We start from the raw sequence: 72,089 nt of genomic DNA, 5'->3' as shown, positions 1-72,089 counted from the left end.
GCCAGAGGTAGGTTAGTTTGTAAGTCAATCTTTTAACACTGTTCAACACATTCCAGCACATAAAACAGATGTTAAACCGATCCTCCTCTTCCTCAAAGTTATTAACTTTTGGTTATATAACATTACTATTCACACTAACGGTTACCATTTAAAAGTATAAAGTTCAAATGAAGCTGGTTCTAAAAACATTTTGAATTACCTTTTATAAGATTAGAGTGGACATTTTTTGGTTTAAGCATTCTGATGAATCATCAGGTAGGATCAGGCTCATTGTGATTATACTAATTTCGAAAATTATCATAAAAAGCACTATTCTATTTATTATTTTTAAATTCTTATTATTTTGTAAAAAAATTAAGTAGAAGAATAATAATTGCATGTAATTTCTGCAGAGCTTCATCACATAATTGAGAAAATAAACTTCTGCGTAGATAGTAATTGTTTCATTGTGTTGACACATGTTGATTAGTATGTTAGACTGAAGTACTTGCTAAAGGTATTTTTACGACTGCATTGTTTTGGCAGGAAGGTTTCGCTGTTCTCTAACATACAGTGCCTGGTACTTTTTAAATGATCGTCCATCTAGTACTAACTAGGTTCACTTTTGCTTAACTTTGGCTAAGTTATTCTTTGGTTGGTTATCTAATGAGAAACCAAGTGTCGACTTGATTGTGCAATTGTAATGTGCTTGAAAATTCTACTGGCCGACATGATACCATTTATTAGAATCTTTTTGCTCAGAAGCTTTTAAAAGTTTCTGATCTTTAAAATTTCTAATATTGGTTCATCATTGTTAGCATTATCTGATTGAAGAAATGTGGAAGTTTGGCCCGTTTCTCGTAGTAGAGATAGTCAAAACGCCCAACTTCAAGTTAATTAAACTTTACATAACAGAATAACTAATTTGCATATTAGTTTTGAAAAAGGATATTCTATTAATTTTATTTGCTATTGTTTTTAAACCCGATGATAGTTTTAATTTTAATATAACAAATATTTCTGTTTTGCAATATTGGTTTATATTCTGGACAAATATTTAATAGTAGCATGGAGACCCGACGTTGCCCGGAATTTAATAAAGATCAACGAATGTTTCACCCCTCACCCATATTTTATTGTCATCAAAATCGGCGAAACCATCCATTTTTCAATCAAATCGATTGATTGGCTGCTCTAGTTGGAGACCCACTGCATTGCACAGAGAGGAAGCTTCACATGCCTTCTCACAATGACTTATTCCACAATACATTGTAGTTTACATTGCACTGTAGAGAAGCTAATGTTAATTTTATAACATGACATAAAATGACTTCAATTTAAGTTTAAAGTGCAAATATCAAGTATCATGGTTCAGTCGTGCTTCAAACAGAAACATTCATTTCGAATGCATCCCTGTCATATCAAAGAACCTACTGTTGGTTTTATTATTTGCTTATTGCAGACTTTTTCCTTGTGAGGTTATAATGGCTTGAATTAAAGTTTAAAATGCAAAAGGCATGTATCATAGTACAATTGTGATCTAAACAGAAACATTCATTTCGAATGCGTCCTTGCTATATCAAAGAACCTATTGTTGATTTTACATGTTGGAATTTTCTGATTCTGTGGTAATAAACCTTCTCTAATGCATGTTAGGCTGTATAAGGCCTTAACTTTAGTCAAAATTGCCTGTTCCTTCTTTCATCGTATTTTTTTTATTCTTTATACTTATGAAGACATTCCCCTACAAAACCTATCCAAGAACACTGCCAGGCACATAAAGTACATTTGTGTGAAATATAAAGCCCCCACCCCTGTAATGGGTGACATCAACTGCCAGTCTTTCTCAGATCCCCGTTACACCTAGCACCTAGTTTTCCTGCTTTGTGCGTTCTAGGAACAGGGTCAATTGACCAACACTTGCTGCACGTTCTAACCACTTGCTTCACTTGTTCCTTGTGGGTACTCGGGTCGACTTTTCTCACCAGGAACAATACCCCAATATTAGGCAGATTGTGCAACTGGCACCTCAAAAATATCCAGATTGGACATTGCACCATCTCTTTTACCTGTTCTTTTCAGAATCTTCTTCAGAATGGCCGTCATGATCTTAGGTGCCAAATTTGGTCCGAACCCCACCCTCATAAAGCAGTAGGTTTTTCCTTTATATCTGCCCAACTGGTACTTCCAGAGTTTCTTGGTGACGCAAACTTGCAAATAGGCATATTTTAGATCAACTAACATACTTGCATCCTTCATTTGTCTCTATTCTCTAATGGTCTTACTACATACATCTACAGTGTCACCCCTTTTTTTTCATTTTTCTTAAACTTTTTCTTCTAGGGGATGGGACATCCAACCAGATGTCTGACATTTACCCCTGTTTTAGTGAGTCCAACCAAGAGATCTTTTCAGGATTCTAGCCGTCCCTTTCAGTGCAATCGTTTGTATTTCACTTGCACTTGGTTCACCGGGTATGCTTGCTATGTACTTTTTAAAGTTCTTTTTCATAAGCCCAGTTGCTCCTATGATGACTGGTTAGTATGGCACTCAATGTGTTGGTTCAACTCTCAGAAATCCAGAACTGGTATGACCTTCCCTTTTATCATTTGCAAAATGGCCATCAACGGCAAGATGCCCGATTCAATCTCATCTGTCTATGACAACAGTAGGCCCTCCTCAATCCACCTGTCAACTTTTTGTTCAAAACCTTTTCTTGCTTCTCTGAGCGAATTCTGATAGCATGCCGCCCTTTTTGTTAGCGTCGGTGGTTTATTCTTTCACACCCATTCCACTGTCCGCTGTTTCCCATCAAATTTCGCTTGAAAATCTGTCACTGCACACACAGCCGGTCCAAATCTCATGTCATCACCACTGACTCTGATGCCTCTAAGTTGGCATATTACGTCTATTCCAACAATTGCTTTAATGCCAGGGACCAGGTGGTCACTGACAACTGCATGGACACTCGTCAATTTTAAGTGTAACGCTCCTCCTCCCACAACATTTCATTCATGACCCATTGAATGCTACTACTTCGCTCTTCCCTCACCATCGTCTGACCAGATTCATGTGCACCATAGTAGTGGTACAGCCAGTGTTTATCAAAGCCATGACTTCTTGGTCCTTCACCATGATCTCCCACTTGGGCATCTGCTGCAAGTGTGCCTTCATTCTTGAGTCAGGGCAGCCACTAGCGTTTTGCCAACCCCCTCGCTAGTTTCCTGGGCTTGCAGAGTTCATTGCTAGGCGACCATTCTAGTTACACCTGTAGCACACCTTTCTTTCCAAAAACTTCCTGCAGTCTTTCTACAGGTGTAGGCCCCCACATTCGAAACATGCAACTCGCAGTGTTGTCCAGCTTCTAAACCATTGCTGCTGTTACTATGGGCCCAGAGGGTTAGGTGCTCATAAGTATTTTTGCAGTTGAGAGCAGCTTGCTCACCTTCATGGTCTTGACACCCGGGACCTGCTGCAACTTCTTAGAAATCCTCCCAAGGAACTTGGTGATAAAAGACATCTTGAATCACTGCATGCCTTCTAATTCCCACTAACTCTACCGATCTTTTGATTTCATTGGCATATATATCAACGGATTCCCCATTCATCTCAACTTTTAATTTGTCGTAGGCCTTAAACGGCCCCTTGGCAAAAGCCTCAATCAATCTGGCTTGAATTGCATCAGTGTTGGCTTGCTCCCGCTCATTCAGTTCCAAGTATAAGACCAATGTGTCTCCCTCGAAGAACAACAGTATCACCGTGGCAACATCATCTACTTTTGGAGTTTTGAAGGTCTACTTTCATTAGCCAAACCACCACGTCGCCTTCACCACAATTATGTTGTTCAGGCCGGTGACCATAGTCGAAATAGCTTGCTTCCATTAAAAAAGTTCAATGAAAAATCATAGCAGCAGTCCAACAAACATGTGTGTCACGATCCAACGCAAACCAACAAGGTGACGATCAACAATAATCGTTATGGATTCTCCACCTTTTTAATGCAAGCTGCTTTTATACAGCCCAGGTACCCTTCATGTGCATACGTGCAGTGTGACTTGTGTGCGACTTTGGGAGACCATATCTTATAAAAACTATGGGACGCCATCTTGATTCTTTTCCTTTCTCAACCCGACCCCACACAACGCACACACACGGGGGCGCTTAAGAGGTAAGCCTCCCCATTTTTCCCCACAACCTCCTCTCTCTTACTTTAGACAACATATATCTATATGAATTAATGGGAAAAATTTCGTTTCATATTTACAAAAAAGTTATGAACGAGATGTTTATTATTTTAAATTAATGTTTCATGTTTTTCAAAGTAGCAAACTTTTCAAAGCAATAGTGAGTCAACAATACCAGCTAGTACATATATATAAGAACCCAAGAAAGCAGTGGATGTGAAATGACTGGACATTTCTTCTCAGAGGATGTTGGCGGGAGAGGGGATTGCCAAGTTCATGCTGGCATTTATTCCATAAAAATTGGAAGGGCTTCAATAAGAAAGAGAGAATATATTAAGAAGTTACAATCTGATTTTGGCATGCTTTTTTTTGCCTGTGACAAAACCCTTGGGCACTCATGTGATAAAGACTTTGTTCAAAGCACTCAGAGTTTCTGCAATACGCGCTATCAGAGTTTATCGCTTATATGTCATATCTTCTTCTATAAAAATAATTGAATTAAATCAACGTCTTTATCTTGTGTAACTGTTTTGCCAGTATACGTTATTTATTCACCATAAACAAGGCATGTTGCCACTGAGACATAAGGGGCACTCTAAGTAGGGAGTTGAGCAGAGAGATGTGTCTTTGTATTACATTATTTCTGCATGCTTGTACAGTCATGAAAACATAGAGGAGATTCCAATTTCAAAGTCTAGCGATTCAAGGAAAGAAACTATTAAAGTAGAAGTTTTTTCAGCATTAGGGAACCTTTACAATGAAGGGGTGAGATTTAGCTGCTTGTCAGGTGTATTTATGTTGAGCGGGCACCGGTGCTACTAGCTCATTGGAGCACATTCTATTAATGTATTTGTAGAAAAAGCACAGGGATGCAACACTGTGGTGATGTGTCAGGGGTTGGAGCTCGATTGAAAGTGCGTGACTCATTAGATTGCAGACTTTTTTTTTGAACACGGTCTAATAGAGAGAGACTAATGGTCGGTGCACGATGTGGCAACAATACTTCGTGCATAGGTGAACAGTGGTTTTGTACAGATGTGGAATACTGTCAGATGTGAGCAGTTTTCTAGCATGGTAGATAGAGCCCACCTCCTATGCAATGACTTCTATGTATTTGTTCCGATTCATGTTTCATATGAATGTTTGACCAAAGAGTCAGAATGATGAACTTTCAGCTAAAGTACTGTTAACCATGGAAATTCTTTTGTAATTTTTGTAAGAAAGGAGCTTTGTGTTTATCTTCAATTTATCTAGTTATGTTATACATGTGCGTTTGTAACGTATTTGTGTCATGGAACGGCACCAAATCGCTATGTGTTGCATGCTGCAGAGTACACAGAGAATTAAAAGAATACTAAAACTTTATTTGATTCAATTTCTTTGAAAATATACTTTATCCTGTTTGAAATATTATTCTGCCACATACGTCTAGCAAATGATTAAAAGTGGCACCAATTTGTAGAAAACTGCTAAAATATTGGCACTGATTGCTAGAATACTATTAAAAAGCTGGTACCAACTGATAGAAAACTAGCAAATATTAGCAAGGCCTTGTAGTAGACTACAAAAAATGCACAGATGATGAGATTTGTAGCAGAACTAAAAATGGCACAGTATGAAAATGGAACAGACTTGTAGCAGACTACAAAAGTAGCGCATATTGGCAGCAGACTATTAACAATTGCATATACTGCTTTAAGACTACCAAAAATGTCACATGCTTGAAACAGACTAGCAAAAACGGCACACACTTGAGGCAGACTACCAAAAATGAAACGGACTGGTAGCAGACTATCACAAATAACAAACCTATAACAGACAGACAAAAATAGCAGACTTCAGGTAAACTATAAAAATGGCACAAACTTTTAACAAACTACTAAAAATGACACATACTTTTAACAAACTACTAAAAATGGCATATTTTTAACAAACTACAAAAGATGGATCCGACTTTTTATAAACCACCAAAAATGGCACAAACTTTTAACAGACTACCAAAACATGGCACCAACTGCTAGAAGACTATCAAAATATGGTACTGACTGTTAGAAGACTGCCATAAATTAGTATTGCCTTGTAGCAGATTATCAAAAATGATAGAAATTTGTAGCAAAACTAAAAATGGCACATACTTATAGCACGGTATGTAAATGGAAGAAACTTATAGAAGACTACAAAGAATAGCACAGATTTGCAACAGACCATCAACAATTGTGTATGCTGATTTAAGACTACCAAAAATGGTAGAGGCTTGAGGCACAGACTAAGCAAATCACCAAAAATAGCACCGACTTGTGGTAGACTACCAGAAAATAACACATATTTGTAGCAGACTGCAGAAAATATGCAGACTTGCGGTACATTATCAAAAATAACACAAATTTGTAGAAGGCTACCAAAAATGGTACATATGTATAGCAAACTACTAATAAAGACAGTGACTTCTGGTAACTACAAAAAATGGCACAGATTTCATGAAATTATCAAAAATTTTATAAATTTCAGGAAAATTACAAACAAACAAAATTACACAACAATAAAATGACATAGATTTGTGACAGACTACTAAAAATGGGACAAATTTGTAGCACATTGCCAAAAATAGAACCTTCTTATTGCAGATTATCAAAACTGTCACAGACTTGTAGTAGACAATTAAAAAATAGTCTCGATTTGTAAAAGACTACTAAAATTAGCACTGACTTGTAACAGGCTATCAAAATGGCGCAGACATTAACACACTACCAAAAATTGAGCCGACTTGAGGCTGTTTACCCAAAACGGCATACATTTGAACGAAAATATTAAAATGGCACATACTTATAGCAAACAACAAATGGCACAGACTTGTAATAATACAATAAAAATGGCACAACATTGTAGAAGACAATGAAAAATGGCACAGACTCTAGTGGACTATTACAAATTGTTGAGAGTTTAGGTTGGTATGCAGAGGAAGGGTTAGGGTTAGGGTTAGGGTTAGGAAATCAACAATAAGGACAGACTAAATCATTGTGACGGCAACAAAAAAGTTGCTGGAAAAATCTTGTCCCGACTTGATTCATTTCACACTATTTCCATGCATGATAAACTCCATTTCAAAGATGATGGTCTGCAGCAGTTTTGAAATTTTTCATCGATTTGCTGCTGCTATGTTTCATCCATAATTTATATAAATCGACTAATTGATTGTGTATCTAGTGAATAAATCAGCAATTCAGATTGTATATACTTACACCTCCAAAGATCTGAAAATGGATCAGAATCAAATAATAAAGGGCTCAAATGGGTCAAAATGAATTTGTTATGTCCATATCATAAATACAACCGAATAGTTTTAATTTGGCGATATTTCTGATCATGGAAATAACCAAATGATCAATACTGGGCCGAATTTAAAAAATTTGGAAATTTTCATACCTAGATTGACTGTGCAGCAATATGGCTATCTTTCCGGCACCTCGTCTCACAAATCGGATTTGATTGTACTAAGCAAAATATTGATCTTTGTAAGATTTAAGTTGAGAATTCAGAATATATATACTTTATCGATATCTAGAAGCCATTATTTAGGTGCTATTTGAGTTTGAAAGAAACATTTGGTTTGATGATTTGAAGAAAAATGATTATTTTTGGGGGATATTTCTAATCATGGAAATAACGAAATGATCAATACTAATACCCCTCCACTGTTTCGAAAATGGTTCAGAGTGAGACAATGAGGAGCTGAAATAGGCCCGAATCAGGTTTCTAATGTTCATGATATGAATTTGGTCAGATAATCTCGATTTTTTAACATTTGGGTAAATATTGGGCCACATTTCAGAAATCTGAAAAATGACACACCCAAACTGGCTGTGCCCCACCTGGCTATCATTCAACCAAATTATCTTAGTAACCGATTTGATTGTGCTTAGCCAATCATTGATTCATGTAAGGTATAAATTGGGGATTCTGAAAATGTATATTTTATCCATGTCTGGAGGCTGTCTTCAAGGTACATTTTGAGTCTGAAGGCAAATTTTTGGCTGATTTTTGCAGAAAAAATGGCTAATTTTGACCCGTATGGGCAGTGAAGAAAGCTCAGAATGATAAAATATTTAGTAAAAAAAAAAAAAAAAAAAAAGGTTCCAATCAACTATTTTCATTATTTTACAGTCCATATAACATAAAAAGTATATACCAGTAATAAATATTGTATAAAATTAAAATTTTCATTGTAATTTCCAGAATATTAGAGACTTTTTTTAAAATTCTACAGAAAATTTTCTGATTTTTGTATTTTCTTAAGTTTGCAACATTCTAATATTTATAATATCAGGTCTAGATGAAATATTGAGATAATTTTCTTTTACACTGAATCCAAAATTTTATGTACTTTTTAGCAATTTTAATTTTAGGTATTTTTTTATAGTCATTTTCAACAAAATTAACATAGAGCATATGAGCACATGGGAAAATGTCAGCAGCAGCGAGGGATGGCTGGCTTGTGAGGAGATAGATTAGTAGCAGCAGTAGCCGAAAAATGTACAGATGCAAATTAGGAAGTGAGCGCGAGAAGAGCAAAAAAAAGGAGAGAGGCAAGAATGGGTCAGCTATAGCTGGCATGCAGTTGGAGAAGAGAGAAACTTTTTAAGTGGTATCGAAATGGGAGAAGAAGAAAGACAATATTGAAGAAAATGGACGTGTAAATGCTAAGGCAAGAAATGGGCTAGCTGTGGCAGGCATATAGTTGGATGAAGAAGAAACGCGTCAACTAAAATGGACATGTGGCAACGAGAAACTTTTTAAGTAAAGTAATGATAGTAAAATGTTTTGCAAAAAAGAAAAAATGCCGACCTGGACTTTTATTTATTTCTTTACTTTGTATGCTTGTTCTTGCGACAAGTGAAACATGCGGGTTACACAAATGGCATCAACTTGTGACAGAATGAGACCAACTTTTGTACATTTAAAATTATCTTCAACAACAATTACAGGAAATTAAATTGCTGAGGTTTTCTTTTTTAATTAAATAAAAAAAAAATTCTGTGTGCGCAAGTCTATACATTCTCGCCCTCAAGTTAGCAGTCATTTCTCAAATTAATTCATTCTATTTTGGAATTTGATTTGCAGATTGCATTGTCCGTTTGAGTACCTACGTTCTCATCTCTTACCTCAAACATCTGAGCAAATGCACATCAAAGAAAACAAAAAAGTCCAGCATGAAACTCTCAAAGTCTGACATGGAACAATCTCAACACGAATGTATAGCGATCTAAATGAAAGGTGACTATTCTTCAGGAATTGTAGTTAACTCGAATAAGCATTGTCTTTTTTTCTGAGAAAGAACATTAACTATAATAAACTTTTCAAACAAATCAACTTTTATTTCATATTAAAGTTCTGAATTTTTAAGATGATGGTTGATTATATTACTTGTATTGATCGGACTACTGTTCTCATCTTGAATGTTATTTATGGAACGTTCCGGTCAGATTGGCTTTCAGCCGTCTTCAGACATGTTGTTTGTTGTTTGAAAAAGAAAAGAGAAAAGTTACTGGCTCCATAGATATTTTCGTATTCTTTGAGTTAGTCTGAGTTTTATAATTATTATTTCGTATTTGTGAAAAAATTGGTTGACAAAGGAGGAGGGGAGGAAACTCTAATGAAGATCGACATGGGGATTATCTCCTTTCCATCGCCAAAATTTTAAGAGTATACAATGTTTGTTTGTTTTTTTCTACAATTAAATTTTATCTCACATATTTTAAATGCTCCATTTTTAAAACCATTTGACTTTACCAAAACGGGTAACTATGGCAAATACGAATCCTTCTAGCTCTGCAGCATTCAATTGTACAGTAATAATGTTGAGAAAGTTATGAAATCATAATTTCTCCTCTCAATACAAATAAAATCGAAGCTTGTGTTCAATTAATCATCTTCAATAAGCTGTTGAGAATTGCTATTATATTTTAGTATTAAATGGCTCAAAAAGAACCACATGCTGTAAACCATCAAGATCAGTGGTGTGCAAAGATCTGCTGATGTCCACGGTCAACTTGTTGATTATAGACCTTAAAAACTCAAGTATAAAAAAAAATTTTAGAAGTATGAGAAATGTTACTGTTACTAGTCCCGTAACCTGTTAGGGTCATAGAGGCACTTCATAGTGGATGAACGGTGAACCAGTTGGCTCCACTTAATGCTGTTGTAGGCAAGTGCGTGGGTAACATTGAAGATTTTCCCTGTCAAATCAAGGATATTGTCGGCTCAGTTATTCTTCTGCCCAAGCAGTAGAAATGAGATGCTTCAGAAGACTCGGCGGCATTTCATACAAAGACCATTTTACTAATAATGAAGTCCATAAAAAGTCACTCAACAACTGCGTCACTATGAAAACCTACTGACTATGGTAGAAAAGAGGAAACTTAAATATTATGGGCATGTTATGTTCAATGTTATGAAACTTTGCGAGCCTGTCTCTGCTCTTTCGTTATTTTCATGGCACACTTCTTTCCCAGATTTCCAGCTACGGCATAACTGGAAATGTTTTCTCAATCATTAAATCATTTCTCTCCGATAGGCTCATAAGAGTAGTGGTTGATGGACAAAAATCAGAGGCCTGCAGTATTAATGCTGGAGTCCCTCAAGGGTCAATCCTGGGCCAACTCTCTTCCTGATCTACATCAATGACCTCCCTAAACACATACTTAAATCATTCATTGACATCTATGCTGATGACACGACCATCTACGGCAACACACCAAAGGCTGTAAATGACAAAGTTCTCTCTGATTCTCTCTCCTCTGATCTAGAGCGCGTGGTTCAGTGGGGGAAGTCGTGGCTGGTTACCTTTAATGCATCTAAAACCAAACTCCTATCTTTACATCATCAACGCTCTGATCCCCATCTGGCATCAATTGGGATGAATGGCTCTCGTCTGGGAGAAGCCCCGTGTTTTGACAAGCTTCTGGGTTTGACCTTTACTCCTGATCTGAAATGGAACATGTACATCAAGTCTGTTGCCAAGGTCGCTGGAAAGATGGTGGGATCCTTCTACCGCTCCAGAAGATATCTCACTACTGATGCAATTCTCTATCTATATAAAAGCCAAGTACGTCCAAGGATGGAATACTGCTGCCATATCTGGGCAGGAGCTGCTAAAAACAGCCTATCCTGCCTTGACAGAGTACAAAATAGACTTCATGGCTTAGTGGGGGATGCCCTTTTCTCTACCCTGCAACCTCTCTCCCACAGAAGAGACGTTGCGAGCATATCCTTGTTTTATCGTTATTTCCATGGCAGGTGCTCGTCTGAACTCCAATCTCTGGTCCCCCCTCGCCAATCTTTCACGAAAAACACCCGTCTAGCTGAATCCACTGTGAAAAATTTTCCCCACTCTTTATCTGTGCCTAAATCAAAACGTGGATTCTATGAACAAAGCTTCTTTCTTAGAACTGCACGCCTGTGGAACTCTGTTCCGTCTGCCTGCTTCCTACCTGACTACAACTTGGATGTGTTCAAGTCCAACGTTAACAAATTCCTAATGAACCGCCCCCTTAAGTAAACACTTCATCAAATATCCACACTAACGTACTGTACTTGCAATAACCCTTATCCCTGAGTGGCTTCCGGGCCTTGATAAGTGGTGACCACCGTGTAAAAAAAAAAAAAAAAAAAAAAAAAGAACGGCCCACTTGTCGAACACTTTTCCACTGTCCTGTTCTCTGCTTGCTTGAATACAACATGGTGGCCTTCAAATCCAATGTAAACAAGTTCTTGTTAAGTCGTCCCCACAAATAATCAAATTCTACCCAATTTACACCATTAACAATTACTACACTACCATCTTACATTCATTAACTTTTATCCTCAAGTGGCCTTCGGGCCTTGATAAGTAGTGATTCCCAAGTAAAAAAAAAAATGTAACACTTTCAGAAGGACTTACAAAGACTATTCTGCAATGAACAGTTCAGAAAAAAAAGACGAATGGGCAGACAGAAGATGAGAAAAATAGATCGAATATTATTGGAGGCTCAGGACCACCACTCCATCACCCCCATTCTGCATACCACTTTACCAGACAAAATCACAAAATAATCCCACAAATTTTTTCCACAGTTTGCACCATAGTGTGATTGTTGTGAAGTGTTATATAGTGTCTGGTTTCCTTACACTTATTAAAGATTCTAAATATGTCATCGTATTATCAAGACATTCTGATACAAAACCTATCTAAGAACACTGCCAGGCACATAAAGTACATTTGTGTGAATTTTTTTTTTTAAATCGACCCAGCCGTTTCCGAGTCCATGGGAAACGAACTCACACATGCACACAGATAAAATTCATATTACATAATAGTAGATAGATAGATGCTTAAGATATTATAGTATTGTTAACCCATCCTGGGACAGATACTCCTGCTGGTAAATTCAAATAATCACTTATTTTGTATAATGTTGTATTCACAGTGCATCTATTGCTATCGTTTTTTATTCACTTATCTCTTTTCTTTAATTTTTGGTTTCTTTTATTCCACGGTGTTCAATATGCAGTCAAACTCTTTTATTTCTTTCTAAATGTTCTCTCCCTCCTCTTTTTAATTATCTTACTTTCATTTTCCTCACTGCATTCCACTCATCTCTTAGAGCAATATCCTCGCCTCCCCTCCTCCTCCTCCATCTTTATTTAATCACGTTTGCTCCTCTTTATTCTCAAACAGATTCCCATACAAAGTCAACAGGCTCCTTTGCAGTGAAACCTCACGCTCAAAGGCGATTCATAAGAAAATTCCATTTCAAACACAGTTGAGCTCCTCTTTGTAAACTGACTAACAAGCGTCTTAAGATAACCACCATGACATGATCCCAAAGGAAAATGGTGAGACACAGTTTGAATACAAATTTAGCTCCATTCATGATTCAGCATCTGCGGAGCAAGTGAGTAGTGAAACGTCACGGTCAAGATGGCGGGATGTAGAAATCTTCACAAATAGCAAAGTCAATTAAGCGCTCATTTTATTGATGACAACAACTAATGAGAATGTGGTCTCATACAAACATGTTCACGTTCAAACGCACTCACCTGCTTGGACACTAATCTACACGTGTGAACAGAAAATATACTAAGACACTTACGCATATGAACACATAGATAAAAATAAAACAGATACACAAGACCAGACATTCATGCAAATAAGAATACACACACGTTCAAACAAAAGATATGTATGCTAAGACACTTGCAGAAATATATATATATATATATATATATATATATATATATATATATATATATATATACTAGAAGATGTTCCCGGTGTTGCCCGGTATTAAACAAGACCAGACATTCATGCAAATAAGAATACACACACGTCCAAACAAAAGATATGTATGCTAAGACACGTGCAAATATATATATATATATATATATATATATATACATATATATGCACATTATATATACACTAGAAGATGTGCCCGGTGTTGCCCGGTATTAAACGTAACGTTAAATTCATTTAAATAAAAAAAAAACCGGAAAAACTGAGACATGTGCATGGAGTATTATTTATTTTCTAAACAGTTCACTTCTTGTAAGTAAAAAAGCAGTACTCGGGCTGAGATCGAAACCAGAACACTAAAAACACAAGTACTATAAATCATTGAACCGACGATCTTAAAAAGTGTTTACAAACCTCGTGAAACAGTTGACAAACATAAAATCCGATGACCTCCAAGTACCAATTTTTCAATTTTTAACCCTTAGTAGTCCTTTTATTCGGATGAAAACAGATTAAAAAAGTTTTCCATGTGTATAAATTTCAAGTCTGTACATTAAAAATTTGCTGAGTATATAGGTTGAGAAGTGTCCTCACACACACGCATTCTCATATATATATAGGGAGAGAGATGTGTGTGTGTGTGGGTGTGTGTGTGTGTGTGTGTGTGTGTGTGTGTGTTTGAGTACATTATATATGGCGAACGAATAAAATCAGAGATGGCCTATTATATATGGAGAGAAAGTGTGGATTCATCCAAACATGTGAATGCTGAAATGCATATACTTCATCACACACACACGCGCACACACACACACACACATACACACACACATGCAGATTCTTGAAAAAGAAGAACTCAAAGGCATACTCAGAAATTAAAAATGATATGCACAAGCAATCAAGCAAACCCATTAATACACAGACACACACATAAAATGTCCACACACACAAAAAAACATACTTTCAATAATGGGCAGAGACATCATAGTCCAAGAAAAGATATTAAAAGCAAACATAACCGATTATGTCTAAAACGAAAGGGTAGATAACCAATCCTCATTGAATAAAGTTAGAATAAAAGACCGAGAACAATAGTGAAAAAATAGGAAACTCAAATAATCAGTGCATATGCCAAACCAAGTAAATACATGGTTTAATGGATAAAAACGTCTTTAAGAGATCTTTTAAAGTGGATTTTACAGAAAGGTGATGAGTCCCCGTGCAAAGGAATTTAAGGAATGATCTAAAAGGCATGAAACATGGAATAAGAATAGTTTGCTCTAGAAATATCCTTTCAAAATCGGAACATACAATAGTTTTTTTTTTGTTTTTTTTTACACAGTGATCACCACTTATCAAGGCCCGGAAGCCACTCAGGGATAAGGGTTATTGCAAGTACATTACGTTAGTGTGGAGATTTGATGAAGTGTTTACTTAAGGGGGCGGTTCATTAGGAATTTGTTAACATTGGACTTGAAGACATCCAAGTTGTAGTCCGGTGGGAAGCAGGCAGACGGAACAGAGTTCCACAGGCGTGCAGTTCTAAGAAAGAAGCTTTGTTCATGGAATCCACGTTTTGATTTAGACACAGATATAGAGTGGGGGAAATTTTTCACAGTGGATTCAGCTAGACGGGTGTTTTTCGTGAAAGATTGGCGAGGGGGGACCAGAGATTGGAGTTCAGATGAGCACCTGCCATGGAAATAACGATAAAACAAGGATAGGCTCGCAACGTCTCTTCTGTGGGAGAGAGGTTGCAGGGTAGAGAAAAGGGCATCCCCCACGAAGTCTATTTTGTACTCTGTCAAGGCAGGATAGGCTGTTTTTAGCAGCTCCTGCCCAGATATGGCAACAGTATTCCATCCTTGGGCGTACTTGGCTTTTATATAGATAGAGAATTGCATCAGTAGTGAGATATCTTCTGGAGCGGTAGAAGGATCCCACCATCTTTCCAGCGACCTTGGCAACAGACTTGATGTACGTGTTCCATTTCAGATCAGGAGTAAAGGTCAAACCCAGAAGCTTGTCAAAACACGGGGCCTCACCCAGACGAGAGCCATCCATCACAATTGATGCCAGATGGGGATCAGAGCGTTGATGATGTAAGGATAGGAGTTTGGTTTTGGATGCATTAAAGGTAACCAGCCACGTCTTCCCCCACTGAATCACGCGCTCGAGATCAGAGGAGAGAGAACCAGAGAGAACTTTGTCATTTACAGCCTTTGATGTGTTGCCGTAGATGGTCGTGTCATCAGCATAGATGTCTTATGAATTAAGTATGTGTTTAGGGAGGTCATTGATGTAGATCAGGAAGAGAGTTGGGCCCAGGATTGACCCCTGAAGGACTCCAGCATTTATATTGCAGGCCTCCGATTTTTGTCCATCTACCACTACTCTTATGAGCCTATCGGAGAGAAATGATTTAATGATTGAGAAAACATTTCCAGTTATACCGTAGCTGGAAATCTTGTGAAGTAGACCCTTATGCCATACCTTGTCGAAGGCCTTTGATATGTCAAGAGTAATTGCCCTAGAAAGGAAGCCTTTGTCAAGAGATTCACTAATCCTGTGGGATATAACCGTCAGCACATCTGTGGTAGATCTTGCAGAGCGGAAACCATATTGTGTGTCACTAAGTAGATTAAATAAATGTTGTTTATGCTGTAAAAGAAAAAAATAAATAAATGTTATTTTTTTATGGACGAGTGGATATATTATTAAATAAAAGAAAAGAAATCATATGAATATGTAGACATAAAAATAAGTATAAAATTAATTAATAACTTTAATAACTGACCAGGTTTAACGTTGATAATTTCGGCGATCTAACGGAAACCAGTGTGTCGATGGGATTATATATATATATATATATATATATATATATATATATACATATATATACTATCAAGCCATCCAGCATTGCTCGGTTGCAAAATAGGCATAAACATTATAATTTGATTCATGCAGATTTCTTATTTAGACCCAATTTTTTATTGGTTATTATCTAATATATAGTAATAATTTCAAAAGTTATAAAAAACAAATATGACTTGGGCACCATCCGCTAGAATCGAAATCAAAACGTTTTGTGCGCCAGACTTAGTTTTTATTTATCTTTCCAGCGCCATTACTATCTGAGCTATGATCAGATAGCTACAATAAATTATAAATTAAGCGACTTGGAGATATAAATGTTTAATTTGTGCACATGCACAAAAGTAACAACAGGAGTAATGTTTTATTCGACCTACCCAGCCAAGATAAACTATTTTGTTTTCCATTTTAACCACTTAGCAGCAATTTTTGCTGGCTAAAATCCAAGTCGAAAGTGTGCTAAAGGTCCAAATATCCTATATTTCAAGTTTGAAGACTAAATATTCAGAGAGGAGTTTGGTAGAGGCTTTTCGCACACACACCAACAAGGTCACTATATATATATATATATATATATATATATATATACATACATATTAGATAGATAGATATAGATATGAAAATATTTCCGTGTGCTAGAACGTTTTCATCTTAAATTCTACACAATTATGCAGAATGTAGAAACTATCCATAAATAGAATTCAGAAAATGAATAAGCAATTAATAAACACTCGTTTTTCAAAGGACTATAAAAATTAGTGTAGTCGTTTGCATATCAATATATCGTATATTAAAAAGTTCGTTTTAATAATTTTTAAATAATAGAACAAGGTTGCTTTTAATATAAATGTCAGAGCGAGAAAAAACTCAACTTATATATACAGGGTGGAACAATAAATTTGTCACCCTAAAGAAAACTCTTTATCTGTGCCGAAATCAAAACGTGGATTCCATGAACAAAGCTTCTTTCTTAGAACTGCACGCCTGTGGAACTCTGTTCCGTCTGCCTGCTTCCCACCGGACTACAACTTGGATGTGTTCAAGTCCAACGTTAACAAATTCCTAATGAACCGCCCCCTTAAGTAAACACTTCATCAAATCTCCACACTAATACTTGCAATAACCCTTATCCATGAGTGGCTTCCGGGCCTTGATAAGTGGTGACGACTGTGTAAAAAAAAAAAAAAAAAAAAAAGCAACACTACAGCTTTATTTTAAAACTTTTATTGAAAAAATTCAATTCAGGTAACTTAATTATGTAGTAGAGCTGACATCTATTCAATGTAGCCACCTTCAGCCTCAATCACCACCTTGAACGGGTAGAAAACTGGGAGCATGCCTTGTGCCGGCAGTGGGTTCAGGACAGAGGAGGAGGAGGGTGACCAGTGAGAAAAGGGTACAAAGTCATAGCACTCCTGAAGACAAGCCTGGGTCTCTTTGGACGTGTGGTGCAGGACTTGCCGCCACACCCAGGGTTTGCCAGCAGCCACCTGATTGTGCCAGGGGATCACCACACTCTTCAGCACACTCAGGTACACTTTGAAGCCGACTTCGAATATGTGAGGTGGCATGATGTGACCCTCATTTGAAACCACACCAAAGATCATAACTGTGACCGGAAACTTTGTTGAGCTGTGCACACAGGTGTGGAACTGTCTGGACGCTGGCAATTGCTCTGTTATCATAACTTGGATCGCATAAGTTGTACAGCAGTGCATCTCCGATCTTGCTCATTGACATTGTGTCACTTTCAGATATGAGAGAAGGCTCCTATCGTTCTTGAGATTTGAACACAACTCGCCAACTAGTAAATGGTCTGATCAAAAAGAAAACCGATTTTCATCAAATGGAAATGGAATCATCTTTTCTAGGGCGACAATTTTATTGTGTCACCGTATATATATATATATATATATATATATATATATATATATATATATATAGCTTAATGTAAAAGAGAAAAGAGAAAGATCAATTCCACAAAAGGAGACTTATCCGGATAATGCCAAGCTCAACAATAACTATTGGAGCTTATACAATAGGACAACAAGAGTATGAAATGAAGACACAAAACTATATATAGGTAGATATAGAGTGGATCATTTATTTAATAATGGAATACAGGCAAAATCTGGGGGATAGAAGGGACTCTTTATGCCATGGCATTTCGAAGCCTAATGCTTCTCATCAGAAGAGTAGAGAAGGTGCTAGGTAGCATGGGGAAGATGCGGCGTCTAGCGTAAGGTTCATTAGGGATGAAAAAGATTAAGAGGAATTATAGAATGTTTGGGGAAGCTTTATTGAATTCTAAATAAATAAGGAGAAGCTTATTATATATAGTATGATATATAAGAATATATATGGTCTTTAACATAGTATTGAGATTGCTGCATGGTAATTTATTTTAACGGTTTGTGGGGTGTCCATTTTCTATGAAGTGGGTAATTTTGATTAATTTTGATTAGTGCCACCTAAACGGCAAATGGTGGCTATAAAATCGCTTATAATTTGGTGTGTGTGTGGGGGGGGGTATGCAAGGTTGTAAAGCTGAAAGGTAATATGCGGCAATATATTTATAAGTTTCTACTGTTATGATATAGGGAGTATGATCATAAGCCGGCGGTCGGAAATTAGGGTGGCAATGACTATGAGTGCGTATAACTTGATGCAAAATGTTAAGTATACATATTGATGTCAAAGTGAGGGAGTAAGGAAACCATAGCTACTTATGAGAGTGGTAAAAATATACCAAATAATAGTAGCGTAATTATAATAGTGCGAAAGATAATAGTAATGACAATTATAATAATAGTAGTAATAATAAAGTTGGACATAAATTAGATGTAAAATTGAATATGAAAAAAAAAAATTTAGATGTAAAATTGAATATTTAAAAAAATAAAATAAAATAAAATAAAAATAAAGGCAAAATTAAAAGCAAACATTAAAATTAAACATTAAATATAATTTTACCAATAGTTGTAATAAAATTAAATTCAAAATTACCGTTAATAACAGTGAAAATGGAGATAATGGTAGCGGTTGTGGTGGTAATAACGGGGATAATAATAATGATATCAATTATAATGATGATTATAATAATAATGATGATAAAAACAATACTAATAATAACAATAGTAATAGCGTTAAAAACAGTGCAGTAATAATAATGATAATAATAAAGGCAGTAGTAGCAATACTTCTACCACTACCTCCACCAACACCACCACTATTACCAATAATAATTATGTAAATACTGTTAATACTAATTATTAGGGGTGCGTAAAAGAAAGGGATACAGACAACTGGGGGGTTTAGAATAGCAGGAAATGGGGTTGAGGAGTGAGGAGTAAGTGGACTCGTATAAAATAAAGTAAAATAGAGAATATATATATAAATATATATACATATATATATACACACACACATATATGCATACAGATATATATCCGTATAAAAAAAAAATAGATGTAGAATAAGCCGGGAAAGCGTAAAAGTTCGGTGAACAAAAGGCCCTTGAGTTTAAATTAAATTAAAGGATTGCTTCACTAGGAACGGTAGTTTCAAGAGGCCACTTTAAAACTTTAAATTTCTTGAAGTTCAATTATAAAGGCCATCAAATTTATGGTTATATAGACAGGCCAGGCCTAGAAATTTGAATATATACTTTCTCGTTTATGAACACGAGGGACAGGTTCATCGAATCGCCGTAACATAACATGTAGTAGTTCTAATCTCCAAGAGATACAAGAAGTATAGTTTATAGCTGTCCTTTAAATTTCCATATTTCTCCAAATATTTTGTTATGGTGGTCTTTCGTAGATGTTTTGGTCTAGTGAATTCTTATTCCTCCTAATTTGGCTGGCAAAAAACTGTATTTTTTCAACGGAGACTCTTGTGATGGAAATTACCGGTAGCTGGACTGGTACAACTGTATTCAAATCCAAGTTATATTATCAGTAGGAAGTAGCATCTAGATGGAACGCTTGGCTGGTAGTCGGAGGGGGTAGGATAGGGATGGGGATATGTCTGTATGGGTGACGGGGGTGGGTTGGGTTGAATCGGGGGGGGGGCTTTTCTTAGGTTATATTTTCGGTACATTTAAAAATTTTAATGTGAATACTACTTGGTGGAGGGCTTAGTGTAAATCTAATAGTGGAGACCAAATGCGCTGATTTTTAAATAATTTCTTATTGGGGGGGTGGAGTGCTCGCCAGTGGGGTTTAGAGGTGGTAGTTAGATAGTTCTAAATTTAGGTTTTAAATCTTTAGCCCTGTGAGGTGGTTTCTAAGCTATATTTTCATTGGGCCTGGATTTTATATTGTTTAGGTTATATTCTCGTTGCATTGTGTGTTAATTGGTTGTTTGGTTGCAATTTAACAGATGGTATTAAGTGTATATATTTATAGGGATAGGGTTTGTTAGGCAAAGTTGTTTATGGGCTTATGATTAAGGCAGATATATTGTTAATTAGGCATTGCCAAGATGCAGGCTATTCTAGGTTGGAAATTTATTTAAAGTTATGTAATGGTTGTGTGTTTAGAGGGTGTGCTTATATTTTATATTAAAGAGTTGAAGTTTTTTATGCGATTTTTTCAGACCGTGAGAGATTATTGGTGGTTCGAAAAAAAAAAATTAGTTTGGGGTGTTGTCCAATAGTCCTATACTAGGGGAAACGGTTAGTGATCGATATTGTTGCATTTTATGGATGGCGAGGAAGCGCAATAAGCTAGTTCCTGTCCAGTGGTGCATTTTCAGTGGGGTTAATTGCATTTACGTATCTGAACTTTCTCTTGTGCCTGCAACTTCAAATTATCTCTTGTTTTGGATTGAGGATGTTTAATTTTTTAGGCGCCGTTACAATCTCGGTCGCCTCTGCGTTACATGGAAGGCAGTATTTAGATTCTGGGCTGTATGACTTGGATTTTCTTAGTATTTTCCATTTTAATGTAAAGTCTATTTTGTTTTGTTTTAGATTTCTAACTAGGTTAGATGGGGTAGTTTTTGTTTTAGGGTTCTCCTTTGAGAATGATTGTAAATGGTTTGCAATTCTGGCCTTTATCGGGAAGGAGGATAATCCTATGTAGGTATGTATTATAGGGCTTGTGCGCGGTGTATCTAGAGGTTCTTCATTTATCTGGGGGTGGCCTGAGTTTCTATGTTCAGGTTCTGTGGAGCTTATACCTATCTGCTGTATGGTCAGTTGTTCAGATTGTGTACTATTGCTTATTGGGTTATGTGGATTCTCTCCAGTGTAACTGGTACCATAGGTTTGGGCTGTCAGGTTATTAGTTGTCGTATTAGGCGGGAGTTCTGTTACTGTACATGAATATATGCACCTTACGCTAGACGCCGCATCTTCCCCATGCTACCTAGCATCTTCTCTACTCTTCTGATGAGAAGCATTAGGCTTCGAAATGCCCTGGCATAAAGAGTCCCTTTTATCCCCCAAATTTTGCCTGTATTCCATTATTCAATAAATGATCCATTCTATATCTAACAATATATAGTTTTGTGTCTTCATTTCATACTCTTGTTGTCCTATTCTATATATATATATATATATATATATATATATATATATATATATATATACACACAGACACACACATACACATATATAACCTACAAATTCCCATAATATATATGAATATATAGCTTCAATCTTGTCAATCATACTCTGTACTTGTTTATACCAGTCAAGGACATGTCCACAACAATCAATTTTGACAGTCATTTTGTTGCTGCTGGGCTGAGCCATATTTCTGTTTATTCCTAGGAGGTCCACTTTCACAGGACTTACCTTCTCTCTGAAAAGCGTTAGTTTACTGTTACTCACCTGAGGCGTTTCTACTTAGAAATTCTGATCGGGTTGCTCAAACATTTTTGTAGTTCAGCGTGCACTTCACATAGTGTACTGGCTTTTCAAAACCACAATTGACCTTGTGCCTAACCTCCTGCGGAGGAGGTAAATAACGTTACCCGAGTAATGTTTTTTTATTTGACAACTATTTCACCCTTGACTTTTATATATAACATCTCTTGGTCTGTCTATCTGTTCATTCCACTTTTTCTTGGAAACTACTAAGGTGATCTTGCTAAAGTTTTGTACAGACCTTTGTTATGATAAGGTGCAGCGAACTAAGTATTATTGTATCCGTCTGATGCATAGTTAGAGATTTATAATGATTAGTATTTAATGCAAAATTGAGCACAAATTTAGCTATGCTCGGGCATCAATTTGGCATAAAGCACTCATTCAATGGGCAATAACTTTTGCCTGTTTTTAACAAGCTAAAATTCTAGAAAAAAAAGTATTCCTGCTAATTTATATGTGATGCACTGAAAATGGATTCAGAATTTCATTGGAGTGGAGAGGGTCGTTCCGTTCCTATTATTTTGGAGGAGGAATTTTAAAAAGATAAAATATGCTTAGTTCATTCAAAAGATAAGCCGTAAAGTTTTATCAAATAACTTTTGAGTTACATCAATCTGTCACTGATAAATAGAAAATGTGCTCCCTTTTTTTCCATTTTCTTTTTAAATGAAAGATTTTAAAAGAAAATTAAATAATGCATTATAAAAAAATTTTTTTTTAGGTGATTGGAAAAGTACTGGCTTCACTTTTTGTCAAAAGATTTAAAGATATCGTGAAACTTAAAGATAAAATCATTTCATGACAGCCTTCTTTTTTTTCTTTGGTTTTAGATATATCCTTGCATCTTTATGGCAAGCTTTGTCCGTTAATTCATCTATCACAGTATGAAAAATATTCCTTTTCCTTTAATTTCTTCCATGTGTAAGGCAAACGAGCATAGGAAAGTTAATGATATAAGCGACTCTTTTCTTTCTTTCTCCGTTCAGTTTACTCTTTCTTCTTTCTTTTTCACTTCTTTCATGACAATCTGACGTTACATTTTTACATCGAGATGCGATTCGAGCGAATGAATGCTAAAAAGCTAATGTCTTTAATTGCTACCCTTTTTCTGTCTCTGCTTCATTGAGATTCGATCTCTTCATTTCAAAAGCAAGACAGTTTTCATTACAACATGTGAACGTAAAATATTTTTAACAAATAAAAATTGTTTCAAACGCCAAAATAAAATGTGCTTTTTTTTTGTTTTGTTTTCTTACCCATTTTCTTCTTCAATTAAAGATTTAAAAAGAAAATTTCAATAAGATATGATAAAAAAAAATAACCTCCTCTCACTTTTTCGGTTATTTAAAAAATATTGACTTCGTTTTCTGTCAAATGATTTAAAGATATCGCGCAAGATAAAATCAACAGCGTTTTTGGAAGGGGATGTATCCTCACATCTCTATGGGAGACTTTGTCCATCAATTAAGTCGTCTATCACAGTTTGAAAACTAATATCCATCATAACTAAATGTGCAGATAAATGGATTCATTTTAAAGGTACATATATTCTTGGGTTCCTTAGCTGAAAGAGAAGTTTGAATTTATTTTGTTTGATTTGATTTTGTTTTACGACATATCAACCTTTTTCTTGTTTCTTTTTGATGCCAAATCTAGTCACTTTGAAAAAAGGTTTTATGCTTAAAATTCTTTAAATCTTCAAATATTTAATCATGGTGTTTGGTTTGGTTATTTTGTTTTACAGCATATCAACCTTTTTCGGGTTATTTAGTGGTGAAATCAGTAATTTTTGGAATTTTTGTTTCAAGTTCTTTATATCTTCAAATATTTATTCATGGTGTTTGGTTTGGTTGTTTTGTTTTACGACATACCAATCATTATCAGATTATTTAATGCCAAATCCGGTCATTTTAGTAAGTGTTGTATGCTTAAAATATTTATTTATATAGTTTAGTTTGGTTGTTTTGTAGAGGAAAATTGTTTTTGTTTTTGACTTTGCAGAACATGATTGAGTTTTGCAAAGGGAAAGGAAAAAATCAATAACATAGTTGGTGAATTAGAATTCATCTTGAGCTAAAAAGAGAATAAAATTTTACTAATGCATCAAACGTTAAATCCATAGTATAAGAACGTTTGCTTTCTATGAATAATATATTTAAAAAAAAGAAACATTTTTTTTTTTGTCTCATATTATTTTTGTTTGAACAAAATATCTAATTCAGTTTTTACATTATTTTATTATCGGAATCCTTTGAAAGGAGTAATTTGTATATTTATTTATTTATTTGCAGACTGTTACCGCCTGACGAAGGCCAGAGGAATATTTGACCGAAGCATCGTGAAACAACAACTATGAAGATGAGGATAACAAATCAATAAATGAAGATGAGGATAGCAAATCAATAAATGAAGATGAGGATAACAAATCAATAAATGATCATTCAGTTTAAAATCCATGATGTTTCATATAATTTGGGGTACTACAGTTTGTAGAGCGTATCATATCGAGGGACTTCCTTTGATTTAACACTGGTAACTGCCCAACAATATTCTTAGACTAAAAATATTCTTTCATCATGTATATACGCACGCATGTGTTGAAAGTGCAACTAATAAATTTTATAGACCAACACTTGTATAAGCTCGTACGTAACTTTCCTATGCCCGTTCGTCTCGCACATCAATTTCTAATCTGTCAGCTATGGAAGCATTCCGCTGGAAATACAGTTATATGTAATCTCCGGAAAAGGAATGGCGAGCAACCCCAGAACAAAAAAACCGCATCGACCAACCAGACCAGCAATCCACACAGCGAGCCGAACTCTCTCTTGTTGGTGTAATGTAAATAAAACTTGATGTTAATTTAACATGTATTTGTTTGTTTTCAAACGACTTCCTTTCCACCGAGTACTTTCCTGTCCCGTCTTCTCACTCGAAACTCTCTGATTAACTGCATAACCAACTGAATACTTGTATTTCTAAACTATCTTGTTACGTCATTAACTCCATGTGACAAAGGACACAAATCGGATGATCTACCTTTGCCACATATTTTGTTTACGTTGGTTAACATTCTTTTTCACCAAGTTAACATTTCCAGGAGGTATTTGAACATATAATTTTGTCTTTAAATGTTTATTTCACTTTGATAACATTCTTTCTCATATTTAAACATTCTTTTCTTTGTTTTCAAAATATTTCCAATCTAAACACTGACAATCGGCCATGAGCAGACTAACTGATATTTCCCGGGAGCCAACGACATAAGTTACTCCTTTTGTTCTGTACTCATTCGATCTACTCTTTCCTCTTTTTTCCCCTTCCATGGTAATCTAGCGTCGGATTTTTGCATAGGTATATGATTGGAATAAATGCTAAAAAACAAATGGTTTTAATTGCTACCCTTTTTCTTTCTTTGTTTCGATGTGAATCGCTCTCTTCATCACTTCGGAAGCAAGTCGGTTTTATACAGAAACGTGTTAACTGAAGGTATTTTCAACCAATAAAAATCGTTTCACACTCTATAAGTTACAATCCTGTGTCAGATTGACAACTTAGAAATTCCTATAAAACAATGACTTGGTGAACAAAAATCCAGTGTTCATCCAAGAGTCAACAACGTCCATTCTAGAAGACTGGAATATTCCACACTGAAATTCCTTTAAGCCTGCTGCTATATATCTAGTGAACACAGCCACTCAGAAGGTAAACCTATTCACTCATACACACAACAGAATTTTGAAACAAACTTTCTGACACTTTTGTCTACTTCTTATTCAAGATCTTATAAACTCAATAAACTTTGATCTTTCAAAGTATATTTTACCTCTCTGTAAAATTATCGATATAAATATATTTTGCTCATTAATTTATATTTTCTCACTATCATACCAAGACCCTGTACTTACTAACTGGTGACCTATTCACAACATTTATGTTTTTATCGATACTTTTCATTCGACAATTTAACTACTGTTAGCGCTGTTTTTGCCATTTTCAAAAACGTTACTATCGCTAAAATACACTATCTGAAACCAGGAGCAGCCCTTCTGACTTACCTTTTGAGACCATCATTCTGACATGTTACATAGTGTCACTCATAGCATTTCTTGTATTTTCTTGTATAAGACTGAAAAATTATCAGTGTTTGAAATTTACAATTTTTAAAGTATGAAAACGAACCCAGGTATAAATCACCGGTATTTGTAGTTCATGCAAAAACTCGTTGAGTTACTGAAAGAAAATGTTATGTCTAAAAAGGTAGGACTTTGTGGCCAGTCGAATAAGTTCTATGTTAAAAAAAGATCAATATACTTGAGACCGAAATCAACTGACAGTAACTTGGCGATATTTATCGATCTATTGAACTGCTGTAAAGAAATGTGCGAGCTAAAGAACCTAAAAGTTATATATGGAAAGAACTGATAAAGCATGTACTTCTGAGGTGAACTTAGCGCCTAGTCCCTAGCTTTGGTAGAGGACATGTTTAGACGCGACAATAGGTCTTTGGGTATTGCCAGGAATCGTATCAACATTTGATATGAATTATTAATAAATATGTTTTAGCAAAAAAAAAAAATGTAAAAGAAAGATTATCTATCTATATATATATATATATATATATATATATATATATTTTACACAGTGGTCACCACTTATCAAGGCCCGGAAGCCACTCAGGGATAAGGGTTATTGCAAGTACATTACGTTAGTGTGGAGATTTGATGAAGTGTTTACTTAAGGGGGCGGTTCATTAGGAATTTGTTAACATTGGACTTGAACACATCCAAGTTGTAGTCAGGTGGGAAGCAGGCAGACGGAACAGAGTTCTACAGGCGTGCAGTTCTAAGAAAGAAGCTTTGTTCATGGAATCTACGTTTTGATTTAGACACAGATAAAGAGTGGGGAAATTTTTCACAGTGGATTCAGCTAGACGGGTGTTTTTCGTGAAAGATTGGCGAGGGGGGACCAGGGATTGTTCAGACGAGCATCTGCCATGGAAATAACGATAAAACAAGGATTGGCTCGCAACGTCTCTTCTGTATATATATATATATATATATATATATATATATAAATTTAGTAATTTAAATTTTATGACGTGCAATGGTTAAATTTCAAATCTAGAATTTTTATTATATTCAAGACAAAGAATACAATTCAATAAGTTTTTTTTTTTGACCACAGTTCCCGATGACTGCATAGCAAAGGCCCACAGCCCACTCGGGAACGCTGATCATGCAGTGATAATGGTTGAAATCGCCCTAAACTCTAGACCCAAAACTGAAGAGCCAGTGCTCAAAACAACGAGATATTATAATAAGGCTGACTGGGAAGCCATCAGGGAACTAATTAGAGATGCTCCATGGAAAAATATTTTCTCTCTCCCTGCTGAACAGTGTGCAAACGAGACCACTGACTGGTTCAAAACTGCAATCGAAGCGCATGTTCCCATGCGGAAATTTTATAGTAAGCCCCACTCTCCCCAATGGTTTACGTCGACTTGTGCAACTGCCATTACTCAAAAGCAGCATGCATACCGTAGGTTTAACCGACATAAGTCCAGTTCAAACAGACTGAAGTATATAGAAGCTAGAAATAACGTTAAGAAAGAAATAGCGACAGCTAAGAGAGAATTTACGGAAACCACTAAAAAGCGCATCGAAGCACAAAAACTAGGAACTCGAGACTTCTGGAAAATCTACAACAGTGTAGTAAATAATGGGCAATCAACAATTCCCCCACTAACTAACAATCACGAGGTTGTCTCCTCAGCAACCGACAAGGCTAACATGCTTGCCAGTCGGTTTGCCTCAAACTCCACACTGGACCCTTCCAACCACCCCCTACCTGACTTTCCTATGCGGACAGACGCCACACTAGACGATCTGAAAACCACCCCTGCTCAGGTGCATGCTATCATAAAAAACCTTGACACCTCAAAAGCATGTGGACCCGATCTTATCCCAGCTGTGCTATTAAAAAAGTGCTCAGCCGAAGTAGCTCCAGTTCTCTCCAAACTCTACAACAAATGTCTTAATGAAGCTTGCTTTCCGGGCTGTTGGAAAACTGCTTCTGTTGTACCAGTATTCAAGAATTCTGGCGAAAGGACAGACCCATCAAATTATCGCCCCATTAGCCTCCTCCCACTTTTTGCCAAAATATTTGAGACCATAATTAACCATGCTCTAGTCCATCATCTTACAGATGCTAAACTACTGACTGACAAACAATATGGATTTAGACAAGCCCGTTCCACAGCAGACATCCTCACCGTGATCTCTGAACGTATATACCAATCACTGGACAAAGCGGGGGAAGGCAGAGCGGTAGCTTTAGATATATCTAAGGCTTTTGACAGGGTATGGCATGAGGGTCTCCTAAGTAAAATCAGATCATACGGTATCACTGGTAGAATACTTAACATAATTAAATCCTTCTTAGATAAGAGAAAAATCCAGGTAGTCCTCGACGGTCGCACATCTAAACAATATGATATAAATGCGGGAGTGCCCCAGGGTTCTATCCTTGGACCTCTATTGTTCCTGATATTCATAAATGACCTCCCCGACAACATTGCCTCTGAGATGGGTATATATGCTGATGACACTACACTCTATGGCAGACACGACAGGAAGACGAATGAACACATTTCTAAAGAAATGGCAGAAACACTAGAGGAAGACCTCCAATCTGTAGTGGAATGGGGACAAAAGTGGTTGGTCGCGTTCAATGCTGCCAAGACTAAACTAGTTTCATTCAATAATTACAAGAAACCCTCTCTACCACCAATAGCAATGGCCAACGACTCTTTATCTGAGAGTCCATCTTTCAAACTCCTTGGCCTAACGTTCACAGGAAACATGAGTTGGAACAATTACATTGAAGGCATTGCCAGGGCCGCTGCAAGAAAGGTAGGCTCTCTCTACCATGCTAGAAAACTACTAACACCCGAAAGTATCCTGTACCTCTATAAGGCCACCATTCGCCCATGTATGGAGTATTGCTGCCACATCTGGGCTGGTGCATCTGCTACTAGTCTCTCGCTCCTTGACAAGGTTCAAAAGAGAGTCGCAAACCTGATGGGCCCTGAACTAGCATCTAAGCTTCAGCCTCTGTCCCATCGACGAAATGTTGCATCCCTCTGCCTTTTCTACAAGTATTTTAGTGGTGAATGCTCTGATGAACTGCAATCACTTGTGCCCCCACGACGCGAGCATCCTCGACAAACCCGACAGTCTACTAGATCCCACCCCCACACTGTAGAGGTCCCTAGATGTAAAAGATCTTTTTACTCCAATAGTTTCTTCCCCAGAACCGCAAGACTCTGGAATTCCATTCCAGGTCCCTGCTTCCCCAACAGTACTGACGTGCAGAAGTTCAAGTGTAACGTGAACTGACACCTTGCTGCCCAAATCCCTACATAGTACCCCAGTAGTTGTTGCCCCTGATAGTAGCCCCCTACACCAAAGTGGCAATTTGCCTTGTTTGAGGTGAAAATGTAATAAAAAAAAAAAAAAAAAAAAAAGAAAAAAAAAGTATATCTCCTAAACCTATAGGTTTTCAATGTCTACCCATCTCCTCAGAGGAGAAAATATTAGCAAATATTATAGCGGTTTATACCTAATAGCTTAATCAATAAACATAGAAAATCATAATTAAAAGGTTTTAAATCATAGAGTAAGGGAAATTATATATTGGTTTAGAATGAAAAGGATATTGAATTTCATATTCAAATCGTATGGTAAATTCCGAAGTGAAAAGTCTTCGGTAGCACTGAGGTAAAGGGATCCAATCCGTATTTTGAATCTTCCACGGCAAATACATTATTCTGAAGTGTATATATATATATATATATATATATATATATATATATATATATATATATATATGGGCAGGTGCATGTAACAATGGAAATAAATTAAGCATTAAAAGAATAGAAGGGTCACTAGGCAACAAGTGCTAGCTAAAACATAAACAGAGTTTTGTAAATGCAAAAACCTGAGAAAAATGAAAGTTTAAAACAAAACGTTTTTATACAAGAGATAAGAATATAAAAGTTATTTTCAATAATGAAAATGTTCATTTATGTAAACATTCGTTTGGTGAAGAAAGTTCACAAGTTAAAATGTTCATAGTATGAGTATGCTTATGTAAGTAATATACGTATGTGAATATTTGGTAGTGTGGCATCGTGTATGTGTGTGCGTTGGTTTACCTTGTTCTGATTAGTGCGTGTAAATTGGTAGTGATTCTCTTCTATTTGTCTGACACTTGCTAATGTGTAGAAATGCGTGCGTGAGACGAGAAATGCAGAAAGGTAGTACATGAGTAATAGTTCTTTTCGCCTTGAACTGTTATAAAGAAATGTCCGAGCTGAGGGACTTAACATTTACATGGAAAGAACTAAGAAAAGCATGTACTTCTGAGGTAAACCGCATGTCATATAATCTAGTTGCAGTCGATATACTCAAATCTGTAACAGATGGACAGTTATTGCAACAAATAAAATGGAGGGAATGTGGACTGTTCATTAAAAAGTTTGTTTGATAAAAAAAATCATTCATTTTCATATAATAACCACTTTAATTCATTTCAGAAAAAAATACAAAACATGCCTAATGTGAGTTATTTTGAAATTCCAATTATTTTAGAAAATTAAAAATGTTTTATACTAATTCAATAAATGCACAGATAGTTAATGTTTTTGTAGTTTGAAATGCACTGATTTTTTTTTTTTACATGGAGGTCACCACTTATCAAGGCCCGGAAGCCACTCGGGGATAAGGGTTATTGCATGTACAGTAATCAATGAGATAGTATCGTAGTAATCATTAGTATTGGATATTTGATAAGTGTCTTACTTAAGAGAGCGGTTTGTCAAGAATTTGTTTATGTTGGACTTGAAGACATCCAAGTTGTAGTCAAGTGGGAAACAGGCAAACGGAAGAGAGTTCCACAGTCGTGCACTTCTAATAAAGAAGCTCTGCTCATGGAATCTACGTTTGGATTTAGGCACAGATATAGAGTGGGGAAAATTAATGACAGTAGTTTCAGCTAGACGGGTGTTGTTTGTGAAAGATTGGCGAGGGCAGGCAGAGATTGGAGCTCAGACGAGCACTTGCCATGGCAATAACGATAAAACAAAGACAGGCTCGCAACATCTCTTCTGTGCAAGAGAGGCTGCAGAGAAGAGAAAAGGGCATCCCCCACTAAGCCACAAGTTTATTTTGTACTTTGTCAAGGCCGGATAGGCTCCTGCCCAGATGTGGCAGTAGTACTCTATCCTTAGACGTACTTGGCTTTTATACAGATAGAGAATTGCATCATTAGTGAAATATCTTCTGGAGCGGTAAAAGGATCCCACCATTTTCCCAGCATCCTTGGCAACAGACTTGATGTGCATGTTCCATTTAAGATCAGGAGTAAAGGTCAAGCCCAGAAGCTTGTCAAAACTTGGAGCCTCCCCAAGACGAGAGCCATCCATTTCAATTGATGCCAGATGGGGATCAGAGCATTGATGATGTAAAGATAGAAGCTTGGTTTTGGATACACTAAAAGTAACCAGCCACCTCTTCCCCCACTCTACCACGCGCTCAAGGTCAGAGGAGAGAGTATCAGAGAGAACTTTGTCATTTATGCCCTTTGATGTGTTGCCATAGATGGTCGGGTCATCAGCATAGATGTCAACGAATGATTTTAGTATATGTTTTGGGAGATCATTGATGTAGATCAGAAAGAGAGTTGGGTCCCGGATGGACCCATGAGGGACTCCAGCATTAATACTGTGGGCCTCTGATTTTTGCCCATCAACCACTACTCTTATGAACCTATCGGAGAGAAATGATTTAATAATTGAGAAAACATTTCCAGTGATACCATAGCTGGAAATCTTGCGAAGTAGGCCCTTATGCCATACTTTATCAAAAGCCTTTGATATGTCAAGAGCAATTGCCCTGGAAAGGAAGCCTTTGTCAAGAGATTCACTAATCCTATGAGATATAACCTTTAGCACATCTGCTGTAGATCTTGTGGAGCGGAAACCATATTGCATGTCACTAAGAAGGTTGTTTCTGCTGAGGTGGTTGACTACTTCTTTATTTAATATGGATTTCAGTAACTTACTCATGACACATAGGAGACTTATTGATCTGTACTGAGAGGGAGATGACGTTTCACCTGAATTCTTAAATATAGGGCATACTGATGAGGTTTTCCAGGGTGTTAGAAAGCACTTCTCCTTAAGGCAATGCTTAAACAGTTTTGTAAGTATGAGCGCAAGTTTTGGTTGGAGCTTTTTCAGTATTATAACTGGAATGCCATCAGGGCCAGTTGCTTTACTGGTATCAAGGTTCTTGATTAGCTTGGTGACCTCACACACAAATATTTGTATGTTGCATAGCGTGTTGTCTGTTATAGAAAGAAATACAGGGAGTTGATGGCCTTCGTCGCTTAGGGTAGAATTAGCTGCAAAGTTCTTGGCAAATAGTTTGGCTTTGTCTGATACTGACGAGATGACCTCAGGTCCATTGATGATGGTTGGGATAGAATGCACACTTCTGTGCAGGATCCTGTTTGCTATTTGCCAAAACTGGTGGGAACCAAGTCGCTGCTCAGCTACTTTGGATTTAACGGACTGAGCATATAGCTACTCGCATTTTTTATTACTCTTTTACAGTGGTTGCTGGCAGTCTTGAAACTAGCTTTAGTCTCAGTACATTTATTATGTTGGTAGCTATGGAAAAAGTGATTTCTGTGCGCGATGGCAGCAGCACATTCTCGGGAGAACCATGGCTGGCTGTTAGGTTTCTGTTGGAATTTTTTGGATGGTATGAATCAGTCTATGCCTACAATTAACCACTTGGTCAGGTCTGATACTATGGAGGACACATCCTTTTTAAACATGGAATGCAAAGGTAGATCAGATATGAATGTACGGAAGCTCTCCCAGTCAGCCATAAAGTATTGATATACAAATGAGACTCCACCACCCAAAAAGATATTATAGAAAACCTAAAGTCAGGTAGAAAGTAATATGAACGCTGAGAATTAGTGTTTTTTTTTTTTAATTACAAGCTATTTCGGCATGAAATATAAAGTTGATGCGACTCAGATGGAAGTGCGATTTGTGAAAATTGTAAACGTCTAGAAATGAAAGCATTAAACGATTCACATCAAACTTTGAAAATTGAAAGCGTCAAGAAACAGTAGGTTGAAATGTGATTAGAGTCAGACTTGTTTCTAATCGTCGTCATATAATGGGGAATTACGATTCGACCGACTTTTTTGTGTTTTAGAAGCTAGCAGAGTTAAAGAAGCTAATAAAGTCTAGCAGAGTTTGAGAAGCAGTAAATGAAAAGACGTTATAGAAAACCTAAAGTACAGAGAACAGGAAAAATCGAGTTCTTGGAAACCGAACTGAGTAGGTTGAATCGTAGAAAGTAATACGAACGCTGAGAACTATTTTTTTTTAATCACAGTTTTATTTTGTGTTATTCTGTTAATTAAGTGTATTTGTTTTGCTTTTACAAAAAAAAAAAAAAAGTTACGCAAAACTTTCATATTTTCAGAGTTTGTCTCCCCCTGTTCCGTGTGGAGGTTTTCAAAAGTGAAAACAAAAAAGATATCCTAAAAAATTAAAATGCATAAGTGTCAAATATTTTTATTCCATAATTTCATCGATAAGTGGTTATTATTAAGAGTAATGGTTTTAATAGCTTTACATTTGCCATCATTTCAGATATTACAAGAGGCTTTAATATTAGTCTGTTCAAAAAGATATATCACTTGTGGGAATAGAAAACTCGATACTAAGAATGCAATGAAGATAATTCTTTCAAATAAAATCAATACTAGTGTTCTTTTCTTATCTTTGCCTAAGACAATATCTTTAATAATGTTTTTTTATATTTTTCGCCAATTTGTCTTCTTCCATTTGGTGCGTATAAGCATGTAATATAAACACAAAAAAAATTGAAACTGTAGTTTTCAAAGGATTTATACTATGAGATTGTTTATGAACGTTCACAAATAAGAATTAAATATGTTTTGTGTGACAAAGAAACAAGGTTTAACAATATTAGTTGCTCTCGTTTAGATTTGGTTTTGGTTTTCTTTTAATACTGCTTTCTCTTTGGCCAAAAGAATTTTTTTTTTTTTTATTGTGTTGTTTCATCTGAAATTGCTTTTAGTCTGGAATAGAGATTTTGTTTTCTTTTTTGGTTTTGACGGCGAATTTATATAAAATGGTCCACATAGATTCATTTCAATTCGGTAATTAGCCTGTGATATATATATATATATATATATATATATATATATATATATAGAGAGAGAGAGAGAGAGAGAGAGAGAGAGATTTATAAAATATATATGGCGATTAAGCTACGCTGAATATTCCGCGTTTCATCCACTCTAGGATTCTTCAGGAATATTCAGTGTAGCTTAATCGCCATATATATTTTATAAATTACTAACTAGCTCTACCTACGTATTGAGCACTTTTGAAGTAAATACTTAAAGTTTACGCATGAATCTATACTTTTGTATATTAATTTTATGTGAGTAAATGAAGTAGTTATATATATATATATATATATATATATATATATATATATATATATATATAGAGAGAGAGAGAGAGAGAGAGAGAGAGATAGATAGATAGATAGATAGATAGATAGATAGATAGATAGATATTTTCCAGAGGTGAAGCAAATAATGAATTTTAACGAGGTTCACACAAGAGTGCTCGATAAATTTTAAAACAAATAAAAAGTATATATATATATATATATATATATATATATATATATGACAGAGAGGGATAGTATTGTTAGAAACTATATGACAATTTAAATAAAACTCGTCTGTGGATGATTTCAGTAGAAATTTGTTTTACCTCTGAATGAAAAAACAAGTCGCTGGTGATGTTTGGATTGTTAAAAGCCTTTTAGAAGGCAGATTAACTGCAATGAAGGTGTGTCTCTGAATATGTAACATAGTTTTTTTTATATAAATAATTTGTATTTTAGCTCTAACATTTGCAAACTCAATTAACTTTCTTGGACTTATATTTTTACATTTTACCGTCATTGGATACTTTACCTTTCACCAGACTGTCCATTCACGTGAAATCACTTTTTTATTGCCCCTATTCCCTCTGCTTCACTTTTTGTTATCAAGTAAGATCTATAACTTACTTGTAGTTTCATTTAATACTTTTGCAAGCAAAATCCGATCCTGCATTTTGTTAAATCGTACCCTCTGATGATAAGGAAAGTATTTCTTCAAAACTCCGTGGATTAAGGACTATCCACTTATTTAGTGTTTTCTTTTTAAAATTAAATATGTTTTTACCTCTTTTTCAAAGTGTTTTTTAACTACTTGTTCTCATTATAAGCTCTATCTCCTATTTTGTTTTATCATCCTTTTACATCTGGTTGAGATTACTTTATAAATATTAATTCTTTAATATTGATAATTTACTTTAGTTTTGCCACCTTGGATCATTTTGGTAAACTTAACTGTAACTCTTTTTTTTTGTGTGTGTGTGTGTGTGTGTGTGTGTGTGTGTGTGTGTGTGTGTGTGTGTGTGTGTGTGTGTGTGCGCGCGCCAGGCAGATGAGGTCATAACGATATCCATTTTTGCTATGACTATATTTTAAACCAGTCTGCCATTCTGGGATAGTAAACCTGTTAAGCAAGCGCTTTGGAAGGGGCTTACCCAACATTTCAACAATTGTTGTGGGGGTGCAAATCACCCTTATTTGAGAACTAAGTGGAATCAACCAGTCTTATAAATATCACTGGTTTCAGAGACTAGATGGAGACATTCATACCATGTTTAACCGCATGCTACGAACACGTTTCCCTCGTACCACTTTAGTGACTCCTGTATTCTTCATGATAAATACATATTATATTTATACACTTTACACTACTTGTGGTTTCTTTCATTCGTGGCACCTAGCACGGGTTTACAACAATAATGTTGATACCTTGACAGTTGCCACAGTCTGACTGTATCTTTTCTGTTTTATAGTGTGATAAAAATTACATCTATGCAGTCCTGGGGAACATTCAGACATTAGATATCAAGTGTGTGTGTGTGTTTCAGCAGTGATTTTGTCACTGTTTTAGCGATCAAATAATAAAGGCAACAATGCAAAAGGTGAATAAAAATCAAACTGCAAATTCAATTTATTGCTAAAACTTTTAACCCCCAACAAAATACAAAACGAACTTCGATGATTAATCAATGGTGAGCAGGTCAACTGTGTATGTTGTTATTTTCTCTTAACGTTGATTTTTCTATCATCAGCCCCCCCTCCCCACTTTAGAAAGGGAGATAAAAACAAAAATGTGTTCATGGACATCCCTTATGCTCTCTTGGTTAATCAATTTCGGGATGAGAGAATATAATTATATTTAGTTTTGGATTTTTTTTTTTTGCTTGTTTTCTTTTCCCCAATCATAAATGACATCTTTAATCCATACCAACAATCACTTGTGATGATAAGCTTTTAACTACCAGATGATCTACTTTAGCGTTCGGTTTTGCTTTTTTATTATTTATTTTTTATTATTTATTAATATTTATTTATTATTATTACTACTAGTTTAGTTAGATCAAGGGGGCCCTTCCCACGGGCTATCATTTGATATCGTTATGCATTAAATTTATATCCGAGAGCTCTTTTAAGAATTCGTGCATCTTTTACAGCTTCTGTTTGTATTTTGCTACAGCTTGTTCTTCCAGGTATTATTTCTAAGTATTACAAAAAATAATTAAGCCAGTTGCCCCGAGCATGAGTGGTATAATGTTTATTTCCTTCAAAGGCCATGTTGTTTTCAAGTTATTCTTCGGGTCTTGATATTTTGTGATTTTTCGTGTTCGATTCTATTAAGGCAATAGTCATTTGGGACGATTGCATCAATAATGAGAACAGTTCGTCCAGATTTTTATTCCTGGTGTAATGAATATGAATACATCCGGGTTCCTCCATACAAAGCTTAGGATTGGCTGGTATAAGCTATTAATACAAACGGGTATTGCAGCCTGGTGAAGAGCTAAAAAAATATGCTGAAAGACTGAACATATGAGCTACGACTATGAACAACCGTTTATTATGGCGATTTACTGGATTATTTCTCTAATACCATAATCAAAACCACTACTTCAAACTGATATATCCTTTTTCAGGATATATCAGTTTCTTATGAAAATGCATATTTTATATGCATGTTTAGGGGTTCTGGATTTTATGTACCTTTATTAGTCTGTCAGTATCTATGTATATATAATGTTATACTAAAATTGCGTTTCTCTAAAGATTCTTTTCATACATATTTTAATAACAAAAAATTGAGTTATGTTAAAAAATACCTTCCATTTTAATTGCTTTATACAAAAAAGAATATCGCCAAAGGCAATAATACTATTATATATATATATATATATATATATATATATATATATATAATACTTTTAAATAAATATTAACAATTATTTTTATATCTACCGACACTAGTGTTGTATGCTTATTCTTATGCGGTCATCAGTGTAAAAAATGATAATTACTGCCAGTCAGGAGATTCAAACCCAGTCACAAGGTCACTTTTGACTTCATAGGTTTGTATTGTTTTAATTGTTGTCAGTTATATGTTTCGTTAAAACACAATTTCAGGACATATCCAAATATGCTTGGCTGCTCTGCGTTTTCCATCCAGATCCACGAATATTTTGTTCTTACATTCCTCATCTAGTGTCAGTTCTATTAAATGCCGGTTCCCATCCCAGCTGCTTACTCCAAAGGGTTAACCGCCCAAACCCTGCTGACCTTAGTCTATGATGCATCCTGTTTACATCTCAAATATCTCTTTGAATATAATTGAACCAAATAATTACTAGCTGATATACCCACTAATATTCAACAGAGAGTGTAGAGTCACTCCTTTATTACCATCAGTCTCAGATCCACTATTTTAGAGGAAATAGAATATTGTGTATCGCATGAAACAGAAATGTAAGCATAAATTTACATCATGCATAAATATTCGAAGATTTAAAAAAATTAAAGTGTAAAATCTTTTACCAAAATATCTGGATGTATTATCATTTAATAACAAAAAAGGGTTGATATGCCACAACAAAAAATCCTTTATTATAAACATTCACATTGACCTATCATCCGTGTTAATTGAATTGTTTTAAATCCATGGTGTTTATATGAGGTATTTAGAAACATGCTTTCAGAGACAGCCCTCTTGAAAAGACTTCCCAACTGCAGTATACAATACCGCACAGCTGCATCCCAACTGAGTACAACACAGTTGTTTTCAAGTCACATATCAACAAATAACTGTTGAGTCGTTCTGAAATAGTCAAATTCTATCTCACCTGTCATTCCTAATCCTCTCATCGTATTGTTCAGAAGCCAATTGACAATTTCATTAACCCCTATTCTTGAGTCACCATTGACCTTCATAAGTGATGACTCATCTATAGGAAAAATAAACACTATTTTTCAAAAATGACTAAATTCGGCATAAAATAAGACGAAAAGGGCTGATATGCCGTAACACAAGTGATATTCATGCGATATAAACATTCGCAATGGCCTATCGGCTGGGCAAATTGAATTATTCCAAATCCATGGTGTTTATATGAGGTTATCGGAAACACTTTCAGAGATATTCCTTTAGAAAAGGAAAGGATTCTTTTTATAGATTTATTTTGCAAAGAAAACTTTTGAGCAACTCTAGTTTCTGCTACATTTATTCCACCCATTGACCCCTGACTGATTTATTTTGTTTATGCCAATAAAAGTCACACCATAAAGCATCTATGGAAGATTACTTTTGCTGCAAGACATGGTATTATTGTATATAATGCAGCAATTGACTTCCCATTTTGGTGGCTTAATCAAAATCCAATAGTCAACAAATGGTAGTTATGTGCGGACACATGATCATTATAGCCAAAGATATACAAGTGGCTTGGTCGAAGAGGTAGTCGCTCATCTGGTAAATACGGTGGCTTCTTTAGGCTTCTGTATTTCTAAATACAAGATAATGCCAAAGAACTTGCTATCAGGTGTTTGGTTGGTGAAAGTGTTGGTGGAGAAGGAGGAATTTGGTAAACAAAAAATCGTGTTCATGAATCAGCCGTGGCGGAAATATAGGACAAAAGAGTAAACCGATAAAATAATGAAACGATATTTTTACACTCAATACAGAGCTGCATGTGTATAATGATAATCAGCAAAGACTGGATTATAACTTGGCCCTCAGGCTGCGATCAAAGTGTAAAACCAGGAGGAGGAGTTCCTGTTGGAGCATGGTTTATGCAGTTCCTGGTCCTGTTGATCGCAACCCCTTGTGTAAGTTTTAGCTTCTCAGTGAAAGAATTACCTTCCTTCCTTATTAATAGTAAGCCTTCAGGATGCCCAAGCCCCACTTTTTGACCTCGCCTCTTCCAAGCTACACTTATCTTGGAAAGACACCAACCACACTCCAAGCTTTGTACACTGGATTTTATTTTTCTTTAGCTTATATTCCACCATCACTTAGAGATTGACCTGCTTCTGAACAAGCCGGAAAACAGTGGGTGATCTGTTATTTAGAAAGGATTGGGAGGGTATTACTAACAAAATTTTTGTTTTCGTTCTTTCCCCATTCCTCATTTTCTCCCAATAAAAATCTCTGTGTTTTTATATGCATATTTATGTAAACTTTAAATTTTCAAATCAATATGGAGATATATTGAGTAGAACGGCCCCTTAAAGTAAATGTGGTATTGTGGTGACTGAAATGATTCTAGTTAAGAGTAGGATTAACGTTTGTTAGCATTTATATCGAATGACACCCATTTTCTTTTTTTTTTTTTTTTCGTTTTTTTATATTTCTGCAAATAAATATTTCACAGTATAGTGTCAGTTCTGTCCTCGGTCTGGAGTGGGGTAGGGGTGTAGTAGATCCTCCTTGATCGGAACAATTTCTATTTTTGTCTCAATCCAGAGTGTCGCTTCGGGGGGGGGGAATGGATATCTCCAACATAAAAACAACCTTATGTTTAATTTTACCCTCATAGAGATTCATGTAAATATGGACACAAAAAACCGAGTTCAAGTCCTGTCATAAGAACTGAGATGAAAATAAGTTACAATGTTTTTGTAAAATCTACAGATCTTCGCACACGAGTAATGAGTTATCTTTAAAAATTGTAATGAAACAATTATGTATATTTAAGTAAGTTTTCACATGTACGTGTTAACTCCAAGTATTTTCAACCAATGAAAATCGTTTCAAATCCTAAAAGCAGCATGTGTTACTTGCTTTTGGAAGTGACAAAGAAAGCGAATTCCAACAAACCGAAGAAAGAAAGAGTATAGCAATTAGAGACATTTGTATTTTAGCGTTTGAAGAATTTCTTCACGATTCTGCTAATACATTGCTTAAGCTGGTTCAGTTCAAAACACTTGAAACATTACTAGAATTTTTTTTTTTAATTTATGAGTAAAATTATAATGTTATTTACACATTAGCTTAAAAAAAAGCAGAGTTTGGGAATAGATGTATTGTATTTTTTTTGTGTGTGTGTTTTCCTTTTGAAAAAATAACAGATTGCTATTGATTAAAAATGTACGGCACAATCACGTTGACACACCAGTTCTCACCAGATCACTGAAGTTAAGCAATATTGAGCCTGGTTAGTACCAGATGGGTGACAATTTGGGAAGACTAGGCGCTGTATGTATCTTCTGGGAAGGTTAGGCGTGGGGCCAGCAGCTTCACCCTGATAAAAGAACTCGTTACTACAAAAGCATCTACAAAGTTGTGGATGGCCTGTGCTCCTCAAGGCTATGGATGAGATAGATTGATTGAACATCCAAGGTCACAATTATAGAGTTTTCTTTTTTTATTTTCCGAGGGGTGTTCAGCTCATTACAATTATGTTCATCACAAAATGGAGGTATACTTAGTAATATTCTCAACCCCCCAAAATGATGGTAAATGTATGTATTTAGCTCCCTCCCATCACGAAAGGTGTGACACAAAGTCGAAAGCTGAGGATTGAAAGCCAACACACAATGTGCATTCTGGACGTCAAAATATGCATTCCACAGTGAGAGTGCCTCAGGTGATTAGCAATTAACCCCATCTCAAGGAAAGAAGAAAGCCTGGGAAGGCGGGCCTCTAAAACTGCACAAAACTATAATTCAACCCTACAAATGCGAGGTCATCACCAACTCATGAATGACGCAGACTCTGTTGAATTGATTGTCAAGGACGTCTTTTTGACTTGGTATAAAGAAAACCTACTCAGGCTATGACATGAAGGTAAAAAGTGTGTAGAAAGCTTTGAAAACCAACACTAGGACTCCAAAAAAATTCATTAAAATGATTCTTTTTGTACATACTTTTCTCTTTGTTTTATTGATTAAAAATGTTACAGTATTTTGAGAAAAAAATCTTTATTTAATTATGATTTCCACTTAATTTAACAATATTCTTCTCTAAAAAATAGAGTTCTCTCAGTTACCATGCATGGAAACAACTGTCTAAGAGTGACGTGTGCCTATTGTAAAAAGTCATCGACACTCGAACTCGAAACCCGACCGATAAAAAACGAAAAGAGGACATATGCAAACTAAGATGTGGTCGAATTTGTGTATATAAAAAGTCGGTTGTGCATATAAAAAAGTTGGCGGGAAAATTGTTTGTTAACTCAGAGCCGTTTGAACGTCCGGTTACTTCGCGTGTCAGTGGGAAGAAAGAAAGACGGATTTGCTACGAACGTTGAAACGGGAAAAGAAAAAGGATTGTCGTTTTTTGTGTGTGCCGAAAATGTTGCAAGCTGAAGAAGAAAAACTTTTCTTTTTTTTTACATGAGCATTTAACGGTATTCGGCAGTTAAAAGGAAAACTTCAATTTCAACATTTCAACGTAAAATATGTAAAAAAACAAAATGGATACACTTATTTAAACAATACCATTTCTTCCAATCCCTCTAGAAAGTTTATTAGCGCAGATAGCAAGACATTTTACACCAGTGGTCATGATTGATAGTGACACGCCATCTGGAATTTAAATCTCTGGATTGATGCGATTGATGAAGCAGCTGTCATATAATCTTCCACTACTGATAGTAATAATAAAATAATAAATATTTATTTAATTTAAACTACCAGTAAAAATAAAAGATCATACTCCAAAAGTGTGTTTTTACGTTTGTAAAATATATGCACAATTAAAATTATTTTTTTCCCCGATTGCCATAAAAAAAAACGGTAATCAGAGAAAAATAGCCATTTTATCTTGAATATTTAGAGATTTATAAAAAAAATCGGAATCGGTAATTGTATCAGAATCAGGAAAAATATTAGAATCGTTCCATCACTAATATATATATATATATATATATATATATATATATATATATATATACTAGCGAATCCTACCCGGTATTGCCCAAGAGTTCAATGAAGGTTTTAACGTGATGGGCCGAGGAAATATATTACATTAAACAGATGAAAAATAACACTATAGTAAAGATGCAGAAATTAAAATAATTTATGTGACTGAAATTGCAATTAAAGTAATGCATTTATTCTCACTAGCAAACAATTATGGAGAAAAATGAAATCATTTGAAAGTAACAGAACAAAATTGCATGACTCATGTGAATGGAGATGATTTTTGTTTGTCAGCATGTTCAGGAAAAAAATAATTTTAGCGAATTGAAAGGCACATTATTGTAAACGTCAGCAGAACACCAAATGATTCTATGAGTAGAGAATAATTTAAGCCAATCGAAGATCTCATTGGCTTTGAAAACATCTTTTTCTTTAACCTGCCACTGGTGCATATGAATACTGGCTCTTCCAAAGTAAAATAGTGATCAATCTAAATAGAGAAATTGGCGATTTTCTTTTTTATTAGGGTGAAAATCACCGTATATCAAGGCCCAAAGGCCACTTGAGGATAAGTGTCAGTTGGTCAGTGAGACAGCACCATGTTTATCGATAATGGCGTAAATTGGATTATGTTTATTCAATTAAGACTAGAAGGCTTTCAGGCATATAAGGACCTCAACAGTGAAGGGGTTGGATTTTGCTTCTCATTGGGTTAGTCAAGAGTAGTTATTGACGATGAAATCAACACCAGACTCATTAAAGCAAGAATGTATGGGACAGAGGAGGCATCACCTCAATGACAAAGATCAAAGTCTATAAAGCTGTCATGCTAAGCACCTTACTATATGGATGTGAGTCGTAGATTGCCTACCAACAGCACACTAGAAAATTAAATCATGTCCACACCACCAGACTGAGGAAACTGCTTGACATAGGCTGACAGGAAAGGATATCAGACACAGAAGTCCTCACTCACGTTGAGCTCCCAAGCATCCCCACTATCCTGATGAAAGTTCAACTTTGCTGGGTTGGTAATGTATCCCGCATGCCAGACTACAGACTACCCAAGAAGCTTCTGTTTGCTGAGCTCCAACATGGCAAGCGCTCCCATAGCGGCTAGAGAAAACGATTTAAAGACACTCTGAAGGCATCACCGAAGGCTTTCAACATTGATCCGCCATCATGGGTGCAGCAGGCAGCTTTAGATAGAGCCAAGTGGCGGGCTGCTGTTTATGACGGTGCCCACAAATATGAAAGTAACCAAAATGTCGCTGAAAAGCAGAGAAGCACAGAAAGAACAGGAAGGAAAATGTTCTGAAGCCCTCGACATCTGCTACCATTCCCTGTTCTCATTTCAGTAGAACTTTTCAAGCAAAGATTGGGCTTATCAGCCATCTCTGCACTCACCAACGATGACTTCCCTCACCTCACTTTATTACGTTGAGGGGGGGGGGAATGCTATTGGTTCATCAGAGAATTCCATTAAAGTGCTTATTAAACAAGGATGCAGCATTGCAGTGATGGAATAGCGATTGGAGCTTGGCTGATAAAGCTGGACCTATTAAATTTGGGACTCGTTTTTGAATCCTGCCTATGAATTACAGACTAGTAGACACACCCGCTCAGATGTAGCAATAATACCCCATGCATGGGAGAATTGTGGCTTTGCAATAACATAGGGTGTTCTCTGGTGTGAGCAATTTTCTAACACAATAGAAGGAGCCCACATTCTTTGAAGCAGTCTTGGCAATGTCCTCAATATATTTGTTTCAGTTCATGTTGCCGAGGAGTTTGAAAGATATGCCAGACTTTCTGCTATTACCTTGGATATGGGTACATTCTTTTTTTCATCATGTCTATTATAGAGCGTGGTGTAGGAATGGCATCAATAAATATACTAATCTCGAACACTATTTTATCAGTATAGTCGTTTTGAGATTATAGCCAAAACAGCCATTGATTCCGGTTAGTAAACCTGTATCGATGGATGTTTTGACTAGAGGAAGAAACGGAAATATAAAAGATCGGGAAAAAAGGAAAGGGAGGAAAAATATAATAAAATTAGAAAACGGTATTTTAGGTTAAAGAAAATGTTAAAAACAGAGACGGAAAAGAAAAAGTGGGGAAAATTTTTTAAATGGTGCTTCAGCTAATGGATAAAGGAAATGTTAGAAAAGAATAAGACAGGAAATGAAAAATAAAGAGAACGAGAAAAGGGGCGGGCGGAAAAGAAAAAAGAGGGGAAATAAGAAAGAGCAGAAATAAAAAAGGATGGACATAAAAAAGAGTGGGAATAAAATTATATGGCAATAGAAAAAGAGAAAAGAAAAAAGAAAACGAAAGAAAAAGGAAAATATAAAAAGGAAAAATAAAAGAGGATGAAATAAAAACGGGGAAACAAAAAACGGGAAATAAAAATGAAGGGGAAAAAAGGAAAATAAAAATGAATAGAAAATAAACAGAAGGAAAAATGAAAAATGGGAAAGTAGAAAAGTGAAAATGATGTGTAAGTTAGAGGATATAGAAAAGATCAGAAAGGGAAAAAGAGGACGAAATAAAATGATGGAATAAAAAAAAAAAAGGCGGAAATGTAAAAAAGTAAAAATGTAAAAAAAGTGAAAATGTTAAAAAGTAAAACATGTAAAAGAAAAGTAAAAATGTAAAAAAGTGAAAATGTAAAAAAGTGAAAATGTAAAAAAGGTAAAAATGTAAAAAAGGTAAAAATGTAAAAAAAAGGTAAAAATGTAAAAAAGGTAAAAATGTGCTGCAGTTAATAGAGAATAAAGAAAAAAAGAAAAGAATCAGAAACAAAATAAAATCAACACATAAAGTAATTAAAAAAGAAAAAGATTTCGAATTGAAAATTAGATGGAGAAATACTCATAGATACAGAGAGGGAGAAAACAGAGAGGGAAAAAGGAGATAGAGAAAAAGAGAAGTTTTTGGATAACATGTGCGTAAAAGCAGTCGTTGTGAGAGATGAGTGGGCGAATGGGGCGATTCCAGATTTTGGAAATGAGGTGTAGACGATGTTAATCAATTTTGTCCCATTTGTTTTGGCGAAAATCAATTAGATTTGCAATGAAAAGGAACAAACCCATGTGAACATGACATGGCAGCTCCGGTATCAGTTTTGGCAGACAGAAACTTCAAAAACTCAAGCCCCACCCAACACTATTTTGTCTTTCCAGCCATTCCCTCTTCTCCTCCCGTAACTGGCAATGTTGCCCACTCTTCATTCTAGTCTGTAAAAATGATAGTCCTTGTTTGACAATGGGCCATTCTGATTTGGGCCAGTTGGGAAATGAAGGAATGAGGGGGAGAGATAGTCTGGCCAAGGATGGAGAGAGGGAAGTAATATTCTGATACAGAATGTGATACACGAGAATTAAGAGAAAAAAGTTTTAAAAAATAAAAGATTATTAAGAAATGAACGAAGTAAGAGATTGAATGGAGAGAGAGAGAGAGAGAGAGAGAGAGAGAGAGACAGACAGACAGAGAGAGAGAGAGGAACATGAAGAATAATAAATAAAAAGATGGTGAAGAGATAAACCGAAGGCTCTGATTGGTCAAACAAAATCACATGCTATGAGAAAGTGGGAGTATAAAATAGGCAACAGTTAAGTCAGTTTTGTGAGACATTAAGCAGGTAAATGTTTTTGAAAGATCATTTGCTCCCCCACGAGTACTATGGCGATTCATTTGAAAAATAATCAAGAGTTGAGTCAGTTAGTGAAATAGACATCTGTGAGAAAAAGGAGCCGAAAATTTATAATGCAAGCAAATCAGCCGTTGACGTCAAGTGTTTTTGTTTTTCTTGTTTTTTTTTTCTTTCTCCACTTTTTTTTTTCTTTTTTTCCACTTATTTTAATTTAAACAAGGCATATTTCCACTTGGATAAAAGAAGCTGCTATTTAGGAACATGTCTAGCAGGGGATTGAGGGCAGTTGAGTAGCGAGGTATCTGTTCACATTACATTTAAAGTTTTGCATGTCAGTTCAGTCAGGGAAGCGGAAAACAGAAAGGGAATTCCAAACTCCAGCAGTCCAAAAGAAGAAACTCTTGCACTCCAGCATCTAAAGATTTGAATTGTATAGGACTGGAATTTTGCTGCTTGTTTGGTTAGTCAGGGGTATGTACATTGAGAGGGTGGGAATGCTGTGAGTTCATCGGAGCACATTCTATTAAAGTACTTGTAAAGCAGCAACAAGGATTTGACATTGTAGTGATAAGACAAGGGATGGAGATTGGTCGATAGTGCGGGACCTATTAGGTTTTAGACTCATTTTGAATCCTGTCTAAGAGTGAAAAATTAGTGGCTGATGTCCTAACATAAATGTGGCAACAATGCTCCAGGCATGGGGGCGTTGTGACTTTGCATACATATAGGATGCTCTCTGGTGGGAGTAATTTTTCTCGCACAGTAAAGGGAGCCTTTTTTTAAGCAAACTTTGGCAACATCCTCAATGTATTTGTTCCAATTCATGTTGTCTGTGAATGTTATGCCGAGAAGTTTGAACAAAGAGTTTTCATGTAGAGTTTTATTTGTCATGGCAATCGGTGGTTGAGGTGCTTTTATAGTTATTAAAAGAAAGGAGATTAGTCTTAGTAGCATTAAATGTCACCATCCAATTACGGCCCCATTCCAATACTGATTGAAGGTCGTTTTCTAGGTTTCTGCTATTCTATTATTGCCTTGGATATGTGTACAATCGTTTTATCCTTATGTCTATTATATATTATAGAGTATACAACAGAAATTTATATATATATGTCAGCCCCTTTAAGAAACTCGTTTCTTATCATTGAGCAACATCAGTTGAATTAAAAGTCGGTCAGTTTAGCGCTTATGTGCAGATCATCATATAATGATTAGATCACTCTGACAGACGTTAAAAAAAACGTTTAAAAAAATAAATGTTTACAATTCAATAGCATTTCTCACCGTTAATGGCAGCTGAATGGAGTAGGTCCTTGCTAATGAAGCCAGGGATGGCTTCTGTCGCCAGGTTCGAATCTATCGACTGGTGTTAATCAGGACACCCTGCACTGACGATTCCCGAAATGATGAAACACTAATGTCTGTAGGCATTTAATAATTATTATAATAAATAATTATAATATAATAAATTATTATGCATATATATATATATATATATATATATATATATATATATATATATATACTATCAAAGATATCTGGCGTTGTCGGGGTGAATTGATCAAAAAGGTTTTTAAAAAAGCATGTGCATAAGAGAAAATGAACAGAAGAAAAACAAAAAGAAACTACTGTGGTCGTTGTGTAATTATAAGTGAAATAGATTCGACACCTGTACAATATTGTAAAATATAGATGGTTAAAAATTAACTCACAATATTATTTATGGTATCAGAAATTGACAAATAATAACGGTCATCTTTACAAAGATAAATCGATTACTGGTCAGGTGTCAAAAGTGACAAAGATCATTTGAAACGTGTTTGTTTTACTGCAATCAGAAGTCAGATTTATAAGAGACATCTTAAGCGAAGCATTGTCCAGCAAAATGGCTGTTCACATTACATTTAAATTTCTGTCTATTGGCACAGTCAGGAAATAGAGAGTGAGGAGAGCAAGCAATCTGAGTAAAAAAAAACTATTAGAGTAGAAAGTTTTCTAATATCTGTGGAACTCTTTAGTAAAGTGGTGGGATTTTGCTGCTAGTCGAGTTGGTCGGGGGTATTTTTGTTGAAGGGGTAAAAGTGCAGTAGGATCATCAAGGCACATTTTATGATCGTCATCTTCACTGCAGCCATTTTGTATCCAATTTTATCTTCCCAATGTAGGCTATTTTTTTCTCTACGAGAACGGGCCAGAGTGTAGACATTCTTTTGGAAATAGTTTGTGCATATGAACACCTTTATTATTCTTGGTATCAAGTTAAGTATATACAGGTGTTTTTAATTTAAAAAACCTTTATATAAAAATATATCTAAAGAGAGCTGTACAAAGCTTGAAACGCGTTATAAAAATATTTTAACATAAAAAATGATAAAAGGCTGAAAACCCCCCAATTGTTGATGGGTACACTCTTTTAAATATACTTTTATCTTTTCTCGTTGGAACAATACAACCATCACTTTAAATATATATATATATATATATATATATATATATATATATATATATACATACATACATATGTGTGTATATATATGTATATATATACATATATGTGTATATATACATATGTGTGTATATATATGTATATATATATATACATATATGTGTATATATACATATGTATATATATACATATGTATATATATATACATATTCATATGTATACATACACATATATATACACACATATGTATATATACACACATGTATATTTATATACACACACATATATATATACATATATATATATATATATATATATATATATATATATACTAGTAGTATGATCAGACGTTGCTCGAGATTTAATAAGGAACATCTCTTTTTTACTATGCTAATAACATCATATTGCTTTCTTCTTCTTTTTGCAGCTTCCTGTTTCTCCCACTAATATAGCCAGCAGCAACTAAAACTTTGGAAAATTCTCTGAATTAGTTCCTTATACACATGATTTAAATTTCATTAAAAAGGATATGCATATTATTTCATTAAAATTAGATATACTTATTTTAAAAACATGTGTGGAAGTATACTGAAGGATACACTGTTGGATGTAACAGACTAGACTTGTGGGTGGATGACAGAGCCCCAAGACAAAGTGTGACTTGGTGGTGAGATGAGAGAATTTGAGAAGTCCATCAAAATAAAGATGAAGCGTAGGAGTTAATTGATAAAGATTTAGTGAATAAAGATGTGTATCTGAAGACAAAGCGGGCCAATAACATCAATATACAAGGCGAAGAAGGAGGCTGAGTAAGCCAAGTTTCCAGATATGCTACAAAGAGATGACAAAAAATAAAATATTCAGGATAGCAAAGATAAATATGGATATTGTCGGAAAGAAGTGCATTTGAAATGACAATGGAGTGTTAGTAACATACAGACAAGGCAATAAGGATGCTTGGACAAGCCATTATGAAAAATTATTGAACACTCTGAGAAATTATCGAAGTTTCCATGGAACAATGAAAATCTACAAATAGCAGAAGCAGCATCAAAGCTATCTATAAGAATTGAGGAAAAAAAAGTTGTAAGATAAAAAAAAAGAGTGAGACTACTGGACCCCCAGACGTTGTTAAATAATGTTGAAGCTTCGGTTGAACCATGCATTGAGATGATCATATACCTGGCAAATCAAACTATAAAAGAGTGGGAACTTAGTACACTTGTGAATTTTTAAAAGGATAAAAGGAAAAGAACCCGGTAGAGGCAAATACTGAAATGTCTTGAAAATTATTGGGAGAATAATTGAGCAGAATACTGAAATGTCTTAAAAATTATTGGGAGAACAATTGATCAGAATACTGAAAGGTTTTTAACATTATTGGGAGAATAATTGAGCAAACTACTGAAAGTTCTTGATAATTATTGGGAGAATAATTGAGCAGAATACCGAAAGGTCTTGAAAATTATTGGGAGAATAATTGAGCAGAATACTGAAATGTCTTAAAAATTATTGGGAGAACAATTGATCAGAATACTGAAAGGTTTTTAACATTATTGGGAGAATAATTGAGCAAACTACTGAAAGTTCTTGAAAATTATTGGGAGAATAATTGAGCAGAATACCGAAAGGTCTTGAAAATTATTGGGAGAATAATTGAGCAGAATACTGAAATGTCTTAAAAATTATTGGGAGAACAATTGATCAGAATACTGAAAGGTTTTTAACATTATTGGGGGAATAATTGATCAGAATACTGAAATGTCTTGAAAATTATCGGGAGAATAATTGAGCAGAATACTGAAATGTCTTGAAAATTATTGGGAGAATAATTGAGCAGAATACTGAAAGGTCTTGAAAATTATTGGGAGAATAATTGAGCAGCATACTGAAAGGTTTTTAACATTATTGGGAGAATAATTGAGCAGAATACTGAAAGTTCTTGAAAATTATTGGGAGAATAATTGAGCAGAATACCGAAAGGTCTTGAAAATTATTGGGAGAATAATTGAGCAGAATACTGAAAGGTTTTTAACATTATTGGGAGAATAATTGATCAGAATACTGAAATGTCTTGAAAATTATTGGGAGAATAATTGATCAGAATACTGAAAGGTTTTTAACATTATTGGGAGAATAATTGATCAGAATACTGAAAGGTCTTGAAAATTATTGGGAGAATAATTGAGCAGAATACTGAAAGGTCTTGAAAATTATTGGGAGAATAATTGAGCAGAATACTGAAATGTCTTGAAAATTATTGGGAGAATAATTGAGCAGAATACTGAAATGTCTTGAAAATTATTGGGAGAATAATTGAGCAGAATACTGAAAGGTCTTGAAAATAGTTGGGAGAATAATTGAGCAGAATACTGAAAGGTCTTGAAAATTATTGGGAGAATAATTGAGCAGAATACTGAAAGGTTTTTAACATTATTGGGAGAATAATTGAGCAGAATACTGAAAGTTCTTGAAAATTATTGGGAGAATAATTGAGCAGAATACCGAAAGGTCTTGAAAATTATTGGGAGAATAATTGATCAGAATACTGAAAGGTTTTTAACATTATTGGGAGAATAATTGATCAGAATACTGAAATGTCTTGAAAATTATTGGGAGAATAATTGAGCAGAATACTGAAATGTCTTGAAAATTATTGGGAGAATAATTGAGCAGAATACTGAAATGTCTTTGAAATTATTGGGAGAATAATTGAGCAGAATACTGAAATGTCTTGAAAATTATTGGGAGAATAATTGAGCAGAATACTGAAAGGTCTTGAAAATTATCGGGAGAATTATTAAGCAGAATACTGAAAGGTCTTGAAAATTATTGGGAGAATAATTGAGCAGAATACTGAAAGGTTTTTAACATTATTGGGAGAATAATTGAGCAGAATACTGAAATGTCTTGAAAATTATTGGGAGAATAATTGAACAGAATACTGAAATGTCTTGAAAATTATTGGGAGAATAATTGATCAGAATACTGAAAGGTTTTTAACATTATTGGCAGAATAATTGAGCAGAATACTGAAAGACTTTTAACATTATTGGGAGAATAATTGAGCAGAATACTGAAAGGTCTTGAAAATTATTGGGAGAATAATTGAGCAGAATACTGAAAGGTCTTGAAAATTATTGGGAGAATAATTGAGCAGAATACTGAAATGTCTTGAAAAATTGGAAGAATAATTGAGCAGAATACTGAAAGGTCTTGAAAATTATTGGGACAATAATTGAGCAGAATACTGACAGGTCTTGAAAATTATTGGGAGAATAATTGAGCAGAATACTGAAAGGTCTTGAAAATTATTGGGAGAATAATTGATCAGAATACTGAAAGGTTTTTAACATTATTGGGAGAATAATTGATCAGAATACTGAAATGTCTTGAAAATTATTGGGAGAATAATTGAGCAGAATACTGAAATGTCTTGAAGATTATTGGGAGAATAATTGATCAGAATACTGAAAAGTTTTTAACATTATTGGGAGAATAATTGAGCAGAATACTACAAGGTCTTGAAAATTATTGGGAGAATAATTGATCAGATTACTGAAAGGTTTTTAACATTATTGGGAGAATAATTGAGCAGAATACTGAAAGTTCTTGAAAATTATTGGGAGAATAATTGAGCAGAATACCGAAAGGTCTTGAAAATTATTGGGAGAATAATTGATCAGAATACTGAAAGGTTTTTAACATTATTGGGAGAATAATTGATCAGAATACTGAAATGTCTTGAAAATTATTGGGAGAATAATTGAGCAGAATACTGAAATGTCTTGAAAATTATTGGGAGAATAATTGAGCAGAATACTGAAATGTCTTTGAAATTATTGGGAGAATAATTGAGCAGAATACTGAAATGTCTTGAAAATTATCGGGAGAATTATTAAGCAGAATACTGAAAGGTCTTGAAAATTATTGGGAGAATAATTGAGCAGAATACTGAAAGATTTTAACATTATTGGGAGAATAATTGAGCAGAATACTGAAATGTCTTGAAAATTATTGGGAGAATAATTGAACAGAATACTGAAATGTCTTGAAAATTATTGGGAGAATAATTGATCAGAATACTGAAAGGTTTTTAACATTATTGGGAGAATAATTGATCAGAATACTGAAAGACTTTTAACATTATTGGGAGAATAATTGAGCAGAATACTGAAAGGTCTTGAAAATTATTGGGAAAATAATTGAGCGGAATACTGAAAGGTCTTGAAAATTATTGGGAGAATAATTGAGCAGAATACTGAAATTTCTTGAAAATTATTAGGAGAATAATTGATCAGAATACTGAAAGATTTTTCACATTATTGCGAGAATAATTGAGCAGAATACTGAAAGGTCTTGAAAATTATTGGGAGAATAATTGAGCAGAATACTGAAATGTCTTGAATATTATTGGGAGAATAATTGAGTAGAATACTGAAAGATTTTAAACATTATTGGGAGAATAATTGAGCAGAATACTGAAAGGTCTTGAAAATTATTGGGAGAATAACTGAGCAGAATACTGAAAGGTCTTGAAAATTATTGGGAAAATAATTGATCAGAATACTGAAAGGTTTTTAACATTATTGGGAGAATAATTGAGCAGAATACTGAAAGGTCTTGAAAATTATTGAGAGAATAATTGAGCAGAATACTGAAAGGTTTTTAACATTATTGGGAGAATAATTGAGCAGAATAATGAAATGTCTTGAAAATTATTGGGAGAATAATTGAGCAGAATACTGAAGGTGTTTAACATTATTGGGAGAATAATTGAGCAGAATACTGAAATGTCTTGAAAATTATTGGGAGCATAATTGAGCAGAATACTGAAAGGTTTTTAACATTATTGGGAGAATAATTGAGCAGAATACTGAAATGTCTTGAAAATTATTGGGAGAATAATTGAGCAGAATACTGAAGGTGTTAAACATTATTGGGAGAATAATTGAGCAGAATACTGAAATGTCTTGAAAATTATTGGGAGAATAATTGAGCAGAATACTGAAAGGTTTTTAACATTATTGGGAGAATAATTGAGCAGAATACTGAAATGTCTTGAAAATTATTGGGAGAATAATTGATCAGAATACTGAAAGGTTTTTAACATTATTGGGAGAATAATTGAGCAGAATACTGAAAGACTCTTAACATTATTGGGAGAATAATTGAGCAGAATACTGAAAGGTCTTGAAAATTATTGGGAGAATAATTGAGCAGAATACTGAAAGGTTTTTGACATTATCGGGAGAATAATTGAGCAGAATACTGAAAGGTCTTGAAAATTATTGGGAGAATAATTGAGCAGAATACTGAAAGGTCTTGAAAATTATTGGAAGAATAATTGATCAGAATACTGAAAGGTCTTGAAAATTATTGGGAGAATAATTGAGCAGAATACTGAAAGGTCTTGAAAATTATTGGGAGAATAATTGAGCAGAATACTGAAAGGTCTTGAAAATTCTTGGGAGAATAATTGATCAGAATACTGAAAGGTTTTTAACATTATTGGGAGAATAATTGAGCAGAATACTGAAATGTCTTGAAAATTATTGGGAGAATAATTGAGCAGAATACTGAAATGTCTTGAAAATTATTGGGAGAATAATTGAGCAGAATACTGAAAAGTTTTTAACATTATTGGGAGAATAATTGAGCAGAATACTGAAAGGTCTTGAAAATTATTGGGAGAATAATTGATCAGATTACTGAAAGGTTTTTAACATTATTGGGAGAATAATTGAGCAGAATACTGAAAGGTCTTGAAAATTATTGGGAGAATAATTGAGCAGAATACTGAAATTTCTTGAAAATTATTGGGAGAATAATTGAGCAGAATACTGAAAGATGTTTAACATTATTGCGAGAATAATTGAGCAGAATACTGAAAGGTTTTTAACATTATTGGGAGAATAATTGAGCAGAATACTGAAAGGTCTTGAAAATTATTGATAGAATAATTGATCAGAATACTGAAAGGTTTTTAACATTATTGGGAGAATAATTGAGCAGAATACTGAAATGTCTTTGAAATTATTGGGAGAATAATTGAGCAGAATACTTTAAGGTCTTGAAAATTATTGGGAAAATAATTGAGCAGAATACTGAAGTCTTGAAAATTATTGGGGGAATAATTGAGCAGAATACTGAAAGGTTTTTAACATTATCGGGAGAATAATTGAGCAGAATACTGAAATGTCTTGAAAATTATTGGGAGAATAATTGAGCAGAATACTGAATGGTTTTTAACATTATTGGGAGAATAATTGAGCAGAATACTGAAAGGTCTTGAAAATTATTGGGAGAATAATTGAGCAGAATACTGAAAGGTCTTGAAAATTATTGGGAGAATAATTGAGCAGAATACTGAAAGCTCTTGAAAATTATTGGGAGCATAATTGAGCAGAATACTGCAAAGTCTTGAAAATTATTGGGAGAATAATTGAGCACAATACTTGAAAATTATTGGGAGAATAATTGAGCAGAATACTGAAAGGTCTTGAAAATTATTGGGAGAATAATTGAGCAGAATACTGAAAGGTCTTGAAAATTATCGGGAGAATAATTGAGCAGAATACTGAAAGGTTTTTAACATTATTGGGAGAATAATTGATCAGAATACTGAAAGGTTTTTAACATTATTGGGAGAATAATTGAGTAGAATACTGAAATGTCTTGAAAATTATTGGGAGAATAATTGAGCAGAATACTGAAATGTCTTAAAATTATTGGGAGAATAATTGATCAGAATACTGAAAGGTTTTTAACATTATTGGGAGAATAATTGAGCTGAATACTGAAAGGTCTTGAAAATTATTGGGAGAATAATTGAGCAGAATACTGAAAGGTCTTGAAAATTATTGGGAGAATAATTGAGCAGAATACTGAAAGGTCTTGAAAATTATTGGGAGAATAATTGAGCAGAATACTGAAATGTCTTGAAAATTATTGGGAGAATAATTGAGCCGAATACTGAAAGGTCTTGAAAATTATTGGGAGAATAATTGAGCAGAATACTGAAAGGTCTTGAAAATTCTTGGGAGAATAATTGAGCAGAATACTGAAAGGTTTTTAACATTATTGGGAGAATAATTGAGCAGAATACTGAAAGGTCTTGAAAATTATTGGGAGAATAATTGAGCAGAATACTGTAAGGTCTAGAAAATTATTGGGAGAATAATTGAGCAGAATACTGAAATGTCTTGAAAATTATTGGGAGAATAATTGATCAGAATACTGAAAGGTCTTTAAAATTATTGGGAGAATAATTGAGCAGAATACTGAAAGGTCTTGAAAATTATTGGGAGAATAATTGAGCAGAATACTGAAAGGTCTTGAAAATTATTGGGAGAATAATTGAGCAGAATACTGAAAGGTCTTGAAAATTATTGGCAGAATTATTGAGAAAGAATACTGAAAGGTCTTGAAAATTATTGGGAGAATAATTGAGCAGAATACTGAAAGGTCTTGAAAATTATTGGGAAAATAATTGAGCAGAATACTGAAAGGTCTTGAAAATTATTGGGAGCATAATTGAGCAGAATACTGAAAGGTCTTGAAAATTATTGGGAGAATAATTGAGCAGAATACTTAAAGGTCTTGAAAATTATTGGGAGAATAATTGAGCAGAATACTTAAAGGTCTTGAAAATTATTGGGAGAATAATTGAGCAGAATACTGAAAGGTTTTGAAAATTACTGGGAGAATTATTGAGCAGAATACTGAAAGGTCTTGAAAATTATTGGCAGAATAATTGAGCAGAATACTGAAAGGTCTTGAAAATTATTGGGAGAATAATTGATCAGAATACTGAAAGGTTTTTAACATTATTGGGAGAATAATTGAGCAGAATACTGAAAGGTCTTGAAAATTCTTGAGAGAATAATTGATCAAAATACTGAAAGGTTTTTAACATTATTAGGAGAATAATAGAGCAGAATACTGAAATGTCTTTGAAATTATTGGGAGAATAATTGAGCAGAATACTTTAAGGTCTTGAAAATTATTGGGAAAATAATTGAGCAGAATACTGAAAGGTCTTGAAAATTATTGGGGGAATAATTGAGCAGAATACTGAAAGGATATTTACATTATCGGGAGAATAATTGAGCAGAATACTGAAATGTCTTGAAAATTATTGGGAGAATAATTGAGCAGAATACTGAATGGTTTTTAACATTATTGGGAGAATAACTGAACAGAATACTGAAAGGTCTTGAAAATTATTGGGAGAATAATTGAGCAGAATACTGAAAGGTCTTGAAAATTATTGGGAGAATAATTGAGCAGAATACTGAAAGGTCTTGAAAATTATTGGGAGCATAATTGAGCAGAATACTGAAAGGTCTTGAAAATTATTGGGAGAATAATTGAGCACAATACTTGAAAATTATTGGGAGAATAATTGAGCAGAATACTGAAAGGTCTTGAAAATTATTGGGAGAATAATTGAGCAGAATACTGAAAGGTCTTGAAAATTATTGGGAGAATAATTGAGCAGAATACTGAAAGGTTTTTAACATTATTGGGAGAATAATTGATCAGAATACTGAAAGGTTTTTAACATTATTGGGAGAATAATTGAGTAGAATACTGAAATGTCTTGAAAAGTATTGGGAGAATAATTGAGCAGAATACTGAAATGTCTTAAAATTATTGGGAGAATAATTGATCAGAATACTGAAAGGTTTTTAACATTGTTGGGAGAATAATTGAGCTGAATACTGAAAGGTCTTGAAAATTATTGGGAGAATAATTGAGCAGAATACTGAAAGGTCTTGAAAATTATTGGGAGAATAATTGAGCAGAATACTGAAAGGTCTTGAAAATTATTGGGAGAATAATTGAGCAGAATACTGAAATGTCTTAAAAATTATTGGGAGAATAATTGAGCCGAATACTGAAAGGTCTTGAAAATTATTGGGAGAATAATTGAGCAGAATACTGAAAGGTCTTGAAAATTCTTGGGAGAATAATTGAGCAGAATACTGAAAGGTTTTTAACATTATTGGGAGAATAATTGAGCAGAATACTGAAAGGTCTTGAAAATTATTGGGAGAATAATTGAGCAGTATACTGTAAGGTCTAGAAGATTATTGGGAGAATAATTGAGCAGAATACTGAAATGTCTTGAAAATTATTGGGAAAATAATTGATCAGAATACTGAAAGTTCTTGAAAATTATTGGGAGAATAATTGAGCAGAATACTGAAAGGTCTTGAAAATTATTGGGAGAATAATTGAGCAGAATACTGAAAGGTTTTTTACATTATCGGGAGAATAATTGAGCAGAATACTGAAAGGTCTTGAAAATTATTGGGAGAATAATTGAGCAGAATAATGAAAGGTTTTTAACATTATTGGGAGAATAATTGAGCAGAATACTGAAAGGTCTTGAAAATTATTGGGAGAATAATTGAGCAGAATACTGAAAGGTCTTGAAAATTATTGGGAGAATAATTGAGCAGAATACATAAAGGTCTTGAAAATTATTGGAAGAATAATTGAGCAGAATACTGAAAGGTCTTGAAAATTATTGGAAGAATAATTGAGCAGAATACTGAAAGGTCTTGAAAATTATTGGGAGAATAATTGAGCAGAATACTGAAAGGTCTTGAAAATTATTGGGAGAATAATTGAGCAGAATACTGAAAGGTCTTGAAAATTATTGGGGGAATAATTGAGCAGAATACTGAAAGGTATTGAAAATTATTGGCAGAATAATTGAGCAGAATACTGAAAGGTCTTGAAAATTATTGGGAGAATAATTGAGCAGAATACTGAAAGGTCTTGAAAATTATTGGGAAAATAATTGAGCAGAATACTGAAAGGTCTTGAAAATTATTGGGAGAATAATTGAGCAGAATACTGAAAGGTCTTGAAAATTATTGGGAGAATAATTGAGCAGAATACTTAAAGGTCTTGAAAATTATTGGGAGAATAATTTAGCAGAATACTGAAAGGTCTTGAAAATTATTGGGAGAATAATTGAGCAGAATACTGAAAGGTTTTGAAAATTACTGGGAGAATAATTGAGCAGAATACTGAAATGTCTTGAAAATTATTGGGAGAATAATTGAGCAGAATACTGAAAGGTCTTGAAAATTACTGGGAGAATTATTGAGCAGAATACTGAAAGGTCTTGAAAATTATTGGGAGAATAATTGATCAGAATACTGAAATGTCTTGAAAATTATTGGGAGAATAATTGAGCAGAATACTGAAAGGTCTTGAAAATTATTGGGAGAATAATTGAGCAGAATACTGAAAGGTCTTGAAAATTATTGGGAGAATAATTGAGCAGAATACTGAAAGGTCTTGAAAATTATTGGGAGAATAATTGAGCAGAATACTGAAAGGTCTTGAAAATTATTGGGAGAATAATTGAGCACAATACTGAAAGGTCTTGAAAATTATTGGGAGAATAATTGAGCAGAATACTGAAAGGTCTTGAAAATTATTGGGAGAATAATTGAGCAGAATACTGAAATTTCTTGAAAATTATTGGGAGAATAATTGAGCAGAATACTGAAAGGTATTGAAAATTATTGGGAGAATAATTGATCAGAATACTGAAAGGTTTTTAACATTATTGCGAGAATAATTGAGCAGAATACTGAAAGGTCTTGAAAATTATTGGGAGAATAATTGAGCAGAATACTGAAAGTTCTTGAAAATTATTGGGAGAATAATTGAGCAGAATACCGAAAGGTCTTGAAAATTATTGGGAGAATAATTGATCAGAATACTGCAAGGTTTTTAACATTATTGGGAGAATAATTGATCAGAATACTGAAATGTCTTGAAAATTATTGGGGGAATAATTGAGCAGAATACTGAAATGTCTTGAAAATTATTGGGAGAATAATTGAGCAGAATACTGAAATGTCTTGAAAATTATTGGGAGAATAATTGAGCAGAATACTGAAATGTCTTGAAAATTATTGGGAGAATAATTGAGCGGAATACTGAAAGGTTTTTAACATTATTGGGAGAATAATTGAGAAGAATACTGAAATGTCTTGAAAATTATTGGGAGAATAATTGAGCAGAATACTGAAATGTCTTGAAAATTATTGGGAGAATAATTGATCAGAATACTGAAAGGTTTTTAACATTATTGGCAGAATAATTGAGCAGAATACTGAAAGACTTTTAACATTATTGGGAGAATAATTGAGCAGAATACTACAAGGTCTTGAAAATTATTGGGAGAATAATTGAGTAGCATACTGAAATGTCTTAAAAATTATTGGGAGAATAATTGATCAGAATACTGAAAGGTTTTAAACATTATTGGGAGAATAATTGATAAGAATACTGAAAGGTCTTGAAAATTATTGGGAGAATAATTGAGCAGAATACTACAAGGTCTTGAAAATTATTGGGAGAATAATTGAGCAGAATACTTAAAGGTCTTGAAAATTATTGGGAGAATAATTGAGCAGAATACTGAAAGGTCTTGAAAATTATTGGGAGAATAATTGATCAGAATACTACAAGGTTTTGAAAATTATCAGGAGAATAATTGAGCAGAATACTACAAGGTCTTGAAATTTATTGGGAGAATAATTGAGCAGAATACTGAAAGGTCTTGAAAATTATTGGGAGAATAATTGAGCAGAATACTGAAAGGTTTTTTACATTATCGGGAGAATAATTGAGCAGAATACTGAAAGGTCTTGAAAATTATTGAGAGAATAATTGAGCAGAATACTGAAAGGTCTTGAAATTATTGGGAGAATAATTGAGCAGAATACTGAAAGGTCTTGAAAATAGTTGGGAGAATAATTGACCAGAATACTGAAAGGTCTTGAAAATTATTGGGAGAATAATTGAGCAGAATACTTAAATGTCTTGAAAACTATTGGGAGAATAATTGAGCAGAATACTGAAAGGTTTTTAACATTATTGGGAGAATAATTGAGCAGAATACTGAAAGTTCTTGAAAATTATTGGGAGAATAATTGAGCAGAATACCGAAAGGTCTTGAAAATTATTGGGAGAATAATTGATCAGAATACTGAAAGGTTTTTAACATTATTGCGAGAATAATTGATCAGAATACTGAAATGTCTTGAAAATTATTGGGAGAATAATTGAGCAGAATACTGAAATGTCTTGAAAATTATTGGGAGAATAATTGAGCAGAATACTGAAATGTCTTTGAAATTATTGGGAGAATAATTGAGCAGAATACTGAAATGTCTTGAAAATTATTGGGAGAATAATTGAGCAGAATACTGAAAGGTCTTGAAAATTATCGGGAGAATTATTAAGCAGAATACTGAAAGGTCTTGAAAATTATTGGGAGAATAATTGAGCAGAATACTGAAAGGTTTTTAACATTATTGGGAGAATAATTGAGCAGAATACTGAAATGTCTTGAAAATTATTGGGAGAATAATTGAACAGAATACTGAAATGTCTTGAAAATTATTGGGAGAATAATTGATCAGAATACTGAAAGGTTTTTAACATTATTGGGAGAATAATTGATCAGAATACTGAAAGACTTTTAACATTATTGGGAGAATAATTGAGCAGAATACTGAAAGGTCTTGAAAATTATTGGGAGAATAATTGAGCGGAATACTGAAAGGTCTTGAAAATTATTGGGAGAATAATTGATCAGAATACTGAAATTTCTTTAAAATTATTGGGAGAATAATTGATCAGAATACTGAAAGATTTTTCACATTATTGCGAGAATAATTGAGCAGAATACTGAAAGGTCTTGAAAATTATTGGGAGAATAATTGAGCAGAATAATGAAAGGTCTTGAAAATTATTGGGAAAATAATTGATCAGAATACTGAAAGGTTTTTAACATTATTGGGAGAATAATTGAGCAGAATACTGAAAGGTCTTGAAAATTATTGAGAGAATAATTGAGCAGAATACTGAAAGGTTTTTAACATTATTGGGAGAATAATTGAGCAGAATACTGAAATGTCTTGAAAATTATTGGGAGAATAATTGAGCAGAATACTGAAGGTGTTTAACATTATTGGGAGAATAATTGAGCAGAATACTGAAATGTCTTGAAAATTATTGGGAGCATAATTGAGCAGAATACTGAAAGGTTTTTAACATTATTGGGAGAATAATTGAGCAGAATACTGAAATGTCTTGAAAATTATTGGGAGAATAATTGAGCAGAATACTGAAGGTGTTAAACATTATTGGGAGAATAATTGAGCAGAATACTGAAATGTCTTGAAAATTATTGGGAGAATAATTGAGCAGAATACTGAAAGGTTTTTAACATTATTGGGAGAATAATTGAGCAGAATACTGAAATGTCTTGAAAATTATTGGGAGAATAATTGAGCAGAATACTGAAATGTCTTGAAAATTATTGGGAGAATAATTGATCAGAATACTGAAAGGTTTTTAACATTATTGGGAGAATAATTGAGCAGAATACTGAAAGACTCTTAACATTATTGGGAGAATAATTGAGCAGAATACTGAAAGGTCTTGAAAATTATTGGGAGAATAATTGAGCAGAATACTGAAAGGTTTTTGACATTATCGGGAGAATAATTGAGCAGAATACTGAAAGGTCTTGAAAATTATTGGGAGAATAATTGAGCAGAATACTGAAAGGTCTTGAAAATTATTGGAAGAATAATTGATCAGAATACTGAAAGGTCTTGAAAATTATTGGGAGAATAATTGAGCAGAATACTGAAAGGTCTTGAAAATTATTGGGAGAATAATTGAGCAGAATACTGAAAGGTCTTGAAAATTCTTGGGAGAATAATTGATCAGAATACTGAAAGGTTTTTAACATTATTGGGAGAATAATTGAGCAGAATACTGAAATGTCTTGAAAATTATTGGGAGAATAATTGAGCAGAATACTGAAATGTCTTGAAGATTATTGGGAGAATAATTGAGCAGAATACTGAAAAGTTTTTAACATTATTGGGAGAATAATTGAGCAGAATACTGAAAGGTCTTGAAAATTATTGGGAGAATAATTGATCAGATTAGTGAAAGGTTTTTAACATTATTGGGAGAATAATTGAGCAGAATACTGAAAGGTCTTGAAAATTATTGGGAGAATAATTGAGCAGAATACTGAAATTTCTTGAAAATTATTGGGAGAATAATTGAGCAGAATACTGAAAGATGTTTAACATTATTGCGAGAATAATTGAGCAGAATACTGAAAGGTTTTTAACATTATTGGGAGAATAATTGAGCAGAATACTGAAAGGTCTTGAAAATTATTGATAGAATAATTGATCAGAATACTGAAAGGTTTTTAACATTATTGGGAGAATAATTGAGCAGAATACTGAAATGTCTTTGAAATTATTGGGAGAATAATTGAGCAGAATACTTTAAGGTCTTGAAAATTATTGGGAAAATAATTGAGCAGAATACTGAAGTCTTGAAAATTATTGGGGGAATAATTGAGCAGAATACTGAAAGGTTTTTAACATTATCGGGAGAATAATTGAGCAGAATACTGAAATGTCTTGAAAATTATTGGGAGAATAATTGAGCAGAATACTGAAAGGTCTTGAAAATTATTGGGAGAATAATTGAGCAGAATACTGAAAGCTCTTGAAAATTATTAGGAGCATAATTGAGCAGAATACTGCAAAGTCTTGAAAATTATTGGGAGAATAATTGAGCACAATACTTGAAAATTATTGGGAGAATAATTGAGCAGAATACTGAAAGGTCTTGAAAATTATTGGAAGAATAATTGAGCAGAATACTGAAAGGTCTTGAAAATTATTAGGAGAATAATTGAGCAGAATACTGAAAGGTTTTTAACATTATTGGGAGAATAATTGATCAGAATACTGAAAGGTTTTTAACATTATTGGGAGAATAATTGAGTAGAATACTGAAATGTCTTGAAAATTATTGGGAGAATAATTGAGCAGAATACTGAAATGTCTTAAAATTATTGGGAGAATAATTGATCAGAATACTGAAAGGTTTTTAACATTATTGGGAGAATAATTGAGCTGAATACTGAAAGGTCTTGAAAATTATTGGGAGAATAATTGAGCAGAATACTGAAAGGTCTTGAAAATTATTGGGAGAATAATTGAGCAGAATACTGAAAGGTCTTGAAAATTATTGGGAGAATAATTGAGCAGAATACTGAAATGTCTTGAAAATTATTGGGAGAATAATTGAGCCGAATACTGAAAGGTCTTGAAAATTATTGGGAGAATAATTGAGCAGAATACTGAAAGGTCTTGAAAATTCTTGGGAGAATAATTGAGCAGAATACTGAAAGGTTTTTAACATTATTGGGAGAATAATTGAGCAGAATACTGAAAAGTCTTGAAAATTATTGGGAGAATAATTGAGCAGAATACTGTAAGGTCTAGAAAATTATTGGGAGAATAATTGAGCAGAATACTGAAATGTCTTGAAAATTATTGGGAGAATAATTGGTCAGAATACTGAAAGGTCTTTAAAATTATTGGGAGAATAATTGAGCAGAATACTGAAAGGTCTTGAAAATTATTGGGAGAATAATTGAGCAGAATACTGAAAGGTTTTTTACATTATCGGGAGAATAATTGAGCAGAATACTGAAAGGTCTTGAAAATTATTGGGAGAATAATTGAGCAGAATACTGAAAGGTTTTTAACATTATTGGGAGAATAATTGAGCAAAATACTGAAAGGTCTTGAAAATTATTGGGAGAATAATTGAGCAGAATACTGAAAGGTCTTGAAAATTATTGGGAGAATAATTGAGCAGAATACTGAAAGGTCTTGAAAATTATTGGGAGAATAATTGAGCAGAATACTGAAAGGTCTTGAAAATTATTGGGAGAATAATTGAGCAGAATACTGAAAGGTCTTGAAAATTATTGGGAGAATAATTGAGCAGAATACTGAAAGGTCTTGAAAATTATTGGGAGAATAATTGAGCAGAATACTGAAAGGTCTTGAAAATTATTGGGAGAATAATTGAGCAGAATACTGAAAGGTCTTGAAAATTATTGGCAGAATTATTGAGCAGAATACTGAAAGGTCTTGAAAATTATTGGGAGAATAATTGAGCAGAATACTGAAAGGTTTTGAAAATTACTGGGAGAATTATTGAGCAGAATACTGAAAGGTCTTGAAAATTATTGGCAGAATAATTGAGCAGAATACTGAAAGGTCTTGAAAATTATTGGGAGAATAATTGATCAGAATACTGAAAGGTTTTTAACATTATTGGGAGAATAATTGAGCAGAATACTGAAAGGTCTTGAAAATTCTTGAGAGAATAATTGATCAGAATACTGAAAGGTTTTTAACATTATTAGGAGAATAATAGAGCAGAATACTGAAATGTCTTTGAAATTATTGGGAGAATAATTGAGCAGAATACTTTAAGGTCTTGAAAATTATTGGGAAAATAATTGAGCAGAATACTGAAAGGTCTTGAAAATTATTGGGAGAATAATTGAGCAGAATACTGAAAGGATATTTACATTATCGGGAGAATAATTGAGCAGAATACTGAAATGTCTTGAAAATTATTGGGAGAATAATTGAGCAGAATACTGAATGGTTTTTAACATTATTGGGAGAATAACTGAGCAGAATACTGAAAGGTCTTGAAAATTATTGGGAGAATAATTGAGCAGAATACTGAAAGGTCTTGAAAATTATTGGGAGAATAATTGAGCAGAATACTGAAAGGTCTTGAAAATTATTGGGAGCATAATTGAGCAGAATACTGCAAAGTCTTGAAAATTATTGGGAGAATAATTGAGCACAATACTTGAAAATTATTGGGAGAATAATTGAGCAGAATACTGAAAGGTTTTGAAAATTATTGGGAGAATAATTGAGCAGAATACTGAAAGGTCTTGAAAATTATTGGGAGAATAATTGAGCAGAATACTGAAAGGTTTTTAACATTATTGGGAGAATAATTGATCAGAATACTGAAAGGTTTTTAACATTATTGGGAGAAAAATTGAGTAGAATACTGAAATGTCTTGAAAAGTATTGGGAGAATAATTGAGCAGAATACTGAAATGTCTTGAAAATTATTGGGAGAATAATTGATCAGAATACTGAAAGGTTTTTAACATTATTGGGAGAATATTTGAGCTGAATACTGAAAGGTCTTGAAAATTATTGGGAGAATAATTGAGCAGAATACTGAAAGGTCTTGAAAATTATTGGGAGAATAATTGAGCAGAATACTGAAAGGTCTTGAAAATTATTGGGAGAATAATTGAGCAGAATACTGAAATGTCTTAAAAATTATTGGGAGAATAATTGAGCCGAATACTGAAAGGTCTTGAAGATTATTGGGAGAATAATTGAGCAGAATACTGAAAGGTCTTGAAAATTCTTGGGAGAATAATTGAGCAGAATACTGAAAGGTTTTTAACATTATTGGGAGAATAATTGAGCAGAATACTGAAAGGTCTTGAAAATTATTGGGAGAATAATTGAGCAGAATACTGTAAGGTCTAGAAAATTATTGGGAGAATAATTGAGCAGAATACTGAAATGTCTTGAAAATTATTGGGAAAATAATTGATCAGAATACTGAAAGTTCTTGAAAATTATTGGGAGAATAATTGAGCAGAATACTGAAAGGTCTTGAAAATTATTGGGAGAATAATTGAGCAGAATACTGAAAGGTTTTTTACATTATCGGGAGAATAATTGAGCAGAATACTGAAAGGTCTTGAAAATTATTGGGAGAATAATTGAGCAGAATACTGAAAGGTTTTTAACATTATTGGGAGAATAATTGAGCAGAATACTGAAAGGTCTTGAAAATTATTGGGAGAATAATTGAGCAGAATACTGAAAGGTCTTGAAAATTATTGGGAGAATAATTGAGCAGAATACATAAAGGTCTTGAAAATTATTGAGAGAATAATTGAGCCGAATACTGAAAGGTCTTGAAAATTATTGGAAGAATAATTGAGCAGAATACTGAAAGGTCTTGAAAATTATTGGGAGAATAATTGAGCAGAATACTGAAAGGTCTTGAAAATTATTGGGAGAATAATTGAGCAGAATACTGAAAGGTCTTGAAAATTATTGGGAGAATAATTGAGCAGAATACTGAAAGGTATTGAAAATTATTGGCAGAATAATTGAGCAGAATACTGAAAGGTCTTGAAAATTATTGGGAGAATAATTGAGCAGAATACTGAAAGGTCTTGAAAATTATTGGGAAAATAATTGAGCAGAATACTGAAAGGTCTTGAAAATTATTGGGAGAATAATTGAGCAGAATACTGAAAGGTCTTGAAAATTATTGGGAGAATAATTGAGCAGAATACTTAAAGGTCTTGAAAATTATTGGGAGAATAATTTAGCAGAATACTGAAAGGTCTTGAAAATTATTGGGAGAATAATTGAGCAGAATACTGAAAGGTTTTGAAAATTACTGGGAGAATTATTGAGCAGAATACTGAAAGGTCTTGAAAATTATTGGGAGAATAATTGAGCAGAATACTGAAAGGTCTTGAAAATTACTGGGAGAATTATTGAGCAGAATACTGAAAGGTCTTGAAAATTATTGGGAGAATAATTGATCAGAATACTGAAATGTCTTGAAAATTATTGGGAGAATAATTGAGCAGAATACTGAAAGGTCTTGAAAATTATTGGGAGAATAATTGAGCAGAATACTGAAAGGTCTTGAAAATTATTGGGAGAATAATTGAGCAGAATACTGAAAGGTCTTGAAAATTATTGGGAGAATAATTGAGCAGAATACTGAAAGGTCTTGAAAATTATTGGGAGCATAATTGAGCAGAATACTGAAAGGTCTTGAAAATTATTGGGAAAATAATTGAGCAGAATACTTAAAGGTCTTGAAAATTATTGGGAGAATAATTGAGCAGAATACTTAAAGGTCTTGAAAATTATTGGGAGAATAATTGAGCAGAATACTGAAAGGTCTTGAAAATTACTGGGAGAATTATTGAGCAGAATACTGAAAGGTCTTGAAAATTATTGGCAGAATAATTGAGCAGAATACTGAAAGGTCTTGAAAATTATTGGGAGAATAATTGATCAGAATACTGAAAGGTTTTTAACATTATTGGGAGAATAATTGAGCAGAATACTGAAAGGTCTTGAAAATTATTGGGAGAATAATTGAGCAGAATACTGAAAGGTTTTTAACATTATTAGGAGAATAATAGAGCAGAATACTGAAATGTCTTTGAAATTATTGGGAGAATAATTGAGCAGAATACTTTAAGGTCTTGAAAATTATTGGGAAAATAATTGAGCAGAATACTGAAAGGTCTTGAAAATTATTGGGGGAATAATTGAGCAGAATACTGAAAGGTCTTGAAAATTATTGGGAGAATAATTGAGCAGAATACTGAAAGGTCTTGAAAATTACTGGGAGAATTATTGAGCAGAATACTGAAAGGTCTTGAAAATTATTGGGAGAATAATTGAGCAGAATACTGAAAGGTCTTGAAAATTATTGGGAGAATAATTGAGCAGAATACTGAAAGGTCTTGAAAATTATTGGGAGAATAATTGAGCAGAATACTGAAAGGTCTTGAAAATTATTGGGAGAATAATTGAGCAGAATACTGAAAGGTCTTGAAAATTATTGGGAGAATAATTGAGCAGAATACTGAAAGGTCTTGAAAATTATTGGGAGAATAATTGAGCACAATACTGAAAGGTCTTGAAAATTATTGGGAGAATAATTGAGCAGAATACTGAAAGGTCTTGAAAATTATTGGGAGAATAATTGAGCAGAATACTGAAATTTCTTGAAAATTATTGGGAGAATAATTGATCAGAATACTGAAAGGTTTTTAACATTATTGCGAGAATAATTGAGCAGAATACTGAAAGGTCTTGAAAATTATTGGGAGAATAATTGAGCAGAATACTGAAAGGTCTTGAAAATTATTGGGAGAATAATTGAGCAGAATACTGAAAGGTCTTGAAAATTATTGGGAGAATAATTGAGCACAATACTGAAGGTCTTGAAAATTATTGGGAGAATAATTGAGCAGAATACTGAAAGGTCTTGAAAATTGTTGGGAGAATAATTGAGCAGAATACTGAAATTTCTTGAAAATTATTGGGAGAATAATTGATCAGAATACTGAAAGGTTTTTAACATTATTGCGAGAATAATTGAGCAGAATACTGAAAGGTCTTGAAAATTATTGGGATAATAATTGAGCAGAATACTGAAAGGTCTTGAAAATTACTGGGAGAATTATTGAGCAGAATACTGAAAGGTTTTTAACATTATTGGGAGAATAATTGAGCAGAATACTGAAAGGTCTTGAAAATTATTGGGAGAATAATTGAGCAGAATACTGTAAGGTCTCGAAAATTATTGGGAGAATAATTGAGCAGAATACTGAATTGTCTTGAAAATTATTGGGAGAATAATTGATCAGAATACTGAAAGGTCTTGAAAATTATTGGGAAAATAATTGAGCAGAATACTGAAAGGTCTTGAAAATTATTGGGAGAATAATTGAGCAGAATACTGAAAGGTTTTTTACATTATCGGGTGAATAATTGAGCAGAATACTGAAAGGTCTTGAAAATTATTGGGAGAATAATTGAGCAGAATACTGAAAGGTTTTTAACATTATTGGGAGAATAATTGAGCAGAATACTGAAAGGTCTTGAAAATTATTGGGAGAATAATTGAGCAGAATACTGAAAGGTCTTGAAAATTATTGGGAGAATAATTGAGCAGAATACTGAAAGGTCTTGAAAATTATTGGGAGAATAATTGAGCAGAATACTGAAAGGTCTTGAAAATTATTGGGAGAATAATTGAGCAGAATACTTAAAGGTCTTGAAAATTATTGGGAGAATAATTGAGCAGAATACTGAAAGGTCTTGAAAATTACTGGGAGAATTATTGAGCAGAATACTGAAAGGTCTTGAAAATTATTGGGAGAATAATTGAGCAGAATACTGAAAGGTCTTGAAAATTACTGGGAGAATTATTCAGCAGAATTCTGAAAGGTCTTGAAAATTATTGGGAGAATAATTGATCATGTTATATTCCTAAATACTTAGGAAATAAAGACAAACGTGAGTTACACCGAGTGGTATGTGTAATGGGGTTTATTTATAATACAGAAACGTAAGGCTGCTCGCCTAAGGTAAATAGAAGTACATAGTAACAACTATGGGGAAGAAAGTCTGATAATCAACACGTAAGACTATCCGTCTTACTGCGACTGCTTGTCTGCCGCTGTCTGCCGCTGTCTGCCAAACAGTCCAATATATATATACAGTTTGTAACCGGTGTATAGCCAGTTATGTTCCTTCACAACACCTCCCCCTGAAGCTGAAATCTTCCTGATTTTAGCTTAAATACCTCTTCCTTTTAGGGTCAGGGCTTAATCTCCTGGTAACTTTTCTCTTTCTTGTGCTTCTCCTTCTGGTCAGCGTTACCCGGGGTAAAGGTTTCTGTCCAGCCCGTATGGTCGGTTCAGGCGAAATATTCATTGTTTGCGGTACACACGCTGGTTTTGGTATATCAAAAATATCGCACAATGTTTCCATTGGTGTCTCTTCCACATTTGGAGACAGTCTGGGACGTATTTGATTTCTGTGTCTTTTGCAGACAAAACTTAATCCTTGGATGGTATAGACCATGCTCCCAATCCTTTTTTTGATAATACCTTCAACCCACTGATTTCGTCCATTTTGAAAATTTTTGAAATATACATTTTCACCTGGGGAGAAGCACTTGGTATTAAGGTTTTCTTTTTTGAAAACTTTCTTTTTCTCTGGTAGCAGCCTATCGAAGACAGATCTTATCTTTCTTGCAAACATTAGCTCAGCCGGGGAAGAATTGACATTATTATTAGGATTTGGTGTCACCCTGTAAATTGCTAAAAATGTTTGAATACATTGTTCGTCTGTGTCCGTAGTAAGATTTTTCTTAAGTGCCCTTTTAAACGTATCTACAAATTTTTCGGCCAACCCATTCGATCGTGGATGGTACACAGGTGTTGTCATATGTAGAATATTTAGTGAGTCACAGAATTCTTTGAATTCATGAGCAGTAAATGCTGTTCCATTATCGCTCACTAAGGTTTTTGGCACTCCAAAACGGCTAAAAATTTCATTAAGCGCACTCACAGTGTTTTTTGCTGTTGGATGTCTAAACTTAAATATTTCTGGCCATTTTGAAAAAGAATCTACAATAATCAAGTAAAAATAACCATTTATAGGTCCCGCATAATCAATATGCAGACGTGACCAGGGTAGGTCCGTCTTTGGCCATGGCGTCGTTTTTACTGGAGGATCTCGAGCTGCTAATTGACATCCTCTGCATGTCTTGACACATTTTTCAACTTCCTTGTCCATACCAGGCCAGTACACATATCCTCTCATAAGGGATTTCATTCTCGAAATGCCCGGATGACCTGTATGAAATTCCTTCAGAATTTTCCTCTGTAACGTTAGTGGAATTACGATCCTCTCACCATACATGAGCACATCTTCACAGATGGAAAAAGGCGTTGTTTGATCTACCTTTTTATTTTTTTTATCCATCCCAATTGATTTTTCATTTTCTTAATGAAAATGTCATTTACTGCCTCTTTTTTTATTTTTTCGAAAGTTACCGGAAGTTCACGTATCATATTACACATTGAACTTGTACATTCACTTTCGTCTTTAAGCGCAGCAATTACCGTTTCTTCGAAACTTTCGCTTCTTTTAGGGATCAACCGTGATAATGCATCTGCGTGTCCTAACTTTTTTGAGGATACATGTTCCATCTTAAACTGATAGTTTAAGAGGGTTACAGCCCATCGCTGTAATCGATTCGCAGTATGTGTGGGAATGCCTTTCTTTGATCCAAATATGGTAAGTAGGGGTTTATGGTCGGTTTGCAAAATAAAAGATCGTCCATGGAGAAATCGATTGTACTTTGTAATTCCAAATATTATCGACAGCGCCTCTTTTTCAATTTGGCTGTAATTTTTCTCCGCTGCAACCAACGTTCTTGAAGCATGGGCGATAGCTTTTGTCCTACCATCCTCATACTTGTGAAGTAATACAGCGCCAACACCGTAATCACTGGCGTCCGTTGCTAGTATTAGTTCCTTTTCTGGATTGAAATGTGCCAATGCTAAGTCTGACAGTAGACATCTTTTGATATTTTGGAAAGCAGATTCACATTCCTTATTCCAGTTCCATTTAACACCCTTTTTCAGTAACTCGTTAAGAGGAGCTCTTAAATTATGTATGTTAGGGATGTAAATTGCATAGTATTGAACTAATCCCAAAAACGATTTTAATTTTGTCACTGAATCTGGAGCAGGCATCTTTTCAATTGCTTCAGTCCTTTGTGGATCCGGTCTTCGACCCTCTTTGTCGATTATTTGACCTAGATATT

Source organism: Euprymna scolopes, chromosome 7 (genome assembly GCF_053919585.1).
Source record: "Euprymna scolopes isolate OS-2025 chromosome 7, ASM5391958v1, whole genome shotgun sequence".
Lineage (NCBI taxonomy): Eukaryota > Metazoa > Mollusca > Cephalopoda > Sepiida > Sepiolidae > Euprymna > Euprymna scolopes.
Note: the sequence above shows the minus strand (reverse complement) of the source record.